This window comes from Pseudophryne corroboree, chromosome 5, assembly GCF_028390025.1.
Source record: "Pseudophryne corroboree isolate aPseCor3 chromosome 5, aPseCor3.hap2, whole genome shotgun sequence".
In the NCBI taxonomy this organism is placed as follows: domain Eukaryota; kingdom Metazoa; phylum Chordata; class Amphibia; order Anura; family Myobatrachidae; genus Pseudophryne; species Pseudophryne corroboree.
This window is the reverse complement of record NC_086448.1, coordinates 137,353,390-137,425,478: the sequence shown is the minus strand read 5'-3', so window position 1 is coordinate 137,425,478 and position 72,089 is coordinate 137,353,390. Positions and strand designations below refer to the sequence as shown.

Sequence of the window (72,089 nt, the reverse complement as noted above, 5' to 3'; positions counted from 1 at the left end):
AATGTGAACAATCTTGTGAAATCTGAATATTTGAGAAAATCTTTCTTTTGTGTGGGATTATTTTTTCAAGGCATACCAGATTTCATTTCCTACATTAAAATGTCTGCTTTTTATGGTTTAACCACATAATGCCTCCATGTGCCATTCCAGGAATATACCAGTTTGGAAAGTCACATACTGTAGGGGATCCTGTAGAGTTGGAAGCAGATGCAATTGATATTATTATTTTTCTACAAATTGCTTTTTTTCCACACAAAAAAAAAATTATACAAGAAATTCTTATACATCCATTTCTATGGCAACTGGGACGCATTTTACAGTTATGTATGCTTGCGCCTAGGGAAGTAGAACAGGGATTTAAGCAGTTGTATAAGCATGACCAAAGTACAGCCAGGACGTGTTAGTGCAAAACACATCCAATGCTTACCACAAGAAAGAATTGTATCTGTTAGGAGCCGACTTAGGTTGGGTACACAGTGTAAGATGCTGGGCTGATGTGCCACCGCAAATGATATATCGTAAGTGCATACACATCGTACAATGTATCGGCAGTGATCGCATCCACCCACATCACGGAGCAAGCAGGGCTGTCACATATCTTCTGCTCTCAAGTGCAGAACAAAAGATATGTGATGTTGTATACGACCCACGGGAGCGCGCATCGTATACAATATCACCCGTACACACTGTCCGATGTGACCGATATATCATATGAGCCGGTGGCTCATACGATATATTGGGTGCACATCGGACAGTGTGTAACCAGCCTTAGGCCCTAATTCAGACCTGATCGCAGCAGCAAAACCTCTCTCTAATGGGCAAAACCATGTGCACTGCAGGGCGGGCCGATATAACATGTGCAGAGAGAGTTAGATTTGGGTGGGTTATATTGTTTCTGTGCAGGGTAAATACTGGCTGCTTTATTTTTACACTGCAATTTAGATTTTAGTTTGAACACACCACACCCAAATCTAACTCTCTCTGCACATGTTATATCTGCCCCTCCTGCACTGCACATGGTTTTGCCCATTTGCTGCTGCGATTACTTATTAGTGCTTGATCTCCCCTACTATTACTACAGCCCAGCGATTATCATGTGTCCCTACTACTACTACCCCACCCACCTGTGATCTGTGTCCCTGGTGTACTTCAACTACCATCATTAGTTGTCCCCCCTACTAGTACCACTACCCCATCTATAATAACTATGGGGCAGATGTACTAAGCCTTGAGAGAGGTAAAATGGACAGAGATAAAGTACCAACTAATCAGCTCCTGACATTTTTCAAACACAGACTGTAACATGAGGAGCTACTGTATTTGTTTGATACTTTGTCACTCTCCAATGCTTAGTACATCTTCCCCTAAGTGCTTACTTCTACTACTCTGTGTTGAATCATTAAAAATATATTATGGTGAGAGTTTTTGGCAAATAAAAAAACGATATAAAATATGTTTGTCTATGTTGTAATTTTTATGGCCAGGGCTATTTTTGGGTTAGAACGCCATTGCTGAAGGTTTTTCTAAAATGATATCATCAGGAACAACATTTCGGAATGTCTGCAGCATGCCCTGCTGTCATTGCTACTGCTTCCTGTGTCGATGTCTCCTGCCTCTCACTGTGTCCCCGTCTCCTGCAGCCATTTAAAATGTTGCTTGGCTGTCAGCCAAACAGAGCTCGCAAACTGGCAGTGGTGGCTCCTGATTGGCTGCCGGTCCACAAGCTTTGATTGGCTCACAAGCTTGCACCATATTTCAAATGGCCGGCGGAGACAGAACACAGTGAGGAGCTGGAGAGACGCATACTGTGATCTCCTCCCCTCCCCTCAGACACAGGAATCGGAGGCAGGAGCAGCAGTAGAGGTGAGAATTATACTGGGGACATTGTGTACCTGGCACTATTGGGGGCATTGTATATCTGGCACTCCTGGGGGCATTGTGCAACTGGCACTCCTGGGGGCATTGTGTGTCTGGCACTGCTGGGGGCATTGTATAACTGGCACTATTGGGGGCATTGTGTTACTGGTACTGCTAAGGGCATTGTGTATCTGGCTCTGTGGGGGCATTGTGTAACTGGCACTGCTGGGGGCATTTTGAAACTGGCACTGATGGGGACATTATGTAACTGGCACTACTGGGAGCATTAAGTGTATCTGGCACTACTGGGGAAAGTATGTGTATATATGGCACTACTGGGGGCCTTATTTATCAATGAGTGATTAATTGCACCAGCCAATCCGCTCCTAACTATAATTTTTCAAATCCAGCCTGTGACATGGAAGTTAGGAGCTGATTGGCTGATGCAATTTATCACTCGCAGTGAAATGTATCACTTATTGATAAATAAGGTGTTATGTTTTTAAAACAAAAGTTTATGCACCAATTGATGCCCCACCCCTTTGTTAGCTCCACCCACATCACCAGTCGCCTCTGCCCCGCTCACAGTTCCTGAACCTTTTTTCCTTAAAAAATAGCACTGGTTATGACACTCTGGAATTTTAGTTTGGCTTGCAAAGTTCAACATCTGGCACACAAAGAAAATTGTTACCTACCTCTGCAGTAGCAGCCAGATAGCTCAATAAAAAATAAATAACATTGTTAAAAATAGGGAAAACAAATAAATACTATCCTTAATTTTACTAATAAAACATTTTGATTGCTCTAGTATTGTATGCTGGCGGCCGGGCTCCCGATGACCAGCATACCGACGTTGGAATCCCGAGCGCCGGCATACCGACAGCGTGGCAAGCGCAAATGAGCCCCTTGCGTGCTCGTTGCGCTCACCACGCTGCTGGCACGGTGACGTGCCACGCTATTTATTCTCCCTCCAGGTGGGTCGTGGACCCCCAAGAGGGAGATAAAGTGTCGGTATGCCGGCTGTCGAGATTCCGGCGCCAGTATGCTGGTCGCCGGGATCCCGACAGCCAGCAAACTGAAGACCACCCCTGCTATTGCCATCCTTACAGTAAGAAGACAGCTGGCGGTACTTGTTAAAGCATAGGCAAAGCATGGGCAAGCAATTTTCGGGCTGGGGGGTCTTCTTAAGTAAGAAAAACAATAACAAGCAACAAAAACAATTTTCTAAGGATTTAGGGATTTTCTCCCTATGATAAACAGGCCACTTTGGTTTACAAAAGTATCTAATAGTGAAAACACACACACACACACACACACACACACACACACATTATAAAAGTATTTTAATTAAACTAAAATAAACATTCCCTCAAAGCCCTCTTTTATCTTTTATTAGTCTCCTAGACTTTTTTATGTCCTAAAATAGGTCATATACTGTAGGGAGTCAAAATAAAATGCAATAAGGCACAATGAGGTGGTGCTTTGAACGATTTGTTGGCATGCTTTGCAAGTGATCCCAAGCTGTGTAATAATAAACTGTACTTTGTTTCCATGACAATAAGCAGGACTGACACTTTCTTGTCCACATTGTTTGTACAACAATATGGTTCCATTGTCTTACTCTATATTACCCAATCTTATATTGAGCTATCAAACTGCTATTTAACTAACACTGAAATTGAATTGCTGGAAACACTTTCTCACCTTGGGGCCTATGGGGGTCATTCCGAGTTGTTCGCTCGGTATTTTTCTTCGCATCGCAGCGATTTTCCGCTAACTGCGCATGCGCAATGTTCGCACTGCGACTGCGCCAAGTAAATTTGCTATGCAGTTAGGTATTTTACTCATGGCATTACGAGGTTTTTTCTTCGTTCTGGTGATCGTAGTGTGATTGACAGGAAGTGGGTGTTTCTGGGCGGAAACAGGCCGTTTTATGGGAGTGTGTGAAAAAACGCTACAGTTTCTGGGAAAAACGCGGGAGTGGCTGGAGAAACGGAGGAGTGTCTGGGCGAACGCTGGGTGTGTTTATGACGTCAAACCAGGAACGACACTGACTGAACTGATCGCAGATGCCGAGTAAGTTTGAAGCTACTCAGAAACTGCTAAGAAGTGTCTATTCGCAATTTTGCTAATCTTTCGTTCGCAATTTTGATAAGCTAAGATTCACTCCCAGTAGGCGGCGGTTTAGCGTGTGCAAAGCTGCTAAAAGCAGCTTGCGAGCGAACAACTCGGAATGACCACCTATGTATTAACCTGGAGAAGGTATAAAGAAGCGATGAACCAGTGATAAGCGCAAGGTGATAACGCACCAGCCAGTCATTACGGATTTGAAAAATGACAGTTAGGAGTTGACTGGCTGAAGCATTATCACCTTCCACTTATCACTGCTTTATCTCTTCTCCAGGCTTAATACATCTGCCCCAATTGTTTGAAAGGTACATAGTATAGTTTACATGTTCCAAATGCCGTAGGTCTATTGTCACACAGGAGTTCGCACTGAATGCCTCCTCTATATCTATCCAGTGCACCTACCATGGTGTCACTGGTACAGTGTAAAGGGATATATAATCCTAATCGCCAGTAGAGTTACATGCTGCTCTGTACTAACTTATAATAATTAATAACAATACACATTTAGATAGGGACAGTATCATCTGAATACATCACGTGTTATAAAAATTTAATGGTATTCAAATGCCTTTAAAAAATTACCGAGTATATTAATCCACCAGAATATGAAAACAGTACCATATACAGTACTCAATGCACTGAAACATTATTCAACATGTAAGTAACAATGTGATAGTATAGGAAAATGCTTTGCAGTGTAATGTCACTCTAGTCTACAAGACTACGTCAAGTCTTTGAGCATACAGTACCTCCCAACGTTGCTATCGAGCTGTTCATTACCAAGTGCATGCCAGTGGCGTGCAGTGAGGTCAGTGGCTGGTGAGGCACTGCAGTCAAAACGTCCTTTGAGTACCGATGCTGACTCCTACCACAGCCGACTCAATCCCCATTACTGCCGCTGACCCTACTAACACTTCAACAGAAATAATCTGTAATCTATGTGATCATAGTAGTGGTAGGTACTGGTTGGGGGTAGTAGTAAGGACAAACATTATTTCAACGGGATGTAGTTGGCATCCCAATGTACGGATGCCAGCCATCAGGAGACCAGCGATGGAATCCTGAACGTAAGTATGCCGAGGAGGGATAGGCTGTTGGGGGAAGGGTTAGGGTTATGCTGCGGGGGAGGGGGAGTGTTAGGCTGCGGGAAGGGAGGGTTAGGGTTAGGCTGTGGGGAGGGAGGGTTAGGATTAGTCTGTGGGAGTGGAGGGTTAGGATTAAGGTTAGGCTGCGGGATGGGAGGGTTAGGATTAGGCTGCGGGAGGGGAGGGTTAGGGTTAGGCTGAGGAGAGGGAGGGTTAGAGTGCGGGGAGGGAGGGTTAGGCTGCGGGAGGGGAGGGTTAGGCTGCTGAAGGTTAGGGTCAGGCTGCAGGAGGTTAGGGTCAGGCTGTGGGAGGGGGAGGTTAGGGTCAGGCTGTGGAAGGTTAGGATCAGGCTGCGAGAGGGGGAGGTTAGGGTTAGGCTATGGGAAAGTGGGAGTTTTAGGCTGCAGGAGAGGAGGGTAAGGGTTAGGCTGAGGGGAGGGAGGGTTAGGGTGCAGGGACGGAGGGTTAGGGTTAGGCTGTGGGAGGTTAGGGTCAGGCTGCGGGAGGTTAGGGTCAGGCTGCAGGAGTGGGAGGTTAGGGTTAGGCTGCGGGAGGGGAGGGTTAGGCTGTGGGAGGGTAGGGTCAGGCTGCGGGAGGGTGAGGTTAGGGTCAGGCTGCGGGAGGGCGAGGTTAGGGTCAGGCTGCGGGAGGGGGAGGTTAGGGTCAGGCTGCGGGAGGGGGAGGTTAGGGTCAGGCTACGGGAGGGGGAGATTAGGGTCAGGCTGCAGAAAGGGAGGGTTAGACTGTGGGGAGGGAGGGTTAGGGTTAGGCTGCGGGGGGTGGTTGTGTTAGGGTTAGGCCAGCGTGGGAGGTGGGGTTAGGCTGTAGAGGGGGGATTAGGGTTACACTACATTACCTTCTGGCTGCTGCTATCTAGAATCCACCTTCAGCCTGAAGTCCGGGTACTTTAGCTCACTCTCTCGGGGCTGGCTGTGAGCTGCTTAGGTGAGCCCACTCTGCACAACACATCCTCTCTCACATGCAGCCTAAGCTCCACCATAGTACAGTCCATGGCAGTTACAACATCCTGCTATGGATTCTCCGCAGCCGGCAAACTGTAAAGTCTCCTCACCTATTCTGGTCTTTTTTAATGCTGCTCGGGGCTCCGCCTCCGGAAACCCTACAGTGGCAGGCCCCGGCGCTGAAACCCACCCAGCAGGTCAGACGCTACGGACACAGCCAGCCAGACCTGCTATGAGTAACGAGCAGGCACCGCTGTTCACATTGCCCGCGCCGCTGCCTGTCAGTTTGACAAGCACAGCGGCAGTAATGGTGGAACCAGCAGCAGTGTAGGAGAGCGGGGAGAGCGCCTCCCTGTAATGCATACCCTTGCTGAGTGGGTTCCGCCGGCAGGAACTCCGCTGCAGCCCTGCTCTCCCGGCATACGATGCACCCACCGCTGCTGTAAACTTCAGTCCAGCTGGGGGCGTGCATTATCAACCACCACAGGTATAAGCTCGGGGAGTGGGGGGGGGGGGTCTAATACTCACGTCAGCCAGCCACTGCCTAATCACACCAGCCATAGTGACAGGGGCATGCTTTCATAAGGGCTGAAAGCACACCCCGTCACAGAGGCACTGCTATTAGGTGCAGCTTATAGGTGTTTTCTCTAACGTCCTAGTGGATGCTGGGGACTCCGTAAGGACCGTGGGAATAGAAGGGCTCCGCAGGAGACAGGGCACTTTAAGAAAGAATTTGGATTCTGGTGTGCTCTGGCTCCTCCCTCTATGTCCCTCCTCCAGACCTCAGTTTGAATCTGTGCCCGGACGAGCTGGGTGCTACTTAGTGAGCTCTCCTGAGCTTGCTAAAAAGAAAGTATTTTGTTAGGTTTTTTTATTTTCAGAGAGATCTGCTGGCAACAGACTCTCTGCTACGTGGGACTGAGGGGAGAGAAGCAGCCCTACTCACTGAAGATAGGTCCTGCTTTTTAGGCTACTTGACACCATTAGCTCCAGAGGGATCGTACACAGGAACGCACCCTTGGTCGTCCGATCCCGGAGCTGCGCCGCCGTCCCCCTCGCAGAGCCGGAAGACCGAAGCCGGTGACAGAAGCAAGAAGACTTCGAAATCAGCGGCAGAAGACTTCAGTCTTCATATGAGGTAGCGCACAGCACTGCAGCTGTGCGCCATTGCTCTCACACTACACCCACATACTCCGGTCACTATAAGGGTGCAGGGCGCAATTAGAGACCTCTTTGGCAAAAGTTTGCATAATATACAGTTGGGCACTGTATATATGTATGAGCCCCCGCCAAAATTGTACATGAAAGCGGGACAGAAGCCCGCCGTCGAAGGTTCGGGGTTTCTTCCTCAGCACTCACCAGCGCCATGTTTTTTCTCCACAGCACCGCTGAGAGGAAGCTCCCCAGTCTCTCCCCTGCAGTTACACGGTAGAAGAGGGTAAAAAGAGAGGGGGTGGGACATAATTAGGCGCAAAAATCAATATAAACAGCAGCTACTGGGTTAACATTAAGTTACTGTGTTATTCCTGGGTTCATAGCGCTGGGGTGTGTGCTGGCATACTCTCTCTCTGTCTCTCCAAAGGGCCTTATGGGGGAATTGTCTTCAGATGAGCATTCCCTGAGTGTGTGGTGTGTCGGTACATGTGTGTCGACATGTCTGAGGTAAAAGGCTCCCCTGAGGAGAAGATGGAGCAAATGTGTGTGTGAGTGGTGTCTCCGTCGACAACGCCGACACCTGATTGGATATGTGAAATAAAATGCTGAGGTAAATTTATTGCACAAAAGATTAGAGAACAGACAGTGAATCTACCCATGTCTGTCCCTATGTCGAAGAGACCTTCAGAGTCTCTCAATGATCACTATCCAAAATAATAGACACTGATATCGACACGGAGTCTGACTCCAGTGTCGACTACGATAATGCAAAGTTACAGCCAAAATGGCAGAAAAGTATTCAATATATGATTATTGTAATAAAAGATGATTTGCATATCACTGATGACTCATCTGTCCCTGACACAAGGGTACACATGTTTAAGGGGAAGAAAGCTGAGGTAAATTTCCCTCCTCTCATGATGAAAAAGAGCGGGAATCTCCAGACAAGAGACTGCAGTTTCCCACAAAGAATTCTCAGGGAGTATCCTTTCCCCACTAGGGCCAGGATATAATGGGAATCTTCCCCTAGGGTGTCAAGTTTGCCCAAAAGGTAGCCCTGACGTAACAGCTATTCTCAGGGATCCTGCAGAGAGCGTGCACATTCTGGTACACTCCTTAGACCGGCGATTGTGTCGGCATGGGTTTATAGCACTGTGGCAGCGTGGACAGGTACCTTATCAGCAGAGATTGAGACCCTAGTATGCATATAGATATATATATGTATATATAGATATATATATATATATATATATATATATATTAATGATGCTGTCTTAAGAGATATGTATATATAAAACATGCCCAAAGAGACATGAGTATACTGGGTCCTAGAGTCAAAGCTATGTCGATTTTCTGCTTGACGTGTCCTGTAGAATATGCAATGGACAGATGATGCCGACTTAAGAGGCATATGGAAGGCTGAGGATTGTGTGGAGAAGGGTTCTCGGACCTGGTCTCCACAGCTATAGCTGGTAATTCTGATATTTTGCCTTATATTCCTGCACAGCCTAGGAAAGCACAACATTATCAAATGCAGCCTTTCGAATAAAGAGACAAGAAAGTCCGAGGTGCGTCCTTTCTTGCCAGAGGCGGGGGTAGAGGAAAGAAGCTGCACAACACAGCTAGTTCTCAGGAACAGAAGTCCTCCCCGGCCTCTACAAAGATCCACCGCATGTTGCTGGGGCTCCACAGGCGGAGCTAGGCCCGGTGGGGGCACGCCTTCGTAAGTTCAGCCACAAGTGGGTTCACTCCCTGTTAGATCCCTGGGCAATAGATATTGTGTCTCAGGGATACAAGCTGGACTTTGAGAAGATGCCCCCTCACCGACGGCCCTGCCGGCTTCCCCCCACGAGAGGGAAACAGTGTTAACTGCAATTCACAAATTGTATCTTCAACAGGTGGTGGTCACGGTTCCCCTCCTTCAACAAGGAGGGGGGTATTATTCGACCATGTTGTAGTCCCGAAACCAGACGGTTCGGTCAGACCCATATTGAATTTAAAATCCCTGAACATATACCTGAAAAGGTTCAAGTTCAAGATGGAATCGCTAAGAGCGGTCATTGCAAGCCTGAAAGGGGGAGATTTTATGGTGACTCAGGACATAAAGGACGCATACCTTCATGTCCCCATTTATCCACCTCATCAGGCGTACCTCAGAATTGCGGTACGGGATTGTCATTACCAATTTCAGACGTTGCCGTTTGGTCTTTCCACGGCCTTGCGAATATTCACCAAGGTAATGGCGGAAATGATGGTGCTCTTGCGGAAGCAAGGTGTCACTATTATCACGTACTTGGACGATCTCCTCATAAAAGCGAGATCAAGAGAGCTGTTACTGAACAGCGTATCACTTTCTCTGGAAGTGTAACGGCAACACGGCTGGATTCTATATATTCCAAAGTCGCAGTTGGTTCTTACAGCTCATCTGCCTCTCCTAGGCATGATCCTAGACACAGACCAGAAAAGGGGTTATCTCCCGATGGAGAAGGCTCAGGAGCTCATGACACTGGTCAGAGACCTATTAAAACCAAAACAGGTGTCGGTGCATCACTGCACGCGAGTCCTGGGAAAGATGGTGGCATCATACGAGGCCATTCCCTTCGGCAGGTTCCATGCGAGGACCTTTCAATGGGATCTGTTGGACAAGTGGTCCGGATCACATCTACAGATGCATCGGCTCATCACCCTATCCCCCAGGGCCAGGGTGTCTCTCCTTTGGTGGCTGCAGAGTGCTCACCTTCTCGAGGGCCGCAGATTCTGCATTCAGGACTGGGTCCTGGTGACCACGGACGCAAGCCTCCGAGGGTGGGGAGCAGTCACACAGGGAAGAAATTTCCAAGGTCTGTGGTCAAGTCAGGAGACTTGTCTTCACATCAACATCCTGGAACTAAGGGCAATTTACAACGCCCTATGTCAAGCGGAGACCCTGCTTCGCGACCGACCGGTGCTGATTCAGTCAGAAAACATCACCGCAGTGGCTCATGTAAACCGCCAAGGCGGCACAGGGAGCAGGGTGGCAATGGCGGAAGCCACCAGAATTCTTCGCTGGGCGGAGAATCACGTAAGTGCACTGTCAGCAGTGTTCATTCCGGGAGTGGACAACTGGGAAGCAGACTTCCTCAGCAGGCACGACCTCCACACGGGAGAGTGGGGACTTCATCAAGAAATCTTCACGCAGATTGCAAGTCAGTGGGATCTGCCACAAGTAGACATGATGGCATCCCACCTCAACAAAAACCTACAGAGGTATTGCGCCAGGTCAAGAGACCCTCAGGCGATAGCTGTAGATGCTCTAGAGACACCGTGGGTGTTTCAGTCGGTCTATGTATTTCCTCCTCTTCCTCTCATACCCAAGGTGCTGAGAATCATAAGAAGAAGAGGAGTGAGAACAATACTCATTGTTCTGGATTGGCCAAGAAGGACTTGGTATCCAGAGCTGCAAGAAATGCTCACAGAGGACCCATGGCCTCTGCCTCTAAGGCAGGAGTTGTTGCAACAGGGGCCCAGTCTGTTCCAAGACTTACCGCGGCTGCGTTTGACGGCATGGCGGTTGAACGCCGGATCCTAGCAGAAAAAGGCATTCCGGATGAGGTTATTCCTATGCTGATAAAGGCTAGGAAGGACGTGACGGCTAAACATTATCACCGTATATGGCGAAAATATGTTGCTTGGTGTGAGGCCAGGAATGCCCCTATGGAGGAATTCCAGCTGGGCCGTTTCCTTCACTTCCTACAGTCGGGAGTGACTTTGGGCCTAAAATTGGGTTCCATTAAGGTCCAGATTTTGGCCCTATCCATTTTTTTTTTCCAAAAGAACTGGCTTCTCTTCCTGAAGTTCAGACGTTTGTAAAGGGAGTGCTGCATATTCAGCCCCCTTTTGTGCCTCCAGTGGCACCTTGGGATCTTAACGTGGTGTTGAGTTTCCTGAAGTCACACTGGTTTGAGTCACTTAAAACCGTGGAGTTAAAATATCTCACGTGGAAGGTGGTCATGCTATTAGTCTTGGCTTCAGCTAGGCGTGTGTCAGAATTAGCGGCTTTGTCACATAAAAGCCCCTATCTGGTTTCCCATATGGACAGGGCGGAATTGCGGACCCGTCCGCAATTTCTGCCAAAAGTGGTGTCATCTTTTCATATGAACCAACCTATTGTGGTGCCTGTGGCTACTCGTGACTTGGAGGATTCCGAGTTACTAGATGTGGTCAGGGCTTTGAAGGTTTATGTGGCCAGAACGGCTAGAGTCAGGAAAACTGAGTCACTGTTTATCCTGTATGCACCCAACAAGCTGGGTGCTCCTGCTTCAAAGCAAATTATTGCTCGCTGGATCTGTAACACGATTCAGCAGGCTCATTCTGCGGCGGGATTGCCGCTGCCAAAATCAGTAAAAGCCCATTCCACAAGGAAGGTGGGTTCTTCTTGGGCGGCTGCCCGAGGGGTCTCGGCATTACAGCTTTGCCGAGCAGCTGCTTGGTCGGGATCAAACACTTTTGCAAAGTTCTACGAGTTTGATACCCTGGCTGAGGAGGACCTTGTGTTTGCTCATTCGGTGCTGCAGAGTCATCCGCACTCTCCCGCCCGTTTGGGAGCTTTGGTATAATCCCCATGGTCCTTACGAAGTCCCCAGCATCCACTAGGACGTTAGAGAAAATAAGATTTTACTTACCGGTAAATCTATTTCTCGTAGTCCGTAGTGGATGCTGGGCGCCCGTCCCAAGTTCGGACTTTTTCTGCAATGCTTGTATATAGTTATTGCTTACATAAGGGTTATGTTATAGTTGCATCAGGGTTGATCTGATGCTCTATTGTTGTTCATACTGTTAACTGGGTAAGTTTATCACAAGTTATACGGTGTGATTGGTGTGGCTGGTATGAGTCTTGCCCTGGATTCCAAAATCCTTTCCTTGTACTGTCAGCTCTTCCGGGCACAGTTTCTTTAACTGAGGTCTGGAGGAGGGACATAGAGGGAGGAGCCAGAGCACACCAGTATCCAAATTCTTTCTTAAAGTGCCCTGTCTCCTGCGGAGCCCGTCTATTCCCATGGTCCTTACGGAGTCCCCAGCATCCACTACGGACTACGAGAAATAGATTTACCGGTAAGTAAAATCTTATTTTTTCAACAGGCTTTTACTGCCCGATGTTTGGTCCCGCCCCCGTTTTCGGGCCTTCCTTACTGACAGCCAGCCTCCAAACACATTGAAAACTTTTTTTTTTTACTTTCTAAATATGATTTAATTAATATAAAGGCAAAAGCAGATACTTGTGACACAGAAAGAATCTGTGTCATAAGTATCTTCTCTGTATTATTTTAATCATAAATGACAGGGGAGGCACTGCCTCCTCTGCCTCACCTGACTGCATGTCCCTGGTGCGTGGCCACATCATGTAGAGGGCATGTCTACACCACAGAGGGGGCGATGGCTGTTTGTCTACACCACAGAGGGGGCATGCTAAGGAAAGCGGTTAAAATTAGAGATGAGCGCCTGAAATTTTTCGGGTTTTGTGTTTTGGTTTTGGGTTCGGTTCCGCGGCCGTGTTTTGGGTTCGACCGCGTTTTGGCAAAACCTCACCGAATTTTTTTTGTCGGATTCGGGTGTGTTTTGGATTCGGGTGTTTTTTTCAAAAAACCCTAAAAAACAGCTTAAATCATAGAATTTGGGGGTCATTTTGATCCCAAAGTATTATTAACCTCAAAAACCATAATTTCCACTCATTTTCAGTCTATTCTGAATACCTCACACCTCACAATATTATTTTTAGTCCTAAAATTTGCACCGAGGTCGCTGTGTGAGTAAGATAAGCGACCCTAGTGGCCGACACAAACACCGGGCCCATCTAGGAGTGGCACTGCAGTGTCACGCAGGATGTCCCTTCCAAAAAACCCTCCCCAAACAGCACATGACGCAAAGAAAAAAAGAGGCGCAATGAGGTAGCTGTGTGAGTAAGATTAGCGACCCTAGTGGCCGACACAAACACCGGGCCCATCTAGGAGTGGCACTGCAGTGTCACGCAGTATGTCCCTTCCAAAAAACCCTCCCCAAACAGCACATGACGCAAAGAAAAAAGAGGCGCAATGAGGTAGCTGACTGTGTGAGTAAGATAAGCGACCCTAGTGGCCGACACAAACACCGGGCCCATCTAGGAGTGGCACTGCAGTGTCACGCAGGATGGCCCTTCCAAAAAACCCTCCCCAAACAGCACATGACGCAAAGAAAAAAAGAGGCGCAATGAGGTAGCTGACTGTGTGAGTAAGATAAGCGACCCTAGTGGCCGACACAAACACCGGGCCCATCTAGGAGTGGCACTGCAGTGTCACGCAGGATGGCCCTTCCAAAAAACCCTCCCCAAACAGCACATGACGCAAAGAAAAAAAGAGGCGCAATGAGGTAGCTGACTGTGTGAGTAAGATAAGCGACCCTAGTGGCCGACACAAACACCGGGCCCATCTAGGAGTGGCACTGCAGTGTCACGCAGGATGGCCCTTCCAAAAAACCCTCCCCAAACAGCACATGACGCAAAGAAAAAGAAAAGAAAAAAGAGGTGCAAGATGGAATTGTCCTTGGGCCCTCCCTCCCACCCTTATGTTGTATAAACAAAACAGGACATGCACACTTTAACCAACCCATCATTTCAGTGACAGGGTCTGCCACACGACTGTGACTGATATGACGGGTTGGTTTGGACCCCCCCCAAAAAAGAAGCAATTAATCTCTCCTTGCACAAACTGGCTCTACAGAGGCAAGATGTCCACCTCATCATCATCCTCCGATATATCACCGTGTACATCCCCCTCCTCACAGATTATCAATTCGTCCCCACTGGAATCCACCATCTCAGCTCCCTGTGTACTTTGTGGAGGCAATTGCTGCTGGTCAATGTCTCCGCGGAGGAATTGATTATAATTCATTTTAATGAACATCATCTTCTCCACATTTTCTGGATGTAACCTCGTACGCCGATTGCTGACAAGGTGAGCGGCGGCACTAAACACTCTTTCGGAGTACACACTTGTGGGAGGGCAACTTAGGTAGAATAAAGCCAGTTTGTGCAAGGGCCTCCAAATTGCCTCTTTTTCCTGCCAGTATAAGTACGGACTGTGTGACGTGCCTACTTGGATGCGGTCACTCATATAATCCTCCACCATTCTTTCAATGTTGAGAGAATCATATGCAGTGACAGTAGACGACATGTCCGTAATCGTTGTCAGGTCCTTCAGTCCGGACCAGATGTCAGCATCAGCAGTCGCTCCAGACTGCCCTGCATCACCGCCAGCGGGTGGGCTCGGAATTCTGAGCCTTTTCCTCGCACCCCCAGTTGCGGGAGAATGTGAAGGAGGAGATGTTGACAGGTCGCGTTCCGCTTGACTTGACAATTTTCTCACCAGCAGGTCTTTCAACCCCAGCAGACTTGTGTCTGCCGGAAAGAGAGATCCAAGGTAGGCTTTAAATCTAGGATCGAGCATGGTGGCCAAAATGTAGTGCTCTGATTTCAACAGATTGACCACCCGTGAATCCTTGTTAAGCGAATTAAGGGCTCCATCCACAAGTCCCACATGCCTAGTGGAATCGCTCCGTGTTAGCTCCTCCTTCAATGTCTCCAGCTTCTTCTGCAAAAGTCTGATGAGGGGAATGACCTGACTCAGGCTGGCAGTGTCTGAACTGACTTCACGTGTGGCAAGTTCAAAGGGCATCAGAACCTTGCACAACGTTGAAATCATTCTCCACTGCGCTTGAGACAGGTGCATTCCACCTCCTATATCGTGCTCAATTGTATAGGCTTGAATGGCCTTTTGCTGCTCCTCCAACCTCTGAAGCATATAGAGGGTTGAATTCCACCTCGTTACCACTTCTTGCTTCAGATGATGGCAGGGCAGGTTCAGTAGTTTTTGGTGGTGCTCCAGTCTTCTGTACGTGGTGCCTGTACGCCGAAAGTGTCCCGCAATTCTTCTGGCCACCGACAGCATCTCTTGCACGCCCCTGTCGTTTTTTAAAAAATTCTGCACCACCAAATTCAAGGTATGTGCAAAACATGGGACGTGCTGGAATTTGCCCATATTTAATGCACACACAATATTGCTGGCGTTGTCCGATGCCACAAATCCACAGGAGAGTCCAATTGGGGTAAGCCATTCCGCGATGATCTTCCTCAGTTGCCGTAAGAGGTTTTCAGCTGTGTGCGTATTCTGGAAACCGGTGATACAAAGCGTAGCCTGCCTAGGAAAGAGTTGGCGTTTGCGAGATGCTGTTACTGGTGCCGCCGCTGCTGTTCTTGCGGCGGGAGTCCATACATCTACCCAGTGGGCTGTCACAGTCATATAGTCCTGACCCTGCCCTGCTCCACTTGTCCACGTGTCCGTGGTTAAGTGGACATTGGGTACAGCTGCATTTTTTAGGACACTGGTGACTCTTTTTCTGAGGTCTGTGTACATTTTCGGTATCGCCTGCCTAGAGAAATGGAACCTAGATGGTATTTGGTACTGGGGACACAGTACCTCCAACAAGTCTCTAGTTGGCTCTGCAGTAATGATGGATACCGGAACCACGTTTCTCACCACCCAGGATGCCAAGGCCTCAGTTATCCGCTTTGCTGTAGGATGACTGCTGTGATATTTCATCTTCCTCGCAAAGGACTGTTGGACAGTCAATTGCTTGGTGGAAGTAGTAAAAGTGGTCTTACGACTTCCCCTCTGGGATGACCATCGACTCCCAGCAGCAACAACAGCAGCGCCAGCAGCAGTAGGCGTTACATGCAAGGATGCATCGGAGGAATCCCAGGCAGGAGAGGACTCGTCAGAATTGCCAGTGACATGGCCTGCAGGACTATTGGCATTCCTGGGGAAGGAGGAAATTGACACTGAGGGAGTTGGTGGGGTGGTTTGCGTGAGCTTGGTTACAAGAGGAAGGGATTTACTGGTCAGTGGACTGCTTCCGCTGTCACCCAAAGTTTTTGAACTTGTCACTGACTTATTATGAATGCGCTGCAGGTGACGTATAAGGGAGGATGTTCCGAGGTGGTTAACGTCCTTACCCCTACTTATTACAGCTTGACAAAGGGAACACACGGCTTGACACCTGTTGTCCGCATTTCTGTTGAAATAGTTCCACACCGAAGAGCTGATTTTTTTGGTATTTTCACCAGGCATGTCAACGGCCATATTCCTCCCACGGACAACAGGTGTCTCCCCGGGTGCCTGACTTAAACAAACCACCTCACCATCAGAATCCTCCTGGTCAATTTCCTCCCCAGCGCCAGCAACACCCATATCCTCCTCATCCTGGTGTACTTCAACACTGACATCTTCAATCTGACTATCAGGAACTGGACTGCGGGTGCTCCTTCCAGCACTTGCAGGGGGCGTACAAATGGTGGAAGGCGCATGCTCTTCACGTCCAGTGTTGGGAAGGTCAGGCATCGCAACCGACACAATTGGACTCTCCTTGTGGATTTGGGATTTCGAAGAACGCACAGTTCTTTGCGGTGCTACTGCTTTTGCCAGCTTGAGTCTTTTCATTTTTCTAGCGAGAGGCTGAGTGCCTCCATCCTCATGTGAAGCTGAACCACTAGCCATGAACATAGGCCAGGGCCTCAGCCGTTCCTTGCCACTCCGTGTGGTAAATGGCATATTGGCAAGTTTACGCTTCTCCTCCGACAATTTTATTTTAGGTTTTGGAGTCCTTTTTTTACTGATATTTGGTGTTTTGGATTTGACATGCTCTGTACTATGACATTGGGCATCGGCCTTGGCAGACGACGTTGCTGGCATTTCATCGTCTCGGCCATGACTAGTGGCAGCAGCTTCAGCACGAGGTGGAAGTGGATCTTGATCTTTCCCTAATTTTGGAACCTCAACATTTTTGTTCTCCATATTTTTTTTTTTTTTAAATTGTTTATTTTAATTTACAGGTTATAAACTTTACAGGTTACAAACATTACAGCAGCCTCCCCCCATTCTTGGGGTGGGCTGTTCCGTCTAACATTATAGTTCCAAAAGCAGAGATATAACCTTAAAATAAGGAACATATGGTTCCCATGATGCACAGATACAGCAAGGGGTTATGCATCGGGGTAAGCAGATACTGTTCAATTGAATGGGAACCAGAAAAAAAAAAACAAGCTCATGATTGTATCAATAAGAGGAAAAAGACTAGAGAAAGAGAACATGAAGGGCGAGAAGAAGAGACAGGGAAGGCTGAGAGGGAATAGAGTAGAGGGGGAGAGGGGACAAGGTTGGAGAGAGGCCGCTGGTACGCCCCCGTGTTGCGCTGGCTACGCACAAGGCGCCAGTACAAGATGGAAAGTGCTGTTCGGGGAACACGGAAAGGATATGTTGAGGATATCCCACGGGCTACTTATCAGGTTAGGAGAGTACAAGGGTCATAGTAGGAGGGCCGTCGAGCTCCCGGAGGGTCGTACTCCATGTGCGGGAGCCTGTGAATCGAACCATAGTTCCCAGTTTTGAAGGAACTGGAAAGATCTGTTATGGAGGTAAGCAGTGATTTTTTCCATGCTTGCGAAGTACCATACTTTGTTGATGATCTGTTGCATAGGGGGGGGCTCCGTCTTTTTCCAATGGAGGGCAATTGCGCATCTAGCCGCGTTCAAGATCTGTGTCAGTAATTTACCCGAGTTCGGAGGTGCATTGGCAATGGGGAGACCTAGCAGGAATGACCAAGGGTCTTTGTATATCCGGGTCGGGAGTACTGTACTCAGCAAGTGTGCGACTGAATCCCAGTATAGCTTGATTTTGGGACACGTCCACCATATGTGGAGGAAAGAGCCATGTCCTCCGCACCCTCTCCAGCACAAAGGCTGAGAGGAGGGAAACATTTTGTGGAGTCTAGAGGGGACTAGATACCACCTATATAAGATTTTATATGCGTTTTCCTTAACTAAGGTTGAGATAGAGGATTTCGCGGCCGCCGTAAAGACATCTGACCAATCATAGTCATCCGGTATCGGGCCAAGGTCCTGTTCCCACTTGAGTATAAAAGCCGGGGTTACCGATTTATCCCCTGCCTGGAGAAGGGAATACAGTAGGGTGATGATTCCTCGAACAAGCGGTTTGTGATAACAATAGGACTCCAGGGTTGAGAGAGGTTGGAATGGGGATGAGCTCATTAAGGACGCGACAAAATGTTTCACCTGAAGATAGGTAAAAGGATTAGCTTCCGGGAAGTCATGTTTTGATATGATATCCGGTAACGGTGCGCAGGCCCCTTCGGATAACACATCTAGAACAAAGCGAATGTTGTGTGTCGACCATGGGCGCGAGCGGGTTATGGATTGGCCTGGGACGAAAGCATGGTTGTCCCACAAGGGGGTAAGTGCCGAGGGGAATGACAGCATGTGGAAATGACGTGTGCAATAGTCCCAGATCTGGCAAGTGAATTCCAGAACCGGGTGGAGTTGCAAATGGGGAGATCTGGTCTTAGGAGGGGATAAGAGTATAGATGATAGAGATGGAGTGTGGCTAAGCGTCCTCTCTAGCTGAAGCCAACGTATGGACTGCGTAGGGGCGAACCATGCCACTGCTTGGCTGAGATGGGTAGCCAGATAGTAAAGACGGATGTCTGGGAATCCTCTCCCCCCTTCTTGCACTGGTTTGCGGAGGGTAGAAAACCCTATCCTAGGGGTTTTATTTCTCCACACAAAGCGAAGCAACCACGAATGGATTTGTGCCAGTACCGAGTCCGGGACTTTCACTGGCAGCGTCTGAAACAAATAAAGGAGACGGGGGATAATATTCATCTTCAGAGCAATAATACGACCCAGCCAAGAGATGATTAGTGATTGCCATTTATGGAGGTCGGCCTTAAGGTTTTTAAGCAATGGCGAGAAGTTTTCCTTAAACAAGTCTCCATAGCGACTCGTAATATAGACCCCCAGATATCGAATTTTATGTTCTCCATATTTTAATAGGCACAACTAAAAGGCACCTCAGGTAAACAATGGAGATGGATGGATACTAGTATACAATTATGAATGGACTGCCGAGTGCCGACACAGAGGTAGCTACAGCCGTGGACTATTGTACTGTACTGTGTCTGCTGCTAATATAGACTGGATGATAATGAGATGTAGTATGTATGTATAAAGAAGAAAGAAAAAAAAAACACGGGTAGGTGGTATACAATTATGGACGGACTGCCGAGTGCCGACACAGAGGTAGCTACAGCCGTGGACTACCGTACTGTGTCTGCTGCTAATATAGACTGGTTGATGATAATGAGATGTAGTATGTATGTATAAAGAAGAAAGAAAAAAAAACCACGGGTAGGTGGTATACAATTATGGATGGACTGCCGAGTGCCGACACAGAGGTAGCTACAGCCGTGGACTACCGTACTGTACTGTGTCTGCTGCTAATATAGACTGGATGATAATGAGATGTAGTATGTATAAAGAAGAAAGAAAAAAAAACCACGGGTAGGTGGTATACAATTATGGATGGACTGCCGAGTGCCGACACAGAGGTAGCTACAGCCGTGGACTACCGTACTGTACTGTGTCTGCTGCTAATATAGACTGGTTGATAATGAGATGTAGTATGTATGTATAAAGAAGAAAGAAAAAAAAACCCACGGGTAGGTGGTATACAATTATGGACGGACTGCCGAGTGCCGACACAGAGGTAGCTACAGCCGTGGACTACCATACTGTACTGTGTCTGCTGCTAATATAGACTGGATGATAATGAGATGTAGTATGTATAAAGAAGAAAGAAAAAAAAACCACGGGTAGGTGGTATACAATTATGGATGGACTGCCGAGTGCCGACACAGAGGTAGCTACAGCCGTGGACTACCGTACTGTACTGTGTCTGCTGCTAATATAGACTGGATGATAATGAGATGTAGTATGTATAAAGAAGAAAGAAAAAAAAACCACGGGTAGGTGGTATACAATTATGGATAGACTGCCGAGTGCCGACACAGAGGTAGCTACAGCCGTGGACTACCGTACTGTACTGTGTCTGCTGCTAATATAGACTGGTTGATAATGAGATGTAGTATGTATGTATAAAGAAGAAAGAAAAAAAAACCACGGGTAGGTGGTATACAATTATGGACGGACTGCCGAGTGCCGACACAGAGGTAGCTACAGCCGTGGACTACCGTACTGTACTGTGTCTGCTGCTAATATAGACTGGATGATAATGAGATGTAGTATGTATAAAGAAGAAAGAAAAAAAAACCACGGGTAGGTGGTATACAATTATGGATGGACTGCCGAGTGCCGACACAGAGGTAGCTACAGCCGTGGACTATTGTACTGTACTGTGTCTGCTGCTAATATAGACTGGTTGATAATGAGATGTAGTATGTATAAAGAAGAAAGAAAAAAAAAACCACGGGTAGGTGGTATACAATTATGGACGGACTGCCGAGTGCCGACACAGAGGTAGCTACAGCCGTGGACTACCGTACTGTACTGTGTCTGCTGCTAATATAGACTGGATGATAATGAGATGTAGTATGTATAAAGAAGAAAGAAAAAAAAAACCACGGGTAGGTGGTATACAATTATGGACGGACTGCCGAGTGCCGACACAGAGGTAGCTACAGCCGTGGACTACCGTACTGTGTCTGCTGCTAATATAGACTGGTTGATAATGAGATGTAGTATGTAGAAAGAAGAAAGAAAAAAAAACCACGGGTAGGTGGTATACAATTATGGACGGACTGCCGAGTGCCGACACAGAGGTAGCTACAGCCGTGGACTACCGTACTGTACTGTGTCTGCTGCTAATATAGACTGGATGATAATGAGATGTAGTATGTATAAAGAAGAAAGAAAAAAAAAACCACGGGTAGGTGGTATACAATTATGGATGGACTGCCGAGTGCCGACACAGAGGTAGCTACAGCCGTGAACTACCGTACTGTGTCTGCTGCGACTGGATGATAAATAATGATATAAAAAATATATATATATCACTACTGCAGCCGGACAGGTATATATTATATAATGACGGACCTGCTGGACACTGTCTGTCAGCAGAATGAGTTTTTTATTTTATAGAATAAAAAAACACCACACAAGTCACACGACGTGTGTTTAACTTTTACAGGCAGACATTCACAATACAATATAGTATACTATATACTGGTGGTCAGGTCACTGGTCAGTCACACTGGCAGTGGCACTCCTGCAGAAAAAAAGTGTGCACTGTTTAATTTTTTAATATGTACTCCTGGCTCCTGCTATAACCTAACTGCTCCCCAGTCTCCCCCACAATTAAGCTGTGTGAGCACAGTCAGATATTATACATAGATGATGCAGCAGCACACTGGGCTGAGCACAGATATGGTATGTGACTGAGTCACTGTGTATCGTTTTTTCAGGCAGAGAACGGATTATATTAAATAATATAAAACTGCACTGGTGGTCACTGGTCAGTCACTAGTATAACTAACTAATACTATCAGCAAAATTCTGCACTCTCTGTCTGAGTACTCCTCCTAAGCTCCAGTAAATGAAGTGTCACTGTCTCACTCTGTCACTAGTATAACTAACTAATACTATCAGCAAAATTCTGCACTCTCTGTCTGAGTACTCCTCCTAAGCTCCAGTAAATGAAGTGTCACTGTCTCACTCTCACTCTCCTATCTATTTCTTCTCTAAACGGAGAGGACGCCAGCCACGTCCTCTCACTATCAATCTCAATGCACGTGTAAAATGGCGGCGACGCGCGGCTCCTTATATAGAATCCGAGTCTCGCGATAGAATCCGAGCCTCGCGAGAATCCGACAGCGTCATGATGACGTTCGGGCGCGCTCGGGTTAACCGAGCAAGGCGGGAAGATCCGAGTCGCTCGGATCCGTGTAAAAAAAGCTGAAGTTCGGGCGGGTTCGGATTCCGAGGAACCGAACCCGCTCATCTCTAGTTAAAATACCACTAGTTGGGATCCCGGACGTCACAATGCCAACGTCGGAATCCCAACTAGCAGTGAATTACCAATGCAAGAATCCCGTCGCCACAGGCTTTTCTCCCTCTACGGGTGTCCACGACACTAGCGCTCGCCCCGCTGCCAGCATACCGGTGGCGAACAGCCCGCTGTTGGTATACTGACGGCCGAGATCCTGGCCGCCGGCTTTTCATACCGATCCCCATGCTACACCTCTGGACAGGGCTTGACTGCACTCATCCCTCAGTCTAATTCACCCTCCTTCCACCACTGGCAGGTGCATGCAGAATCTGTTTACTTGCTTCCCAGAATGGTCAATATAAACTTTTTTTATTTGACATATGTAGATATATTTTCCTGGTTTTATTATTATTATTATTAGTATTAGTATTAGTATTATTAGTATGTTGTTGTTGTTGTTGTTTTTAGTTAAGATATTAACTGCAGAAGCAAAGATGTTTAATGTGACCAGTCAGAGGGCTGCTTGTGAAAGTCTTCTCAGCTGCTTACCTCAAGTAAATGCGCATTTTTATAAAACAAGCTGTGGCAATACAGTTTTTGTAAAACTACAAGTCCCAGCATACTGTGCCATCTATCAGCTGGTAGAGCATGCTGTGGCTTATAGTTTCACAAAACCGTGAGATTTACAGAATGTTCATACCTGTATTTTTCATGTCTAGAATGGTATACGATCGTTAGGTCGACCACACTTAGGTCGACAGTCATTAGGTCGACCAGTATTGGTTGACATGCATTAGGTCGACATGGTCACTAGGTCGACATGTACTAGGTTTACGTGGAAAAAGATCAACATGAGTTTTTCACATTTCTTAAAATTTTTTGAACTTTTTCATACTTTACGATCCACGTGGACTACGATTGGGAACAGTAACCTGTGCTGAGGGCAGCGGTAGCGGAGCGAGGCACCTTGCCCGAAGCTTGGCGAGCGAAGCGAGCCATGCGAGGGGACACGGTGCACTAATTCGGGTTCCCGGTCACTTGACAAAGAAAACGAAACCAAAATTTAAAATAAAACTCATGTCGACCTTTCTTCATGTCGACCTTTCTTCATGTCAACCTAATGACCATGTCGACATATGTCAGGTGTCAACCTATTCACTGTCGACCAATAGTGGTTGACCTAATGACTGTCGACCTAAGTGTGGTCGACCCTATGAACCATACCCTCTAGAATAACCTCTTCCTTTCATGCACCTGAGAAGGATTATTAAATTGATTGAGCAGCTACCATTTTATATTGATGTTCTGAGAGACATGGATGGGGTCAACATATTTGGTGGGCATGCTGATCCTTGTAGTTCCATTTGGAGGATCTAGTGGTGATTTCACGTGAGCTGGCTTTCAATTTCGATATTATCATGCTATTATCATGTAGTATAACAAAATGCAATTACATGACCCAGAGTGGGTGCTATTATCACATAGTGTTAGGGACGTCCAGTAACAGAGATACCTTGATGTGGCCTGGTGGCTTAATCATATCTTTGCAAATATATGTAACTGAGATCTCTGTATTTCTTTTATTATGTAGTATACAATTCTCATTGCTGATACTTCTGAACGTGATGAGGGACCATTTTTTTCTTGTGCAGAATAACCTCTCCCTTTCATGTACCTGAGAAGGATTAATAAATTGATTAAGCAGCTACTATTCTATATTGCTGTGTAAAGCTCATCCTCGATGCCTATTAAATGCACTTTGATGCTGATAATGCACTCTACACAAGCAATTGCGTAAACGTACTCTATAAAAGCAAGGAAGAAGTATGTTTTCCCTAGGCATCAACTAACATTTATTTTTCAATGCGGTCTGCAAAAGCCCTTAGTGCAAACCTGTTTCATGAAGCTAATGTAGTGTATCCAGTGGTTCTCGGCTGCCTGATTTCACTGGCTGAGCACTGAGATCTTCTGGTACATTTGTTCAGAAACTATTTTCACAGTTAGTTAATCTCGGACTTCATTTACTTTTTCATCTACATTGTTTAAGGGCCTGTACTGGATTTTCACAGTAACCAAGTAGTAATGTTCTGATTGCTAACAGACATTCAGTGGGGGAGATGTATCATGCAGTGTAAAGAGTGGAGAAGTGCACAAGTGGAGAAGTTGCCAACAGAAACCAATCAATGAGCTAATGCTCAACCTACATATACTGTAGTTGCTGGAGACTGAAAAGTTTAACATGTCCTAGTCTTACAAAAAAAGTACCTTAGGCTATTCATTAATTTCACAATTGGGCACACCGTAAAGGACCATCACAAGTTTCCCCTTACTTAGTTACCTAATCAGTCAGAATGTCTTGAAGACTCATGAACTGCACTGAACTCTCCCAGTCTCCCAAAAAGTTGAGCAGCCTCCCGAATCCAACCACTTTTCCAGTGATGTGGACACTTTGGGAGATCAATTACACATATTGTGTTGAATTGCATCAATGTGGCCCTGACCCCCACTGCTCATGCAGCCATTGAGCTGCAATCAGATAGCCAGGCCACAATGTTGGAATTACCCGCACTACGCCCCGCACCTCCCACCTGTGCCTGCTGTAAGGATTTAGAAAAATATCAGCAAGTATGATTTAACCACTTCTGTCTCTCTCACTGTTGAGCAGTGATATCATGCACAGCTCTGCTAGGATGACAAGGGAATGGAGAAAAAAGATAATTAGAAGTCTAGTGAGTCTTTAACACAGAGGTGTACAACCTGTTGCTCAGGACCCTAAATAAAATACATAATGAAACAAAAATTAAGGAGACCAAACATAATTGAATAAATTGTTACACTAATACTTTTATTCATTTATTTACTAATTCATAAAGTCTTAAAGGATGTTCCTTAGGGCCCCATTTATCAACACATTTTATCAAACGCAGAGAGTTTTAAAATTTGTTGCATATAATTAATGGTGCTCCAGCCAATCAGCTCCTAACAGTTAAAATTCTGCGAAGGTATTTGCCCGTCTATGCCGATTATCCGCCTTCAGGCAGATGGCTGACCCAACCACTGTTTTTCCTTTCACATCCATTATCAAAGGTATTGGACCTTAGACCCTTCCCATACTGGGCAGGGCTGTTGAGAGCTGAGCAGGGCACAGTAAGGGAAGGGCAAATCTGGGAGCATTCCCAAGCCCCCTCAGTAGCTGACTCAGACCCCCATCAGTCCCCTCCAACAAGCCCTGGTATGGGTAATCAGTTTCCTGCCCCCTCTTGCCCCCCTGAAGCTCTGTGCAAAAGTTCCATCAGAAACTGGCACCCCATCTATAAACACACACTCCTAAAGTCTGCCTACATGCCCATGACTCTCCCATGTCAATGCAATCCATGCATCGACATGGTAACCACCCAGTTACAGCCCAGAAACATCCATTGCATGCAAAGAGAAATGTGAAAGAAACAGATGGATAACTCCATCCAAACTGTATACATAGTACTGGGCATGTGATTGTTTTCTATGGTGCATGTGCAGTTTACAGATATCTAGCAAATCTGTCTGCATTTGAACCTGCATTCAACTCAATATACATCATACTTGCCTACTCTCCCGGATTGGCCAGGAGGCTCCCGAAAATCAGGTGACGCTCCTGGCCCCCCAGAAAAGTAGGCAAGCCTTCCAGTGCCGGCCGCAGACCCCCCCCACCTTGCACCGCTCGAGAAAATGGGCAGTCTAGGGAGGCCAATGACGCGATTCATAGTGAATTGTGTCATCGTAGCTCTGCCCCCCACTTTGCAATGCTGGAAATGTGAGCATTCAACTGGATAACAGCTCCATGCCCCCAGACCGTCCCCTTTTTCAGAGTCCCGCCCCCTTTTTCAGAGCCCTGCCCCCTGTTCAGCTGACCTGGCTTCTCCCAGCCTGAAAGTCTGCAACCCTGATAGATATGTATATATATATATATATATATATATATATACACACACACACACACACACACACACACACACACACACACACACACACGTGTGTGTGTGTATATATATATATATATATATATATATAAGAAGGCTCTCTGGAGACATCAATGTTAGCAAAGTAGCAAACGTGTATTGAAAAACGTCAGGTCGAGTACTTTCGGGGCCAGCGCCCCGTCCTCAGGACCACGCGTTTTGTATTCGTGTGGTCCTGAGGACGGGGCGCTGGCACCGAAAGTACTCGACCTGACTTTTTTCAATACACGTTTGCTACTTTGCTAACATTGATGTCTCCAGAGTGCCTTCTTATATGGATTTATGTTTTACTTGATGTGGCACCGGAGCAAATTGCACTTTTAGTGGAGTGCCGGCAGTATATGGTTCTATATATATATATATATATATACTGTATATATATATAATTTGGCATACTACTGATTTCATATGACAATGACAAAGCTTTCATAGGAGATTACAGTTTCTTCTAAACATATATTTTATTAGGATTGTTTGTACCCATTGATACACAGTTTACTAGTATTCATGCTTTTATCTTCTGTATAGAAAAATCTGTTTATCTTTTCGGAAGGCTTGCTGTATTCCCATGAATTAGTGCCTACAGGTGTGTTTCACTATTTTTACATATAATTTTTCTTACCAATTTTACCTTTTATCGCTCACGCAACAAAAATGAAAGTACTGTCAGCACCTGTATTGCTTAGCAGCCTGATGTATATATTAAATTAAAGTTTATATAATCTGGTTTAAGGCTTAAAGCCAAACCAACCAATGTAATTTAAGGTTGTCTTAAATCAGGGAAAAATATATAATAGTTTGGTTTAAATTAGGTTAGGAATTGGCAAAATAGTCATAAATCTCAAATTGACTTAAAAGATTCACAAGCAAGACCTATTGTTTTTACAAGAATGTTATAAGCAAACGCTTCACGTCTGCCAGATATGACATCAGAACAAAATAGTTTTATTATAGTTCAAGTAAATTTTAGATAGATAGATAGATAGATAGATAGGATCATAAATCCATGGACGGTGCTAAGAATGGGCAAACCTACTCTAGATGGTTTGTTTATGGGGTGCCTAAAACACTAAGGGCTGATTGGCTAATGCGTTATCACCTTCCACTTATCACTGCTTTTTCCTCGGAAACCGAACCCCCCCGAACTTCACCCATTTTACACGGGTCCGAGGCATACTCGGATTCTCCCGTATGGCTCGGTAAACTCGAGCGCGCCCGAACGTCATCATCACGCTGTCGGATTCTCGCGAGATTCGGATTCTATATAAGCAGCCGCGCGTCGCCGCCATTTTCACTCGTGCATTGGAAATGTTAGGGAGAGGACGTGGCTGGCGTCCTCTCAGTTTATTAATGTTGATGCAAATGTTTGTGCTTATTGCTTAATTGTGGGTACTGGGGAGCAGCTGTATTATATAGGAGGAGTACAGTGCAGAGTTTTGCTGACAGTGACCACCAGTATACGTTGTCTGCCTGAAAAACACTCCATATCTGTGCTCAGTGTGCTGCATATATCTGTGCTCACACTGCTTTATTGTGGGGACTGGGGACCACCAATATATTATATAGGAGGAGTACAGTGCAGAGTTTTGCTGACAGTGACCACCAGTATACATTGTCTGCCTGAAAAACACTCCATATCTGTGCTCAGTGTGCTGCATATATCTGTGCTCACACTGCTTTATTGTGGGGACTGGGGACCAGCAGTATTATATAGGAGGAGTACAGTGCAGAGTTTTGCTGACAGTGACCACCAGTATACGTTGTCTGCCTGAAAAACACTCCATATCTGTGCTCAGTGTGCTGCATATATCTGTGCTCACACTGCTTTATTGTGGGGACTGGGGACCACCAGTATATTATATAGGAGGAGTACAGTGCAGAGTTTTGCTGACCAGTGACCACCAGTATACGTTGTCTGCCTGAAAAACACTCCATATCTGTGCTCAGTGTGCTGCATATATCTGTGCTCACACTGCTTTATTGTGGGGACTGGGGACCAGCAGTATTATATAGGAGGAGTACAGTGCAGAGTTTTGCTGACAGTGACTACCAGTATATATAGCAGTACGGTACGGAAGGCCACTGCTCTACCTACCTCTGTGTCGTCAAGTATACTATCCATCTAGATTCTATACCTGTGGTGCATTTTAGTTTTGCAGTTTGCTGACAGTGACCACCAGTATATATAGCAGTACGGTACGGAAGGCCACTGCTCTACCTACCTCTGTGTCGTCAAGTATACTATCCATCTAGATTCTATACCTGTGGTGCATTTTAGTTTTGCAGTTTGCTGACAGTGACCACCAGTATATATAGCAGTACGGTAGGGAAGGCCACTGCTCTACCTACCTCTGTGTCGTCAAGTATACTATCCATCTAGATTCTATACCTGTGGTGCATTTTAGTTTTGCAGTTTGCTGAGAGTGACCACTAGTATATATAGCAGTACGGTATGGAAGGCCACTGCTCTACCTACCTCTGTGTCGTCAAGTATACTATCCATCTAGATTCTATACCTGTGGTGCATTTTAGTTTTGCAGTTTGCTGACAGTGACCACCAGTATATGTAGCAGTACGGTACGGAAGGCCACTGCTCTACATACCTCTGTGTCGTCAAGTATACTATCCATCTAGATTCTATACCTGTGGTGCATTTTAGTTTTGCAGTTTGCTGACAGTGACCACCAGTATATATAGCAGTACGGTAGGGAAGGCCACTGCTCTACCTACCTCTGTGTCGTCAAGTATACTATCCATCTAGATTCTATACCTGTGGTGCATTTTAGTTTTGCAGTTTGCTGACAGTGACCACCAGTATATATAGCAGTACAGTACGGAAGGCCACTGCTCTACATACCTCTGTGTCATCAAGTATACTATCCATCTAGATTCTATACCTGTGGTGCATTTTAGTTTTGCAGTTTGCTGACAGTGACCACCAGTATATATAGCAGTACGGTAGGGAAGGCCACTGCTCTACCTACCTCTGTGTCGTCAAGTATACTATCCATCTAGATTCTATACCTGTGGTGCATTTTAGTTTTGCAGTTTGCTGAGAGTGACCACCAGTATATATAGCAGTACGGTACGGAAGGCCACTGCTCTACCTACCTCTGTGTCATCAAGTATACTATCCATCTAGATTCTATACCTGTGGTGCATTTTAGTTTTGCAGATTGCTGACAGTGACCACCAGTATATATAGCAGCACGGTACGGAAGGCCACTGCTCTACCTACCTCTGTGTCGTCAAGTATACTATCCATCCATACCTGTGGTGCATTTCAGTTGTGCGCAGTATATATAGTAGTAGGCCATTGCTATTGATACTGGCATATAATTCCACACATTAAAAAATGGAGAACAAAAATGTGGAGGTTAAAATAGGGAAAGATCAAGATCCACTTCCACCTCATGCTGAAGCTGCTGCCACTAGTCATGGCCGAGACGATGAAATGCCATCAACGTCGTCTGCCAAGGCCGATGCCCAATGTCTTAGTAGAGAGCATGTAAAATCCAAAAAACAAAAGTTCAGTTAAATTACCCAAAAATCAAAATAAAAAGCGTCTGATGAGAAGCGTAAACTTGCCAATATGCCATTTACGACACGGAGTGGCAAGGAACGGCTGAGGCCTTGGCCTATGTTCATGGCTAGTGGTTCAGATTCACATGAGGATGGAAGCACTCATCCTCTCGCTAGAAAACTGCAGTGCCACTCCTAGATGGGCCAGGTGTTTGTGTCGGCCACTTGGGTCGCTTAGCTTAGTCACACAGCTACCTCATTGCACCTCTTTTTTTCTTTGCATCATGTGCTGTTTGGGGACTATTTTTTTAAATCTGCCATCCTGTCTGACACTGCAGTGCCACTCCTAGATGGGCCAGGTGTTTGTGTCGGCCACTTGTGTCGCTTAGCTTAGTCACACAGCGACCTTGGAGCGCCTCTTTTTTTCTTTGCATCATGTGCTGTTTGGGGACAATTTTTTTGAAGTGCCATCCTGTCTGACACTGCAGTGCCACTCATAGATGGGCCAGGTGTTTGTGTCGGCCACTTGTGTCGCTTAGCTTAGTCACACAGCGACCTTGGTGCGTCTCTTTTTTTCATTGCATCATGTGCTGTTTGGGGACAATTTTTTTGAAGTGCCATCCTGTCTGACACTGCAGGGCCACTCCTAGATGGGCCAGGTGTTTGTGTCGGCCACTTGTGTCGCTTAGCTTAGTCACACAGCGACCTTGGTGCGTCTCTTTTTTTCTTTGCATCATGTGCTGCTTGGGGACTATTTTTTTGAAGTGCCATCCTGTCTGACACTGCAGTGCCACTCCTAGATGGGCCAGGTGTTTGTGTCGGCCACTTGTGTCGCTTAGCTTAGTCACACAGCGACCTTGGTGCGCCACTTTTTTTCTTTGCATCATGTGCTGTTTGGGGACTATTTTTTTGAAGTGCCATCCTGCCTGACACTGCAGTGCCACTCCTAGATGGGCCAGGTGTTTGTGTCGGCCACTTGTGTCGCTTAGCTTAGCCATCCAGCGACCTCGGTGCAAATTTTAGGACTAAAAATAATATTGTGAGGTGTGAGGTGTTCAGAATAGACTGAAAATGAGTGGAAATTATGGTTATTGAGGTTAATAATACTATGGGATCAAAATGACCCCCAAATTCTATGATTGAAGCTGTTTTTGAGGGGTTTTTGTAAAAAAACACCCGAATTCAAAGCACACCCGAATCCGACAAAAAATTTTCAGGGAGGTTTTGCCAAAACGCGTCCGAATCCACAACACGGCCGCGGAACCGAATCCAAAACCAAAACACAAGACCCGAAAAATTTCTAATATATATACACTGCTCAAAAAAATAAAGGGAACACTACAATAACACATCCTAGATCTGAATGAATTAAATATTCTTAATAAATACTTTGTTCTTTACATAGTTGAATGTGCTGACAACAAAATCACACAAAAATTATCAATGGAAATCAAATTTATTAACCCATGGAGGTCTGGATTTGGAGTCACACTCAAAATTAAAGTGGAAAAACACTACAGGCTGATCCAACTTTGATGTAATGTCCTTAAAACAAGTCAAAATGAGGCTCAGTAGTGTGTGTGGCCTCCACGTGCCTGTATGACCTCCCTACAACGCCTGGGCATGCTCCTGATGAGGTGGCAGATGGTCTCCTGAGGGATCTCCTCCCATACCTGGACTAAAGCATCCGTCAACTCCTGGACAGTCTGTGGTGCAACGTGGCGTTGGTGGATGGAGCGAGACGAGATGTCCCAAATATGCTCAATTGGATTCAGGTCTGGGGAATGGGCGGGCCAATCCATAGCATCAATGCATTGTCTTGCATTAGGAGGAACCCAGGCCCAACCGCACCAGCATATGGTCTCACAAGGGGTCTGAGGATCTCATCTCGGTACCTAATGGCAGTCAGGCTACCTCTGGCGAGCACATGGAGGGCTGTGTGGCCCCCCAAAGAAATGCCACCCCACACCATTACTGACCCACTGCCAAACCGGTCATGCTGGAGGATGTTGCAGGCAGCAGAACTTTCTCCTTGGTGTCTCCAGACTCTGTCACATCTGTCACATGTGCTCAGTGAGAACCTGCTTTCATCTGTGAAGAGCACAGGGCGCCAGTGGCGAATTTGCCAATCTTGGTGTTCTCTGGCAAATGCCAAACATCCTGCATGGTGTTGGGCTGTTAGCACAACCCCCACCTGTGGACGTCGGGCCCTTATACCACCCTCATGGATAATCTACAAAGGGGTAGTTCCGCAACAGGTTATTAGTGCAGATATTGACCAGCGACAGGTCTTTATCTGTGACCGACTTTAAAATAATTATATACACAGTATGTGCTAATCACTCGTCGGTGGTGCTCCCAGAGTCAATAGATTAAGGCAACAAAACAAGAGAAGAGAAGGACTCTTTGTTGGGGCACTCTTAGTCAAAAAATTATTAGACACTAAAACTTAACTTTTAATAAATATAATAAAAATCTAGTGACTCAAGAATGAAAATCGTGAACAGAAATATTCATGCATATCGCTCATGCATATCGCTCAATGCTTCTATTATAGGAATATATATGAAAATTGCCTGGGTGAAAATTATTTGTAATTAATATTTTAACTGGGACAGACCTGTCTATAATTTGAGACAGGATATAGTTGTAGTCCCCGAGGAATACTACCTATGTTCAGTTTTTTTAGATATTGTAAATATTCTTAAAAGAGAAAAATTAAAGGCAATGTGATCTATAAATGTTGCCTTAAGGGGTCCTTAAACACCTACTGTTCTATATTTAGGCAGTGGTGTTACCGGGAAGGCTTTTACTTGATTAAACAGTGTATTGTTCGACTTTATGCAATAGATAGAAGTCTGAAAATACGATATTTGAAATAAAAGGCATTTACATATTCGGCAGTAACACAGTAATGCAGTAGATAGAGATTTGAGAAAACAGTATTATACATTTTATATGGAAATATATTGAGATGAAAGAATTATATACGGCATATTTTGTAGTAATACAGTAAAGACCTAATATTCAAAATACAGATAAGAGAAAGAAAGCATTGAAAAAAAGGAGAAGGGGGTGTGTCTTACTTCTGCTGTTCAGCTGGGTTGTTTACTGCACCTGGTGTTCGCTGTTGGTCCCCCACACAGTTACTGACCAGGCCTACCACAGATTTGCTTCCAAGATCGGACGAGATCAGGCGTATCCTGTGGAGTATGGCCGTAATCTGCTGAATGAGAGAGTATGACTACCAAAGTGCTTCTGCTGTCCAAATTAGTGGATGAGAGAGCATGGAAAAATAGAAGTATGGTAAGCTCTATAATATTGCCATAATTTGTAGTATACCCAAGTAAGCTTTTATAGTGAGATAGATATATCCAAGAAGAACTTGATGCTCTCCGCTATTTTTAAACTAAAGGTATTTTCTTTTTGTCAAGTAAAAAATCTAGTGTCTTTAAGAGACACACTGATAAATTAATGCTAATTTGATGTCTCAAAAGCAGAGTGTTCTTTGCATGCTTAGAGAGTCATATTTTAGCTGGTGAGATTAATGTCATTTATCCGTATTTACGTATGAAACAAATACCCAGAAATATGATGTGAGTATCAAAGATGCGCTGAAATTCAAAATACTAAATACTGACAAGCTGTAATCACTTGATTATTGTGCAAATATTGCATATAGTCACACTGCATATAATGTGAGTATCAGAAATGCTCTAAAATTCAAAAAATGGAAAGTATGAAAATATTGCAAAAAAATATGATACGAATATCAAAGATGCTCTAAATTCAAAATATTAACAAGCTGCAATCACTTAATTATTTGTACAAATATTGCATGTAGTCACACTGCATTAATTTTAACAGATTGCTGAATAGATATGAACAAATATAGTTGTATTGAAAATTAATAGAAATTATACTTAATATAGAAATGATACATTATAAATTTAGTAGCCCAAAAAGGGGCGCTTACTGAACCGGTAAATCCCTTAGTGTGGGAGTGGGCTGCGCAGTCCCACAAAGTCCCACTAACCAAACGGCCCGTTTCACCTATCCATAGGCTTGTTCACTGGTTCACATTGCCTTTAATTTTTCTCTTTTAAGAATATTTACAATATCTAAAAAAACTGAACATAGGTAGTATTCCTCGGGGACTACAACTATATCCTGTCTCAAATTATAGACAGGTCTGTCCCAGTTAAAATATTAATTACAAATAATTTTCACCCAGGCAATTTTCATATATATTCCTATAATAGAAGCATTGAGCGATATGCATGAGCGATATGCATGAATATTTCTGTTCACGATTTTCATTCTTGAGTCACTAGATTTTTATTATATTTATTAAAAGTTAAGTTTTAGTGTCTAATAATTTTTTGACTAAGAGTGCCCCAACAAAGAGTCCTTCTCTTCTCTTGTTTTGTTACCACCCTCATGGAGTCTGTTTCTGATCTTTTGAGTAGACACATGCTCATTTGAGGCTTGCTGGAGGTCATTTTGCAGGGCTCTGGCAATGCTCCTCCTGTTCCTCCTTGCACAAAGACGGAGGTAGTGGTCCTGCTGCTGGGTTGTTGCCCTCCTACGGCCTCCTCCACGTCTCCTGATGTCCTGGCCTGTCTCCTGGTAGCGCCTCCATGCTCTGGACACTACGCTGACCGACACAGCAAACCTTCTTGCCACAGCTCGCATTGATGTGCCATCCTGGATGAGCTGCACTACCTGAGCCACTTGTGTGGGTTGTAGAATCCGTCTCATGCTACCACTAAAGTGAAAGCACCACCAGCTTTCAAAAGTGACCAAAACATCAGCCAGAAAGCATAGGAGCTGAGAAGTGGTCTGTGGTCACCACCTGCAGAACAACTCCTTTATTGGGGGTGTCTTGCTAATTGCCTATAATTTCTACCTGTTGTCTATTCCATTTGCACAACAGCATGTGAATTGATTGTCAATCAGTGTTGCTTCCTAAGTGGACAGTTTTATTTCACAGAAGTGTGATTGACTTGGAGTTACATTGTGTTGTTTAAGTGTTCCCTTTATTTTTTTCAGCAGTGTGTATATATATATATATATATATATATATATATATACTAGAGATGAGCGGGTTCTGAATCCGAACCCGCCCGAACTTAAGGTTTTTTACACGGGTCCGAGCAGGCTCGGATCTTCCCGCCTTGCTCGGCTAACCCGAGCGCGCCCGAACGTCATCATCACGCTGTCGGATTCTCGCGAGGCTCGGATTCTATCGCGAGACTCGGATTCTATATAAGGAGCCGCGCGTCGCCGCCATTTTCACATGTGCATTGAGAGTCATAGGGAGAGGACGTGGCTGGCGTCCTCTCCGTTTAGAGAAGAGAGAGACACAGTATTTTCGGGGAGCATTATTAGGAGGAGTACTACTGTATACTACTATACTACTTGCTGAAGTGATATTTATAGATTAGATAGTGTGACTGTAAGTGTATTATCTGACTTGTGGGGGAGACACTGACAGTGGGGAGCAGTTAGAGTCTGAGAGCAGGACTCAGGAGTACATATAACGTACAGTGCACACTTTTGCTGCCAGAGTCAGTGCCACACTGCCATTGTTGTGACCACACTGACCACCAGTATAATAATATATTTTGTGATTGTCTGCTTAGGCCTCGGAGTACTAGTTGCAAGTTGCAACGTGACCTGTCCTCAAGTGACCACCAGTTTAATAATCAATCACCACCAGTTTAATATATATATATATATATATATACATATATAATTGTATATAATATATATATATATATATAATATTGTATACCACCTACCCGTGGTTTTTTTTTTCATTCTTCTTTATACATACTACTATAGTAGCTTACTGTAGCAGTCTGCGGTGCTGTGGTGACCTGACAGTGTCCAGCAGGTCCGTCATCAGTCATTACATAATAAATATATATAGTACCTGTCCGGCTGCAGTACTAGTGATATTATATTGATTTCATCTCATTATCAATAATTTATCATCCAGTCTAGACTCTATATTAGCAGCAGACACAGTATGTTAGTCCACGGCTGTAGCTACCTCTGTGTCGGCACTCGGCAGTCCATCCATAATTGTATACCACCTACCCGTGGTTTTTTTTTTCTTTCTTCTTTGTACATACTACTATAGAGTATAGTAGCTTACTGTAGCAGTCTGCGGTGCTGCTGAGCTGACAGTGTCCAGCAGGTCCGTCATCAGTCATCATTACCTAATAAATATATTGTCTACCTGTCCGGCTGCAGTACTAATGATATTATATATACAATACATACATATATATATTGATTTCATCTCATTATCAATCATCCAGTCTATATTAGCAGCAGACACAGTACGTTAGTCCACGGCTGTAGCTACCTCTGTGTCGGCACTCAGCAGTCCATCCATAATTGTATACCACCTACCCGTGGTTTTTTTTTTTCTTTCTTCTTTGTACATACTACTATAGTATAGTAGCTTACTGTAGCAGTCTGCGGTGCTGCTGAGCTGACAGTGTCCAGCAGGTCCGTCATCAGTCATCATTACCTAATAAATATATTATCTACCTGTCCGGCTGCAGTACTAGTGATATTATATATACATACATATATATATTGATTTCATCTCATTATCAATCATCCAGTCTATATTAGCAGCAGACACAGTACGTTAGTCCACGGCTGTAGCTACCTCTGTGTCGGCACTCGGCAGTCCATCCATAATTGTATACCACCTACCCGTGTTTTTTTTTTTCTTTCTTCTTTGTACATACTACTATAGAGTATAGTAGCTTACTGTAGCAGTCTGCGGTGCTGCTGAGCTGACAGTGTCCAGCAGGTCCGTCATCAGTCATCATTACCTAATAAATATATTATCTACCTGTCCGGCTGCAGTACTAGTGATATTATATATACATACATATATATATATTGATTTCATCTCATTATCAATCATCCAGTCTATATTAGCAGCAGACACAGTACGTTAGTCCACGGCTGTAGCTACCTCTGTGTCGGCACTCAGCAGTCCATCCATAATTGTATACCACCTACCCGTGGTTTTTTTTTTTTCTTTCTTCTTTGTACATACTACTATAGTATAGTAGCTTACTGTAGCAGTCTGCGGTGCTGCTGAGCTGACAGTGTCCAGCAGGTCCGTCATCAGTCATCATTACCTAATAAATATATTATCTACCTGTCCGGCTGCAGTACTAGTGATATTATATATACATACATATATATATTGATTTCATCTCATTATCAATCATCCAGTCTATATTAGCAGCAGACACAGTACGTTAGTCCACGGCTGTAGCTACCTCTGTGTCGGCACTCGGCAGTCCATCCATAATTGTATACCACCTACCCGTGGTTTTTTTTTTTCTTTCTTCTTTGTACATACTACTATAGAGTATAGTAGCTTACTGTAGCAGTCTGCGGTGCTGCTGAGCTGACAGTGTCCAGCAGGTCCGTCATCAGTCATCATTACCTAATAAATATATTATCTACCTGTCCGGCTGCAGTACTAGTGATATTATATATACATACATATATATATATTGATTTCATCTCATTATCAATCATCCAGTCTATATTAGCAGCAGACACAGTACGTTAGTCCACGGCTGTAGCTACCTCTGTGTCGGCACTCAGCAGTCCATCCATAATTGTATACCACCTACCCGTGGTTTTTTTTTTTTCTTTCTTCTTTGTACATACTACTATAGTATAGTAGCTTACTGTAGCAGTCTGCGGTGCTGCTGAGCTGACAGTGTCCAGCAGGTCCGTCATCAGTCATCATTACCTAATAAATATATTATCTACCTGTCCGGCTGCAGTACTAGTGATATTATATATACATACATATATATATATTGATTTCATCTCATTATCATCCAGTCTATATTAGCAGCAGACACAGTACGGTAGTCCACGGATGTAGCTACCTCTGTGTCGGCACTCGGCAGTCCATCCATAAGTATACTAGTATCCATCCATCTCCATTGTTTACCTGAGGTGCCTTTTAGTTGTGCCTATTAAAATATGGAGAACAAAAATGTTGAGGTTCCAAAATTAGGGAAAGATCAAGATCCACTTCCACCTCGTGCTGAAGCTGCTGCCACTAGTCATGGCCGAGACGATGAAATGCCAGCAACGTCGTCTGCCAAGGCCGATGCCCACTGTCATAGTACAGAGCATGTCAAATCCAAAACACCAAATATCAGTAAAAAAAGGACTCCAAAACCTAAAATAAAATTGTCGGAGGAGAAGCGTAAACTTGCCAATATGCCATTTACCACACGGAGTGGCAAGGAACGGCTGAGGCCCTGGCCTATGTTCATGGCTAGTGGTTCAGCTTCACATGAGGATGGAAGCACTCAGCCTCTCGCTAGAAAACTGAAAAGACTCAAGCTGGCAAAAGCACCGCAAAGAACTGTGCGTTCTTCGAAATCCCAAATCCACAAGGAGAGTCCAATTGTGTCGGTTGCGATGCCTGACCTTCCCAACACTGGACGTGAAGAGCATGCGCCTTCCACCATTTGCACGCCCCCTGCAAGTGCTGGAAGGAGCACCTGCAGTCCAGTTCCTGATAGTCAGATTGAAGATGTCAGTGTTGAAGTACACCAGGATGAGGAGGATATGGGTGTTGCTGGCGCTGGGGAGGAAATTGACCAGGAGGATTCTGATGGTGAGGTGGTTTGTTTAAGTCAGGCACCCGGGGAGACACCTGTTGTCCGTGGGAGGAATATGGCCGTTGACATGCCTGGTGAAAATACCAAAAAAATCAGCTCTTCGGTGTGGAGGTATTTCAACAGAAAAGCGGACAACAGGTGTCAAGCCGTGTGTTGCCTTTGTCAAGCTGTAATAAGTAGGGGTAAGGACGTTAACCACCTCGGAACATCCTCCCTTATACGTCACCTGCAGCGCATTCATAATAAGTCAGTGACAAGTTCAAAAACTTTGGGCGACAGCGGAAGCAGTCCACTGACCAGTAAATCCCTTCCTCTTGTAACCAAGCTCACGCAAACCACCCCACCAACTCCCTCAGTGTCAATTTCCTCCTTCCCCAGGAATGCCAATAGTCCTGCAGGCCATGTCACTGGCAATTCTGACGAGTCCTCTCCTGCCTGGGATTCCTCCGATGCATCCTTGCGTGTAACGCCTACTGCTGCTGGCGCTGCTGTTGTTGCTGCTGGGAGTCGATGGTCATCCCAGAGGGGAAGTCGTAAGCCCACTTGTACTACTTCCAGTAAGCAATTGACTGTCCAACAGTCCTTTGCGAGGAAGATGAAATATCACAGCAGTCATCCTGCTGCAAAGCGGATAACTGAGGCCTTGACAACTATGTTGGTGTTAGACGTGCGTCCGGTATCCGCCGTTAGTTCACAGGGAACTAGACAATTTATTGAGGCAGTGTTCCCCCGTTACCAAATACCATCTAGGTTCCACTTCTCTAGGCAGGCGATACCGAGAATGTACACGGACGTCAGAAAAAGACTCACCAGTGTCCTAAAAAATGCAGTTGTACCCAATGTCCACTTAACCACGGACATGTGGACAAGTGGAGCAGGGCAGGGTCAGGACTATATGACTGTGACAGCCCACTGGGTAGATGTATGGACTCCCGCCGCAAGAACAGCAGCGGCGGCACCAGTAGCAGCATCTCGCAAACGCCAACTCTTTCCTAGGCAGGCTACGCTTTGTATCACCGCTTTCCAGAATACGCACACAGCTGAAAACCTCTTACGGCAACTGAGGAAGATCATCGCGGAATGGCTTACCCCAATTGGACTCTCCTGTGGATTTGTGGCATCGGACAACGCCAGCAATATTGTGTGTGCATTAAATATGGGCAAATTCCAGCACGTCCCATGTTTTGCACATACCTTGAATTTGGTGGTGCAGAATTTTTTTAAAAACGACAGGGGCGTGCAAGAGATGCTGTCGGTGGCCAGAAGAATTGCGGGACACTTTCGGCGTACAGGCACCACGTACAGAAGACTGGAGCACCACCAAAAACTACTGAACCTGCCCTGCCATCATCTGAAGCAAGAAGTGGTAACGAGGTGGAATTCAACCCTCTATATGCTTCAGAGGTTGGAGGAGCAGCAAAAGGCCATTCAAGCCTATACAATTGAGCACGATATAGGAGGTGGAATGCACCTGTCTCAAGCGCAGTGGAGAATGATTTCAACGTTGTGCAAGGTTCTGATGCCCTTTGAACTTGCCACACGTGAAGTCAGTTCAGACACTGCCAGCCTGAGTCAGGTCATTCCCCTCATCAGGCTTTTGCAGAAGAAGCTGGAGACACTGAAGGAGGAGCTAACACGGAGCGATTCCGCTAGGCATGTGGGACTTGTGGATGGAGCCCTTAATTCGCTTAACAAGGATTCACGGGTGGTCAATCTGTTGAAATCAGAGCACTACATTTTGGCCACCGTGCTCGATCCTAGATTTAAAGCCTACCTTGGATCTCTCTTTCCGGCAGACACAAGTCTGCTGGGGTTGAAAGACCTGCTGGTGAGAAAATTGTCAAGTCAAGCGGAACGCGACCTGTCAACATCTCCTCCTTCACATTCTCCCGCAACTGGGGGTGCGAGGAAAAGGCTCCGAATTCCGAGCCCACCCGCTGGCGGTGATGCAGGGCAGTCTGGAGCGACTGCTGATGCTGACATCTGGTCCGGACTGAAGGACCTGACAACGATTACGGACATGTCGTCTACTGTCACTGCATATGATTCTCTCACCATTGAAAGAATGGTGGAGGATTATATGAGTGACCGCATCCAAGTAGGCACGTCACACAGTCCGTACTTATACTGGCAAGAAAAAGAGTCAATTTGGAGGCCCTTGCACAAACTGGCTTTATTCTACCTAAGTTGCCCTCCCACAAGTGTGTACTCCGAAAGAGTGTTTAGTGCCGCCGCTCACCTTGTCAGCAATCGGCGTACGAGGTTACATCCAGAAAATGTGGAGAAGATGATGTTCATTAAAATGAATTATAATCAATTCCTCCGTGGAGACATTGACCAGCAGCAATTGCCTCCACAAAGTACACAGGGAGCTGAGATGGTGGATTCCAGTGGGGACGAATTGATAATCTGTGAGGAGGGGGATGTACATGGTGATATATCGGAGGATGATGATGAGGTGGACATCTTGCCTCTGTAGAGCCAGTTTGTGCAAGGAGAGATTAATTGCTTCTTTTTTGGTGGGGGTCCAAACCAACCCGTCATTTCAGTCACAGTCGTGTGGCAGACCCTGTCACTGAAATGATGGGTTGGTTAAAGTGTGCATGTCCTGTTTATACAACATAAGGGTGGGTGGGAGGGCCCAAGGACAATTCCATCTTGCACCTCTTTTTTCTTTAATTTTTCTTTGCGTCATGTGCTGTTTGGGGAGGGTTTTTTGGAAGGGACATCCTACGTGACACTGCAGTGCCACTCCTAGATGGGCCCGGTGTTTGTGTCGGCCACTAGGGTCGCTTATCTTACTCACACAGCTACCTCATTGCGCCTCTTTTTTTCTTTGCGTCATGTGCTGTTTGGGGAGGGTTTTTTGGAAGGGACATCCTGCGTGACACTGCAGTGACACTCCTAGATGGGCCCGGTGTTTGTGTCGGCCACTAGGGTCGCTTATCTTACTCACACAGCTACCTCATTGCGCCTCTTTTTTTCTTTGCGTCATGTGCTGTTTGGGGAGGGTTTTTTGGAAGGGACATCCTGCGTGACACTGCAGTGACACTCCTAGATGGGCCCGGTGTTTGTGTCGGCCACTAGGGTCGCTTATCTTACTCACACAGCTACCTCATTGCGCCTCTTTTTTTCTTTGCGTCATGTGCTGTTTGGGGAGGGTTTTTTGGAAGGGACATCCTGCGTGACACTGCAGTGACACTCCTAGATGGGCCCGGTGTTTGTGTCGGCCACTAGGGTCGCTTATCTTACTCACACAGCTACCTCATTGCGCCTCTTTTTTTCTTTGCGTCATGTGCTGTTTGGGGAGGGTTTTTTGGAAGGGACATCCTGCGTGACACTGCAGTGCCACTCCTAGATGGGCCCGGTGTTTGTGTCGGCCACTAGGGTCGCTTATCTTACTCACACAGCTACCTCATTGCGCCTCTTTTTTTCTTTGCGTCATGTGCTGTTTGGGGAGGGTTTTTTGGAAGGGACATCCTGCGTGACACTGCAGTGCCACTCCTAGATGGGCCCGGTGTTTGTGTCGGCCACTAGTGTCGCTTATCTTACTCACACAGCTACCTCATTGCGCCTCTTTTTTTCTTTGCGTCATGTGCTGTTTGGGGAGGGTTTTTTGGAAGGGACATCCTGCGTGACACTGCAGTGACACTCCTAGATGGGCCCGGTGTTTGTGTCGGCCACTAGGGTCGCTTATCTTACTCACACAGCTACCTCATTGCGCCTCTTTTTTTCTTTGCGTCATGTGCTGTTTGGGGAGGTTTTTTTGGAAGGGACATCCTGCGTGACACTGCAGTGACACTCCTAGATGGGCCCGGTGTTTGTGTCGGCCACTAGGGTCGCTTATCTTACTCACACTGCTACCTCATTGCGCCTCTTTTTTTCTTTGCGTCATGTGCTGTTTGGGGAGGGTTTTTTGGAAGGGACATCCTGCGTGACACTGCAGTGACACTCCTAGATGGGCCCGGTGTTTGTGTCGGCCACTAGGGTCGCTTATCTTACTCACACAGCTACCTCATTGCGCCTCTTTTTTTCTTTGCGTCATGTGCTGTTTGGGGAGGGTTTTTTGGAAGGGACATCCTGCGTGACACTGCAGTGCCACTCCTAGATGGGCCCGGTGTTTGTGTCGGCCACTAGGGTCGCTTATCTTACTCACACAGCTACCTCATTGCGCCTCTTTTTTTCTTTGCGTCATGTGCTGTTTGGGGAGGGTTTTTTGGAAGGGACATCCTGCGTGACACTGCAGTGACACTCCTAGATGGGCCCGGTGTTTGTGTCGGCCACTAGGGTCGCTTATCTTACTCACACAGCTACCTCATTGCGCCTCTTTTTTTCTTTGCGTCATGTGCTGTTTGGGGAGGGTTTTTTGGAAGGGACATCCTGCGTGACACTGCAGTGACACTCCTAGATGGGCCCGGTGTTTGTGTCGGCCACTAGGGTCGCTTATCTTACTCACACAGCTACCTCATTGCGCCTCTTTTTTTCTTTGCGTCATGTGCTGTTTGGGGAGGGTTTTTTGGAAGGGACATCCTGCGTGACACTGCAGTGACACTCCTAGATGGGCCCGGTGTTTGTGTCGGCCACTAGGGTCGCTTATCTTACTCACACAGCTACCTCATTGCGCCTCTTTTTTTCTTTGCGTCATGTGCTGTTTGGGGAGGGTTTTTTGGAAGGGACATCCTGCGTGACACTGCAGTGACACTCCTAGATGGGCCCGGTGTTTGTGTCGGCCACTAGGGTCGCTTATCTTACTCACACAGCTACCTCATTGCGCCTCTTTTTTTCTTTGCGTCATGTGCTGTTTGGGGAGGTTTTTTTGGAAGGGACATCCTGCGTGACACTGCAGTGGACACTCCTAGATGGGCCCGGTGTTTGTGTCGGCCACTAGGGTCGCTATCTTACTCACACTGCTACCTCATTGCGCCTCTTTTTTTCTTTGCGTCATGTGCTGTTTGGGGAGGGTTTTTTGGAAGGGACATCCTGCGTGACACTGCAGTGACACTCCTAGATGGGCCCGGTGTTTGTGTCGGCCACTAGGGTCGCTTATCTTACTCACACAGCTACCTCATTGCGCCTCTTTTTTTCTTTGCGTCATGTGCTGTTTGGGGAGGGTTTTTTGGAAGGGACATCCTGCGTGACACTGCAGTGCCACTCCTAGATGGGCCCGGTGTTTGTGTCGGCCACTAGGGTCGCTTATCTTACTCACACAGCTACCTCATTGCGCCTCTTTTTTTCTTTGCGTCATGTGCTGTTTGGGGAGGGTTTTTTTGGAAGGGACATCCTGCGTGACACTGCAGTGACACTCCTAGATGGGCCCGGTGTTTGTGTCGGCCACTAGGGTCGCTTATCTTACTCACACAGCTACCTCATTGCGCCTCTTTTTTTCTTTGCGTCATGTGCTGTTTGGGGAGGTTTTTTGGAAGGGACATCCTGCGTGACACTGCAGTGACACTCCTAGATGGGCCCGGTGTTTGTGTCGGCCACTAGGGTCGCTTATCTTACTCACACAGCTACCTCATTGCGCCTCTTTTTTTCTTTGCGTCATGTGCTGTTTGGGGAGGGTTTTTTGGAAGGGACATCCTGCGTGACACTGCAGTGACACTCCTAGATGGGCCCGGTGTTTGTGTCGGCCACTAGGGTCGCTTATCTTACTCACACAGCTACCTCATTGCGCCTCTTTTTTTTCTTTGCGTCATGTGCTGTTTGGGGAGGGTTTTTTGGAAGGGACATCCTGCGTGACACTGCAGTGACACTCCTAGATGGGCCCGGTGTTTGTGTCGGCCACTAGGGTCGCTTATCTTACTCACACAGCTACCTCATTGCGCCTCTTTTTTTCTTTGCGTCATGTGCTGTTTGGGGAGGTTTTTTGGAAGGGACATCCTGCGTGACACTGCAGTGACACTCCTAGATGGGCCCGGTGTTTGTGTCGGCCACTAGGGTCGCTTATCTTACTCACACTGCTACCTCATTGCGCCTCTTTTTTTCTTTGCGTCATGTGCTGTTTGGGAGGGTTTTTTGGAAGGGACATCCTGCGTGACACTGCAGTGACACTCCTAGATGGGCCCGGTGTTTGTGTCGGCCACTAGGGTCGCTTATCTTACTCACACAGCTACCTCATTGCGCCTCTTTTTTTCTTTGCGTCATGTGCTGTTTGGGGAGGGTTTTTTGGAAGGGACATCCTGCGTGACACTGCAGTGCCACTCCTAGATGGGCCCGGTGTTTGTGTCGGCCACTAGGGTCGCTTATCTTACTCACACAGCTACCTCATTGCGCCTCTTTTTTTCTTTGCGTCATGTGCTGTTTGGGGAGGGTTTTTTGGAAGGGACATCCTGCGTGACACTGCAGTGAAACTCCTAGATGGGCCCGGTGTTTGTGTCGGCCACTAGGGTCGCTTATCTTACTCACACAGCTTACCTCATTGCGCCTCTTTTTTTCTTTGCGTCATGTGCTGTTTGGGGAGGGTTTTTTGGAAGGGACATCCTGCGTGACACTGCAGTGACACTCCTAGATGGGCCCGGTGTTTGTGTCGGCCACTAGGGTCGCTTATCTTACTCACACAGCTACCTCATTGCGCTCTTTTTTTCTTTGCGTCATGTGCTGTTTGGGGAGGGTTTTTTGGAAGGGACATCCTGCGTGACACTGCAGTGACACTCCTAGATGGGCCCGGTGTTTGTGTCGGCCACTAGGGTCGCTTATCTTACTCACACAGCTACCTCATTGCGCCTCTTTTTTTCTTTGCGTCATGTGCTGTTTGGGGAGGGTTTTTTGGAAGGGACATCCTGCGTGACACTGCAGTGACACTCCTAGATGGGCCCGGTGTTTGTGTCGGCCACTAGGGTCGCTTATCTTACTCACACAGCTACCTCATTGCGCCTCTTTTTTCTTTGCGTCATGTGCTGTTTGGGGAGGGTTTTTTGGAAGGGACATCCTGCGTGACACTGCAGTGACACTCCTAGATGGGCCCGGTGTTTGTGTCGGCCACTAGGGTCGCTTATCTTACTCACACAGCTACCTCATTGCGCCTCTTTTTTTCTTTGCGTCATGTGCTGTTTGGGGAGGGTTTTTTGGAAGGGACATCCTGCGTGACACTGCAGTGACACTCCTAGATGGGCCCGGTGTTTGTGTCGGCCACTAGGGTCGCTTATCTTACTCACACAGCTACCTCATTGCGCCTCTTTTTTTCTTTGCGTCATGTGCTGTTTGGGGAGGGTTTTTTGGAAGGGACATCCTGCGTGACACTGCAGTGCCACTCCTAGATGGGCCCCGGTGTTTGTGTCGGCCACTAGGGTCGCTTATCTTACTCACACAGCTACCTCATTGCGCCTCTTTTTTTCTTTGCGTCATGTGCTGTTTGGGGAGGGTTTTTTGGAAGGGACATCCTGCGTGACACTGCAGTGACACTCCTAGATGGGCCCGGTGTTTGTGTCGGCCACTAGGGTCGCTTATCTTACTCACACAGCTACCTCATTGCGCCTCTTTTTTTCTTTGCGTCATGTGCTGTTTGGGGAGGGTTTTTTGGAAGGGACATCCTGCGTGACACTGCAGTGACACTCCTAGATGGGCCCGGTGTTTGTGTCGGCCACTAGGGTCGCTTATCTTACTCACACAGCTACCTCATTGCGCCTCTTTTTTTCTTTGCGTCATGTGCTGTTTGGGGAGGGTTTTTTGGAAGGGACATCCTGCGTGACACTGCAGTGACACTCCTAGATGGGCCCGGTGTTTGTGTCGGCCACTAGGGTCGCTTATCTTACTCACACAGCTACCTCATTGCGCCTCTTTTTTTCTTTGCGTCATGTGCTGTTTGGGGAGGTTTTTTTGGAAGGGACATCCTGCGTGACACTGCAGTGACACTCCTAGATGGGCCCGGTGTTTGTGTCGGCCACTAGGGTCGCTTATCTTACTCCACACTGCTACCTCATTGCGCCTCTTTTTTTCTTTGCGTCATGTGCTGTTTGGGGAGGGTTTTTTGTAAGGGACATCCTGCGTGACACTGCAGTGACACTCCTAGATGGGCCCGGTGTTTGTGTCGGCCACTAGGGTCGCTTATCTTACTCACACAGCTACCTCATTGCGCCTCTTTTTTTCTTTGCGTCATGTGCTGTTTGGGGAGGGTTTTTTGGAAGGGACATCCTGCGTGACACTGCGTGACACTCCTAGATGGGCCCGGTGTTTGTGTCGGCCACTAGGGTCGCTTATCTTACTCACACAGCTACCTCATTGCGCCTCTTTTTTTCTTTGCGTCATGTGCTGTTTGGGGAGGGTTTTTTGGAAGGGACATCCTGCGTGACACTGCAGTGACACTCCTAGATGGGCCCGGTGTTTGTGTCGGCCACTAGGGTCGCTTATCTTACTCACACAGCTACCTCATTGCGCCTCTTTTTTTCTTTGCGTCATGTGCTGTTTGGGGAGGGTTTTTTGGAAGGGACATCCTGCGTGACACTGCAGTGACACTCCTAGATGGGCCCGGTGTTTGTGTCGGCCACTAGGGTCGCTTATCTTACTCACACAGCTACCTCATTGCGCCTCTTTTTTTCTTTGCGTCATGTGCTGTTTGGGGAGGGTTTTTTGGAAGGGACATCTGCGTGACACTGCAGTGACACTCCTAGATGGGCCCGGTGTTTGTGTCGGCCACTAGGGTCGCTTATTCTTACTCACACAGCTACCTCATTGCGCCTCTTTTTTTCTTTGCGTCATGTGCTGTTTGGGAGGGTTTTTTGGAAGGGACATCCTGCGTGACACTGCAGTGACACTCCTAGATGGGCCCGGTGTTTGTGTCGGCCACTAGGGTCGCTTATCTTACTCACACAGCTACCTCATTGCGCCTCTTTTTTTCTTTGCGTCATGTGCTGTTTGGGGAGGTTTTTTTGGAAGGGACATCCTGCGTGACACTGCAGTGACACTCCTAGATGGGCCCGGTGTTTGTGTCGGCCACTAGGGTCGCTTATCTTACTCACACTGCTACCTCATTGCGCCTCTTTTTTCTTTGCGTCATGTGCTGTTTGGGAGGGTTTTTTGGAAGGGACATCCTGCGTGACACTGCAGTGACACTCCTAGATGGGCCCGGTGTTTGTGTCGGCCACTAGGGTCGCTTATCTTACTCACACAGCTACCTCATTGCGCCTCTTTTTTTCTTTGCGTCATGTGCTGTTTGGGGAGGGTTTTTGAAGGGACATCCTGCGTGACACTGCAGTGACACTCCTAGATGGGCCCGGTGTTTGTGTCGGCCACTAGGGTCGCTTATCTTACTCACACATCTACCTCATTGCGCCTCTTTTTTTCTTTGCGTCATGTGCTGTTTGGGAGGTTTTTTTTGGAAGGGACATCCTGCGTGACACTGCAGTGACACTCCTAGATGGGCCCGGTGTTTGTGTCGGCCACTAGGGTCGCTTATCTTACTCACACTGCTACCTCATTGCGCCTCTTTTTTTCTTTGCGTCATGTGCTGTTTGGGGGGGTTTTTGGAAGGGACATCCTGGCGTGACACTGCAGTGACACTCTAGATGGGCCCGGTGTTTGTGTCGGCCACTAGGGTCGCTTATCTTACTCACACAGCTACCTCATTGCGCCTCTTTTTTCTTTGCGTCATGTGCTGTTTGGGAGGGTTTTTTGGAAGGGACATCCTGCGTGACACTGCAGTGCCACTCCTAGATGGGCCCGGTGTTTGTGTCGGCCACTAGGGTCGCTTATCTTACTCACACAGCTACCTCATTGCGCCTCTTTTTTTCTTTGCGTCATGTGCTGTTTGGGGAGGGTTTTTGGAAGGGACATCCTGCGTGACACTGCAGTGACACTCCTAGATGGGCCCGGTGTTTGTGTCGGCCACTAGGGTCGCTTATCTTACTCACACAGCTACCTCATTGCGCCTCTTTTTTTCTTTGCGTCATGTGCTGTTTGGGGAGGGTTTTTTGGAAGGGACATCCTGCGTGACACTGCAGTGACACTCCTAGATGGGCCCGGTGTTTGTGTCGGCCACTAGGGTCGCTTATCTTACTCACACAGCTACCTCATTGCGCCTCTTTTTTTCTTTGCGTCATGTGCTGTTTGGGGAGGGTTTTTTGGAAGGGACATCCTGCGTGACACTGCAGTGACACTCCTAGATGGGCCCGGTGTTTGTGTCGGCCACTAGGGTCGCTTATCTTACTCACACAGCTACCTCATTGCGCCTCTTTTTTTCTTTGCGTCATGTGCTGTTTGGGGAGGTTTTTTTGGAAGGGACATCCTGCGTGACACTGCAGTGACACTCCTAGATGGGCCCGGTGTTTGTGTCGGCCACTAGGGTCGCTTATCTTACTCACACTGCTACCTCATTGCGCCTCTTTTTTTCTTTGCGTCATGTGCTGTTTGGGGAGGGTTTTTTGTAAGGGACATCCTGCGTGACACTGCAGTGACACTCCTAGATGGGCCCGGTGTTTGTGTCGGCCACTAGGGTCGCTTATCTTACTCACACAGCTACCTCATTGCGCCTCTTTTTTTCTTTGCGTCATGTGCTGTTTGGGGAGGTTTTTTGGAAGGGACATCCTGCGTGACACTGCAGTGACACTCCTAGATGGGCCCGGTGTTTGTGTCGGCCACTAGGGTCGCTTATCTTACTCACACAGCTACCTCATTGCGCCTCTTTTTTTCTTTGCGTCATGTGCTGTTTGGGGAGGGTTTTTTGGAAGGGACATCCTGCGTGACACTGCAGTGACACTCCTAGATGGGCCCGGTGTTTGTGTCGGCCACTAGGGTCGCTTATCTTACTCACACAGCTACCTCATTGCGCCTCTTTTTTTCTTTGCGTCATGTGCTGTTTGGGGAGGGTTTTTTGGAAGGGACATCCTGCGTGACACTGCAGTGACACTCCTAGATGGGCCCGGTGTTTGTGTCGGCCACTAGGGTCGCTTATCTTACTCACACAGCTACCTCATTGCGCCTCTTTTTTTCTTTGCGTCATGTGCTGTTTGGGGAGGGTTTTTTGGAAGGGACATCCTGCGTGACACTGCAGTGACACTCCTAGATGGGCCCGGTGTTTGTGTCGGCCACTAGGGTCGCTTATCTTACTCACACAGCTACCTCATTGCGCCTCTTTTTTCTTTGCGTCATGTGCTGTTTGGGGAGGGTTTTTTGAAGGGACATCCTGCGTGACACTGCAGTGACACTCCTAGATGGGCCCGGTGTTGTGTCGGCCACTAGGGTCGCTATCTTACTCACACAGCTACCTCATTGCGCCTCTTTTTTTCTTTGCGTCATGTGCTGTTTGGGGAGGTTTTTTTGGAAGGGACATCCTGCGTGACACTGCAGTGACACTCCTAGATGGGCCCGGTGTTTGTGTCGGCCACTAGGGTCGCTTATCTTACTCACACTGCTACCTCATTGCGCCTCTTTTTTTTCTTTGCGTCATGTGCTGTTTGGGGAGGGTTTTTTGAGGGACATCCTGCGTGACACTGCAGTGACACTCCTAGATGGGCCCGGTGTTTGTGTCGGCCACTAGGGTCGCTTATCTTACTCACACAGCTACCTCATTGCGCCTCTTTTTTTCTTTGCGTCATGTGCTGTTTGGGGAGGGTTTTTTGGAAGGGACATCCTGCGTGACACTGCAGTGACACTCCTAGATGGGCCCGGTGTTTGTGTCGGCCACTAGGGTCGCTTATCTTACTCACACAGCTACCTCATTGCGCCTCTTTTTTTCTTTGCGTCATGTGCTGTTTGGGGAGGGTTTTTGGAAGGGACATCCTGCGTGACACTGCAGTGACACTCCTAGATGGGCCCGGTGTTTGTGTCGGCCACTAGGGTCGCTTATCTTACTCACACAGCTACCTCATTGCGCCTCTTTTTTTCTTTGCGTCATGTGCTGTTTGGGGAGGGTTTTTTGGAAGGGACATCCTGCGTGACACTGCAGTGCCACTCCTAGATGGGCCCGGTGTTTGTGTCGGCCACTAGGGTCGCTTATCTTACTCACACAGCTACCTCATTGCGCCTCTTTTTTTCTTTGCGTCATGTGCTGTTTGGGGAGGGTTTTTTGGAAGGGACATCCTGCGTGACACTGCAGTGCCACTCCTAGATGGGCCCGGTGTTTGTGTCGGCCACTAGTGTCGCTTATCTTACTCACACAGCTACCTCATTGCGCCTCTTTTTTTCTTTGCGTCATGTGCTGTTTGGGGAGGGTTTTTTGGAAGGGACATCCTGCGTGACACTGCAGTGACACTCCTAGATGGGCCCGGTGTTTGTGTCGGCCACTAGGGTCGCTTATCTTACTCACACAGCTACCTCATTGCGCCTCTTTTTTTCTTTGCGTCATGTGCTGTTTGGGGAGGTTTTTTTGGATGGGACATCCTGCGTGACACTGCAGTGACACTCCTAGATGGGCCCGGTGTTTGTGTCGGCCACTAGGGTCGCTTATCTTACTCACACTGCTACCTCATTGCGCCTCTTTTTTCTTTGCGTCATGTGCTGTTTGGGGAGGGTTTTTTGGAAGGGACATCCTGCGTGACACTGCAGTGACACTCCTAGATGGGCCCGGTGTTTGTGTCGGCCACTAGGGTCGCTTATCTTACTCACACAGCTACCTCATTGCGCCTCTTTTTTTCTTTGCGTCATGTGCTGTTTGGGGAGGGTTTTTTGGAAGGGACATCCTGCGTGACACTGCAGTGCCACTCCTAGATGGGCCCGGTGTTTGTGTCGGCCACTAGGGTCGCTTATCTTACTCACACAGCTACCTCATTGCGCCTCTTTTTTTCTTTGCGTCATGTGCTGTTTGGGGAGGGTTTTTTGGAAGGGACATCCTGCGTGACACTGCAGTGACACTCCTAGATGGGCCCGGTGTTTGTGTCGGCCTCTAGGGTCGCTTATCTTACTCACACAGCTACCTCATTGCGCCTCTTTTTTTCTTTGCGTCATGTGCTGTTTGGGGAGGGTTTTTTGGAAGGGACATCCTGCGTGACACTGCAGTGACACTCCTAGATGGGCCCGGTGTTTGTGTCGGCCACTAGGGTCGCTTATCTTACTCACACAGCTACCTCATTGCGCCTCTTTTTTTCTTTGCGTCATGTGCTGTTTGGGGAGGGTTTTTTGGAAGGGACATCCTGCGTGACACTGCAGTGACACTCCTAGATGGGCCCGGTGTTTGTGTCGGCCACTAGGGTCGCTTATCTTACTCACACAGCTACCTCATTGCGCCTCTTTTTTCTTTGCGTCATGTGCTGTTTGGGGAGGGTTTTTTGGAAGGGACATCCTGCGTGACACTGCAGTGACACTCCTAGATGGGCCCGGTGTTTGTGTCGGCCACTAGGGTCGCTTATCTTACTCACACAGCTACCTCATTGCGCCTCTTTTTTTCTTTGCGTCATGTGCTGTTTGGGGAGGGTTTTTTGGAAGGGACATCCTGCGTGACACTGCAGTGACACTCCTAGATGGGCCCGGTGTTTGTGTCGGCCACTAGGGTCGCTTATCTTACTCACACAGCTACCTCATTGCACTTCTTTTTTTCTTTGCGTCATGTGCTGTTTGGGGAGGGTTTTTTGGAAGGGACATCCTGCGTGACACTGCAGTGACACTCCTAGATGGGCCCGGTGTTTGTGTCGGCCACTAGGGTCGCTTATCTTACTCACACAGCTACCTCATTGCGCCTCTTTTTTTCTTTGCGTCATGTGCTGTTTGTGGAGGGTTTTTTGGAAGGGACATCCTGCGTGACACTGCAGTGACACTCCTAGATGGGCCCGGTGTTTGTGTCGGCCACTAGGGTCGCTTATCTTACTCACACAGCTACCTCATTGCGCCTCTTTTTTTCTTTGCGTCATGTGCTGTTTGGGGAGGGTTTTTTGGAAGGGACATCCTGCGTGACACTGCAGTGACACTCCTAGATGGGCCCGGTGTTTGTGTCGGCCACTAGGGTCGCTTATCTTACTCACACAGCTACCTCATTGCGCCTCTTTTTTTCTTTGCGTCATGTGCTGTTTGGGGAGGGTTTTTTGGAAGGGACATCCTGCGTGACACTGCAGTGACACTCCTAGATGGGCCCGGTGTTTGTGTCTGCCACTAGAGTCGCTTAGCTTAGTCATCCAGCGACCTAGGTGCAAATTTTAGGACTAAAAATAATATTGTGAGGTGTGAGGTATTCAGAATAGACTGAAAATGAGTGTAAATTATGGTTTTTGAGGTTAATAATACTTTGGGATCAAAATGACCCCCAAATTCTATGATTTAAGCTGTTTTTTTGTGTTTTTTGAAAAAAACACCCGAATCCAAAACACACCCGAATCCGACAAAAAAAATTCGGTGAGGTTTTGCCAAAACGCGGTCGAACCAAAAACACGGCCGCGGAACCGAACCCAAAACCAAAACCCAAAAAATTTCCGGCGCTCATCTCTAATATATACACAATAGTACAGGTATGCAGCACTCCTGGCATCTGAAGAATCACTCTTATGCAGCACAATTCATATGGCGACGTGTCAGTGCCGTTTAATGTCGCACTTTCGTCACGAAAGTGCCACATTAAACGGCACTGAAACGTTGCCATATGAATTGTGCTGCATAAGAGTGATTCTTCAGACGCCAGGAGTGCTGCATACCTGTACTATTGTGTGTATCCAACTGTATATGCGGGCACCCGGCGCAGTTAGGAAGCATCAAGCGAGAGCCGGACACCGGAACGATTTTATATATATATATATATATATATATATATAAAAAGAATGGATAAGGTGGTTTTAAGCGACCAGTGGTGTCTGATGCTAATAGGAGACTCAAATTTAAAAGAAAATATTTTTATTTATTAAATCAAATATGCACCAATAAAAACAAATAAAACAGTAGCCCTAATTACAAGGGGCTAGAAAAGTTACTAAAAAACCGTATATAAAATATAAGTTAGTATAAAATCAATAATACGAACTTAGATAAGACAAAAGAAAAAAAGTCCTAAAAAGTATAAACTTGGACATAAGATCAGCATAAAAGTATATAAAAAAGTTCTTAGCTTTTAGAGAGGATATGTATCATAGCACCCAACGCGTTTTGTCCTATCTGGACTTCATCAAGGGGTGACAAACATCTGGGACAGCTCATCTGTATATACCTGTATTGATAAGGAAGTGATAGCTACATCACTTCCTGTCAATTAACAGGTGTCAATATTTGTATATTGGTTAAGCATTCAAAATACAGTGGCAATGCTCCTACATCATAGTGTCATCATGCTGGGTAAAACCGCTTTGTAGATAAACATATTCTGTGTATTTAAAGTTAGAGAAAATGTTCATGAAGTTTAAAGTCCCGGACTTCCTGTCCGGATCGCGGGTGACGTCACGTCCGCCCCGCTTCCGGTGTCCGTCATTCCTCATTGCGCATGCGCCGAGAGCGGGTTGTAGAGGGTTCTTATCCAATGCGCATGCGCCCGTTCTCCCATCAGGTTACAGTGGCTTTGATCGTGTGTGCAGTAGCGGCGGCCATTTTCTTGGAGTACATTCCTCCAGACATTTATTTGTACAGTCAGGTGGTAGCGGCGGACATTTTGGATAGGATTTTTCATAATGGAAATGGATGTAAAGACGAAAATAAAGAAAAAAATGTTTCAGAAAGAATATTTGCGTGAATATTTCATATTCATACTTAATTCTACTGGTAATTCTGATCCCAAATAAGGACATAATTGGAACAGCACGTATAATTAGATGTCTGGCTGATATTTAGCAAGAAAATATTGATTGTTTCATATTGCAGTCAGGTTTAATAGTGCTAGTATATCTACCTTGTTATATACTAGTATGCTTTATGTCATGAGGTGAGTGTCAAAAAAATCACTCCCATGTTGAAACTGATATAATAGCAGTCACACTTTTAAAGAGCATGGTGCAGGTGGTAGCATAGTGTATACAGATATTTTTTAGAAAGATTCTTTTAAAAGACATATTTGCAACAAAGTTCCCATACGAGGGTGAGATAGGGTAGATTAGTTAGTGTAATAACCTCTTAGCCCTTGTTCAAGAAAATTACAGCACCCAGTCTTCCATGATGGTTCCCCATCTATGTACTAGTTGGGCCCGACACTGCTTGGCTTCCAAGATCGAACGGAGTTGGGCATCTCCAGTGTGGTATGGCTGTAGCATCGGCGTGGTTTTTTGGAGGTATCACAATAACGGCGTGGTAAAAGAAGTGAATGAAGTTAAAAATAGCAGAAGGTAAAATAAAAGACAAATAGCCTAAATTGGAAGAATAAACGCGGTCAGCTTACTTTCACAGAAAGGGGGCTATTTCATAGCCTTCATTGAAGCCATCTGGATGCATGGTGTTGAGTTCAAATATCCAGAACATTTCACGTTTTGATAAAAGGTTGGATAGGTCACCGCCTCTTTCCCCCAAAGAGACCAGTTCAATGCCTTTGAAGGTTAGTTCGTCAGGATCCGAGTTGTGGCAAGCATGGAAGTGTTTAGGTACTGCATGTGTTAGTACTTTGTTTTTAATGTTTCTTATATGTTCCTGTATACGGATTTTTAAGGGTCTTTTCGTTTTCCCTATGTACTTCTTCCCACATGAGCACTCAAGCATGTAAATCACTGACATCGTATTACAGTTAATGAACTGCTTGATCTTGTGCTCTTTTGATCCATTAGTGTTTTTGAAGGTTTTCCTGGTAGGGTGTACGTACCGGCATATGTTGCAGCGGCCGCATTTATAACACCCAGTGCATTTGGGCATATTCGATCGTACTTCCGGGTACCTCAGCATACTTGGTGCCACCAGATCTTTGAGGTTTTGTGACTTCCTAAACACCACTAAGGGATCCTTTGGGAGGTAGTCCTTTAAAATGGGATCCATAAGGAGGATGTTCCAGTGTTTCTTAATGGTTTTCTTAATAATCTTCTCATGTCTGCTGTATGTGGTGATAAACCGTACTGTGTCATCTCGTTTTTCCTTTGTTTTATATTTCAGGAGTTGTTCCCTCTCCAAATTCTTGGCCTTCAGATTTGCTTCTTCCAAGAGATGGGTCGGATAGCCTTTTTCCCTGAATCTTTCTGTGTATACCTGTAGTTGCTGATCTCGGTCTTCCGTATCCTTACAGTTCCGAGCAATTCTGTTGAACTGTGAAAAGGGGATATTATTTTTCCATTGTTGACTGTGATTGCTTCGGTAGTGTACATAGCTGTTCATATCCACTTCTTTAACGTAGTTCTTTGTAATCACTTCATTCCCTGTGTGTGTCAAAACCAGATCAAGGAATTCTATCTTCTCTGTACTAATCTTTGAAGTGAATTGTAGATTGATGAAATTGTTAGATAAATAAGTAAAAAATTCTTTAAAACTCATATCATCACCGTCCCACACAAGTAAAATGTCATCTATGTAGCGTTTATAAAATGCAATATTTTGTTTGAACGGGTGGTCCTTAAAAATGTACTAATTTTCCCAATTCCCCATAAAGAGGTTAGCGAAACTGGGCGCAAAAATAGTCCCCATGGCGGTTCCACAGATTTGTAAGAAGTAGGTATCTAAAAAGTTAAATTAAATTGACGCCCGATTAATATAAAGGGAGTGTCTAGAAAAAGGAGACTTTTTTGTTCATTTATAAATATCCTGGACAACATTCTAGTATAATTTGGTATCGCGGTTAAGCGCCGAAAAGCTTTTCCCCCATCTATCTACTATTACGGTAATCTTTGCCCACGGCTGCCTTTCATAAGTCGATACCATACATACAATATGTTTAGAACCGGGGAACGCACCAACAAAAGAAATAATGCATGCCACAAAATCTTTAATGAAACCAACACCGTTGAGAGTGTACCTAACACAGACACCCTTGATGAGATCTTTTGGAGTATGGAAAGATTATTGATTAAAGAAGTGAAGGCATGGTGGGACGTGAAAGGGTTGGAACACTACATAAGCGTGGACCGAATTCCCAGGGGTCTCAGAATCACCTAACAACCCACGTTTGGAGCAGAGAACCCTGAGTTCATGAAAGAATGGGACAACGCACTCCATAGTTGTTCAGTAAAATTAATGAAAATCCTGGTGACGGAAAAGAAACGCATCATCTCCACCCTGGAAACAGAAATTAAAGAGACTGAAACCAAATTGGAAATATTCAAGGACAAAGAGGATTTTAAGATCAACGAAAAAGTACTGAATAAGAAGCTTGAGCAAGTTGAAGACGAGGTCATAAGAAATAAGGGAAAGAAATTTATACGGGACAAGCAAGATTACGAGAATAACAAAATTAAGAACTGGAGTAGATTTAATGGAAATGACAAGACTGAATTAAAAACAAAGAGGGAATACTGGCAAACAGTACCAAGAAGAGTCATGGAGAATGGAAGAAACTACACACTGAGAAGACAAAGTATACAGACTACCAACAAGTTTTCCGCATTACAAAGAATGAATTCGGCCAACGAGGAGGATTTTTTATCACCAGGCTAGAACGCACGGTTCAAAACCATGACAAGAAACCTCCCAAAAGAAAAAATTACGAGCACAACACCCCTAAAAAGAAGACTAACAGAAGAAGAGGTTGCCGAGGGGGCAGGAGGAACAAACCTGTACAACAGCAAAAGAAGACACCTCCACTAGGACATCCAACAAACAAAGGTATATTCAACTTATCAAGTCACACGTTAACAGAATATGAAAGTTCACTATTGAATAAAGGACTCTCCTATGCACCTACAAAAGGCATGAACAAATTTGACGTCTTTATAGATCTAAATAAATTCGTAAGGAAGTTAACACTTAAAAGGCACTTTCTTAAAAAGGAAAACGCGGCCATTAGAAACTACGAACAATCTTAATCAGGACTAAAACCCACCTCAAAGTTCTACCCACTGTAATCAAAGGGCCACAATGTGGGCATTTTCTATGATCTAGTGAAAAAAGATCTACGTGAAACCGAAATGGAGACCATCAAGGAGAAGAATCTCACGAACAGAGAAACAAAGGCAATTAAAGAACTTCAGGACAACAAGAATATCGTTATAAAATCTGCTGATAAAGGTGGGGGGTTGGTCATCATGGACCGGGAGGCATACGTCACAGAAGCAAACAGACTTTTGGGAGATAGAACTTCATACACCCCACTCCCGGGAGATCCAAAAGAGGGCTTCATAGAGGAATTAAGAACCATTCTCTTGAAAGCATTCAGATGCTGTCAGGAATCCGCATTCTCCTTTGCATCACTTCCCTGTGAATTGGACCTGTGGAACTACAGGTCCCAGCAGTTCCAGTCTTCAGTCTCCTGCAGCCCACAGCTCACTGTGCTCCACCTAACCAGCTCTATCGTTTGGTAATCACTGGTTTCAGCCAGCAGCCTGGAGTACACAGTGATTCTAGTTAACCAGCATTAACTCCCGGTGCACTACTGATCCCAGCCAGCAACCAGCAGTGCATTGCATTAACTGTCTACAGAATCATTCTCCCGGTTAATCACCATCTCCAGTTAATTCTCAGCTGATCTGGGCACCCAATCCTGGAGGGTGTGTTCTCACAGAGATTCATCCTATCATCACAGAGCAAGGTGTATAAACTCCAGTTCCTAGCTCATTCACATCGCCTTGGACAACACGTCACATCCCGTGAACAGGTGGCTCCTGTTTGCAATCCTCTGTCTTCAGAGATTTTCTTGTGTGTTAGACCTGTGGAACAACAGGTCCCAGCCGTTCCAGGTTCCAGCAGATCCCCTGTGTTCCTGGATATTCTCCTGTACCTGTTACTTCTGTGGAACTACAAGTTCCAGCAATCACTCCAGCTCTCCTGCTACATTCGGTGTGTCAAGTCTCCAGTGGTTCCCTGTGTTCCAGTCTCCAGATCCCCTGTGTTCCTGGATATTCTCCTGTACCTGTTACTTCCGTGGAACTACAAGTACCAGCACCAGCAATACCTTTCTGGCTTCACACCTTCTACATCTGCAGTGTGCTCCAGCCTACAGCAGTAGAGACTCCCTCTCCAGGTGCATTCCGTCATCTCACCTGTGATTCAGCCTGCATGCTGATTGTGCACTTCCAACAGCACAGTGAACATTACCATCCAGTCTCCTGCATTTCTACCAGGTTTGCTACCATCATTTCACCTCTGCTGGCTCCACGTTTTAATTTCTCTGGTTCCATTTCTGCATTACAAACTCTGCCATAGACTTTCAGTTTCAAACCATACTATTCCATTGCCACTACCATTGCCGTTACCATTGTCATTTCCATTGCATTCGTTTGTTTACTTTCTGCTGCATTATTATCTGGACTTTTCTGTTATTAATAAATCTACATTGTGCACATGCGCAGAAACCCAGTACTGCCTCCTCACTTCATTCTTCCATCCTACCTCCACTGACCCACTAGCGCCCCCTCCGGGGACACAAACCAGACCGAACCTGACAGTTTGTCCAAGGCCCATGGACTCGGATGGTGGTCAGAATGTGGGGTCAGGGGCCTTACAAAATCTGGTCTCCCGTTTGGATGGTCAAGAGGCTGCGCAGCAGCAGATGTTCCAGTTCCTACAGGGAATGTCTATCCGTTTGGATACTTTGCAACAATCCCTTCCAAGTTCTGTTGTTTCTCCAGTTCCTGTTAAAGTCACTCCTGCTCCAGTCATTTCAACTTTCCCTGCACAATCCGTTCCTGTGGATGGCTGTTGCTCAAGTCAGTCCTATGGCAGTCCCTTCACAGCGAATTCTCCTGAGAGAGCGACTTCCTCCTTTGAAAGCTTCAGGACTCCTCTGTCTTCTGCTGTAAAACCTGAACTTATAAACACTCTTTGTTATTTATTGGAACAACTTCAAAGTCTGCTATCAAGAATCATTCCAATCATACCAGAAATCCTAGGTGGTGCTTTAAATACAGTGAAGAGTCCTGCTCAATGTATTGAGACTAGTGCGACCTCCGTGTCAAGCTTCCTACAAACTCAAGTCTCTCCTCCTATGCAGAGAGAGGGCAGATTCCAGAGCTACCCGCGCTCCAAACTCACGGAAGCTGAACGCCGCCATCGCAGGCAGCTTCACCTCTGCTTTTACTGTGGGAGTTCTAGTCATCTTATTAAGGACTGTTCCTTCCGCAACTCAAAAGTTGGTGACAGGTCCCAGCATCACAGTGTTTTCACCTGCAAACCTTCCAACGTATCCTCTACAGTTTCAAGTTCCTTTACCCCGGACAGGAGTGTCCAAAAAGTCTACGATTGGGGTCCTGTGACAAATAGACCCAATCCCAAGTTCAGAAATCAACAGAGACTATCTATGTTACCCATAACTAAAGTAGTTTCTGTGCCTACAGCCCGAGAAGGGGCGTCTGTGCCTACAGCCCGAGAAGGGGCGTCCGTGCCTACAGCCCGAGAAGGGGCGTCCGTGCCCACAGCCCGAGAAGGGGCGTCCGTGCCCACAGCCCGAGAAGGGGCGTCCGTGCCCACAGCCCGAGAAGGGGCGTCCGTGCCCACAGCCCGAGAAGGGGCGTCCGTGCCCACAGCCCGAGAAGGGGCGTCCGTGCCTACAGCCCGAGAAGGGGCGTCTGTGACTACAGCCCCAGGTGGGGCATCTGATGTTGTGACCCCAGTAGGGGTATCTGATGTTCAGGTTCCAGAAGTGGCATCCGGGCATGCAACTCAAAGAAGTGTGTCTGATCTATTAACCCCAGGAGGGGTCTTTAGAGTTTCAGCCTCAAGTGAGGAATCCAGGGCCAAGATCCCAGGAGGAATTCTTAAAGTCACAGATACAGACATGAACTTTTGTTTGCCAACTTCAGAGAGTGCTACCAGCTCAGTACCACTCCAAGAGGGATCATTAGAACATCCGGATTCTGTCTATACAGAATCAAGTGTCAATGGACCTAGCCCGGTTCCAGCCGTCGGCCCAAAGTCTCCACTGGTTCCAGCCAGCCTGAGTGGCTCCAATAATGGGCTACCTCCTTCGGTTCCAGCCGATTCCAGAATCCTCGGAGCAAATCCGGTCCTATCCGTCAGTCCGAGGACTCCACCGGTTCCTACCGCTTCAAGCTCTTCCGGACCCAATCCGGTCCCATCCGTCTGTCCGGATCAGCCTCCTCTGGTTCCAGCCAGCCCGAGTAGCTCTGTTTCCAATGCTGAGCTACCTCCTTCGGTTCCAGCCGATTCCAGCATCCTTGGATCAAATCCGGTCCTATCCGTCACTCCGAGGACTCCTTCGGTTCCAGCCGATTCCAGTCTCTTCATATCAAATCCGGTTCCAGCCGGTTCAAGCTTATCTGGACCCAATCCGGTCCCATCCGTCTGTCCAGATCAGCCTCCTCTGGTTCCAGCCAGCCTGAGTAGCTCTGTTTCCAATGCTAAGCTACCTTCGTCGGTTCCTGCCGATTCCAGTTCCTCTGAACCCGGTGTGGTTCTCTCCGGTGTTTCAAGTAAACAACTCTTGTCGCTATCTCCAGAGTCTACAGTTCTTGCAGATATTGCAGTTGCCTCAACCCAGATGGAGGTTCTACGCATCTCACCCCAAGGTGAAGCTTCTAGCATTCTGTCAACCTCAGCAGAGAATTCCTGTCAGTCAATCCAGGAGATGACGTCCTCTCTCCACCCTCGAGCATTTCAAGTTGATTCTACTCCTGCTTCTGAATGCTTATTCCAGTCCTCAACTCTCAAGTGTCCTACATTGTCTTCCGAGACTTCAACTGACATTCAGCCTTCCAAGTGTCCACCAGATACAAAAGCTCCAGTCTACTTTGATGGTGACTATGCTCAGTTTCGTGCAGTGGCGAGCCAATACCTCGCTTTTACTGAGTCTGAACCTTCAGTGACTATTTCTCCAGCCAATGCAATCAGATACTTCCTCCTGTTCTTCAAAGGTAGAGCACTGGACTGGGCGAATCCTCTCATTGAATGTAAAGATCCGCTACTGAGTGATCTTCCCGCTTTCTGCGAAGCCGTAAAACAGGAGTTTGCTCCAAAGTTTATGCAGTCAAAGTCATCTGGGCATTCCGGCCAATTTGTCAACAGTTTGTCTACTGCTAAATCCTCTCCAACATCTCTGTCTGTGCAAGATCAGGATACATTAGACCAAGCTATTAAAAATTTCCAAGCTGCAAAGTCAAGACAACGTTCTCAGACTTTAGATTTGAAAGTTGCATATACTTCCGTGCCTCCATCCTACAGCAACACTTCTGAAAGTATTGACTCCCCAGATTCAACATCTGCTCAGTCTTCTGATCAGTCTTCCAATTCTCAGTTTTTCGACTCAACTCCTTCCAAACACGAACAGGTTCTGTTGAATCAACGTATCAGAGATTTCAAGAATTACAGGAATTGGAGAACTCCAGAACCAGTTCAAAGTCTACCATCTGTTGACGTAAGTGTTGGCTATGCTGCCGTAAACCCTAGTCCTGGTGTCTCATATAGCTTCAAATTCACTGGTCCACAGATTGTCTCAGATTCTGTTGTTCCTAAACAAAAGGCTCCCATGACCACACTAGACCTGGACTCTGACTCTGAAAGTGAGTTTGTTGATGAAGACTCAAGTTACATTATGGGAGGTTCTATCCTTCCTAGCTATGCCTTTTCCCAGGAAGTAAATTCTGTCTCAAATGACCCTGAATGGTCTACTTGTTCTGACGAGGAAAATCTGTCTTCTGAAGATGAAAGTTGGGAAGACTTTTGAGGACCTCTGCTTTTGTGTTTTCCCAAGTTCTTTTTCAAGGTTCCTCCAAGTTCCAGCGTGGGTGTTCGGTGCCCACCCATAAAAGGGGGGGTACTGTCAGGAATCCGCATTCTCCTTTGCATCACTTCCCTGTGAATTGGACCTGTGGAACTACAGGTCCCAGCAGTTCCAGTCTTCAGTCTCCTGCAGCCCACAGCTCACTGTGCTCCACCTAACCAGCTCTATCGTTTGGTAATCACTGGTTTCAGCCAGCAGCCTGGAGTACACAGTGATTCTAGTTAACCAGCATTAACTCCCGGTGCACTACTGATCCCAGCCAGCAACCAGCAGTGCATTGCATTAACTGTCTACAGAATCATTCTCCCGGTTAATCACCATCTCCAGTTAATTCTCAGCTGATCTGGGCACCCAATCCTGGAGGGTGTGTTCTCACAGAGATTCATCCTATCATCACAGAGCAAGGTGTATAAACTCCAGTTCCTAGCTCATTCACATCGCCTTGGACAACACGTCACATCCCGTGAACAGGTGGCTCCTGTTTGCAATCCTCTGTCTTCAGAGATTTTCTTGTGTGTTAGACCTGTGGAACAACAGGTCCCAGCCGTTCCAGGTTCCAGCAGATCCCCTGTGTTCCTGGATATTCTCCTGTACCTGTTACTTCTGTGGAACTACAAGTTCCAGCAATCACTCCAGCTCTCCTGCTACATTCGGTGTGTCAAGTCTCCAGTGGTTCCCTGTGTTCCAGTCTCCAGATCCCCTGTGTTCCTGGATATTCTCCTGTACCTGTTACTTCCGTGGAACTACAAGTACCAGCACCAGCAATACCTTTCTGGCTTCACACCTTCTACATCTGCAGTGTGCTCCAGCCTACAGCAGTAGAGACTCCCTCTCCAGGTGCATTCCGTCATCTCACCTGTGATTCAGCCTGCATGCTGATTGTGCACTTCCAACAGCACAGTGAACATTACCATCCAGTCTCCTGCATTTCTACCAGGTTTGCTACCATCATTTCACCTCTGCTGGCTCCACGTTTTAATTTCTCTGGTTCCATTTCTGCATTACAAACTCTGCCATAGACTTTCAGTTTCAAACCATACTATTCCATTGCCACTACCATTGCCGTTACCATTGTCATTTCCATTGCATTCGTTTGTTTACTTTCTGCTGCATTATTATCTGGACTTTTCTGTTATTAATAAATCTACATTGTGCACATGCGCAGAAACCCAGTACTGCCTCCTCACTTCATTCTTCCATCCTACCTCCACTGACCCACTAGCGCCCCCTCCGGGGACACAAACCAGACCGAACCTGACAGATGCGAGATCCTAACTAAAGAAGAATACCAGTACCTGCTCAACTCCAACCCCACCACCCCCATATTCTACTTTCTACCAAAGGTGCATAAATCCATGACGAATCCCCCAGGGAGACCCATTGTGGCCGGGATAGACTCTCTGACATCACATCTGTCTGAGTACGTGGATATATTTCTAAGGAAACATGTGGTAAACCTGCCAGCATACTTAAAAGACACAACATCTGTTCTCAACCTGATGGAGTCATTTGAATGAAAAGACACCTATAGGTGGATCACCATAGATGTCCAATCGCTCTACACCTGCATAGAACATGATAAGGGTGTAGAGGCTTGTAATGGCTTTCTGAAGAAAGATGCCGAGATCACAGAGGAGCACAGAATCTTTTTATGTGAACTAATGAATTTTATTCTGAAAAGGAATTATTTTAAATTTTTAGATACCTACTTCTTACAAATCTGTGGAACCGCCATGGGGACTATTTTTGTGCCCAGTTTCGCTAACCTCTTTATGGGGAATTGGGAAAATGAGTACATTTTTAAGGACCACCCGTTCAAACAAAATATTGCATTTTATAAACGCTACATAGATGACATTTTACTTGTGTGGGACGGTGATGATATGAGTTTTAAAGAATTTTTTACTTATTTATCTAACAATTCCATGAATCTACAATTCACTTCAAAGATTAGTACAGAGAAGATAGAATTCCTTGATCTGGTTTTGACACACACAGGGAATGAAGTGATTACAAAGAACTATGTTAAAGAAGTGGATATGAACAGCTATGTACACTACCGAAGCAATCACAGTCAACAATGGAAAAATAATATCCCCTTTTCACAGTTCAACAGAATTGCTCGGAACTGTAAGGATATGGAAGACCGAGATCAGCAACTACAGGTATACACGGAAAGATTCAGGGAAAAAGGCTATCCGACCCATCTCTTGGAAGAAGCAAATCTGAAGGCCAAGAATTTGGAGAGGGAACAACTCCTGAAATATAAAACAAAGGAAAAACGAGATGACACAGTACGGTTTATCACCACATACAGCAGACATGAGAAGATTATTAAGAAAACCCTTAAGAAACACTGGAACATCCTCCTTATGGATCCCATTTTAAAGGACTACCTCCCAAAGGATCCCTTAGTGGTGTTTAGGAAGTCACAAAACCTCAAAGATCTGGTGGCACCAAGTATGCTGAGGTACCCAGAAGTACGATCGAATATGCCCAAATGCACTTGGTGTTATAAATGCGGCCGCTGCAACATATGCCGGTACGTACACCCTACCAGGAAAACCTTCAAAAACACTAATGGATCAAAAGAGCACAAGATCAAGCAGTTCATTAACTGTAATACGATGTCAGTGATTTACATGCTTGAGTGCTCATGTGGGAAGAAGTACATAGGGAAAACGAAAAGACCCTTAAAAATCCGTATACAGGAACATATAAGAAACATTAAAAACAAAGTACTAACACATGCAGTACCTAAACACTTCCATGCTTGCCACAACTCGGATCCTGACGAACTAACCTTCAAAGGCATTGAACTGGTCTCTTTGGGGGAAAGAGGCGGTGACCTATCCAACCTTTTATCAAAACGTGAAATGTTCTGGATATTTGAACTCAACACCATGCATCCAGATGGCTTCAATGAAGGCTATGAAATAGCCCCCTTTCTGTGAAAGTAAGCTGACCGCGTTTATTCTTCCAATTTAGGCTATTTGTCTTTTATTTTACCTTCTGCTATTTTTAACTTCATTCACTTCTTTTACCACGCCGTTATTGTGATACCTCCAAAAAACCACGCCGATGCTACAGCCATACCACACTGGAGATGCCCAACTCCGTTCGATCTTGGAAGCCAAGCAGTGTCGGGCCCAACTAGTACATAGATGGGGAACCATCATGGAAGACTGGGTGCTGTAATTTTCTTGAACAAGGGCTAAGAGGTTATTACACTAACTAATCTACCCTATCTCACCCTCGTATGGGAACTTCGTTGCAAATATGTCTTTTAAAAGAATCTTTCTAAAAAATATCTGTATACACTATGCTACCACCTGCACCATGCTCTTTAAAAGTGTGACTGCTATTATATCAGTTTCAACATGGGAGTGATTTTTTTGACACTCACCTCATGACATAAAGTATACTAGTATATAACAAGGTAGATATACTAGCACTATTAAACCTGACTGCATTATGAAACAATCAATATTTTCTTGCTAAATATCAGCCAGACATCTAATTATACGTGCTGTTCCAATTATGTCCTTATTTGGGATCAGAATTACCAGTAGAATTAAGTATGAATATGAAATATTCACGCAAATATTCTTTCTGAAACATTTTTTTCTTTATTTTCGTCTTTACATCCATTTCCATTATGAAAAATCCTATCCAAAATGGCCGCCGCTACCACCTGACTGTACAAATAAATGTCTGGAGGAATGTACTCCAAGAAAATGGCTGCCGCTACTGCACACACGATCAAAGCCACTGTAACCTGATGGGAGAACGGGCGCATGCGCATTGGATAAGAACCCTCTACAACCCGCTCTCGGCGCATGCGCAATGAGGAATGACGGACACCGGAAGCAGGGCGGACGTGACGTCACCCGCGATCCGGACAGGCAGTCCGGGACTTTAAACTTCATGAACATTTTCTCTAACTTTAAATACACAGAATATGTTTATCTACAAAGCGGTTTTACCCAGCATGATGACACTATGATGTAGGAGCATTGCCACTGTATTTTGAATGCTTAACCAATATACAAATATTGACACCTGTTAATTGACAGGAAGTGATGTAGCTATCACTTCCTTATCAATACAGGTATATATAGATGAGCTGTCCCAGATGTTTGTCACCCCTTGATGAAGTCCAGATAGGACGAAACGCGTTGGGTGCTATGATACATATCCTCTCTAAAAGCTAAGAACTTTTTTATATACTTTTTATGCTGATCTTATGTCCAAGTTTATACTTTTTAGGACTTTTTTTTCTCTTGTCTTATCTAAGTTCGTATTATTGATTTTATACTAACTTATATTTTATATACGGTTTTTTAGTAACTTTTCTAGCCCCTTGTAATTAGGGCTACTGTTTTATTTGTTTTTATTGGTGCATATTAGATTTAATAAATAAAAATATTTTCTTTTAAATTTGAGTCTCCTATTAGCATCAGACACCACTGGTCGCTTAAAACCACCTTATCCTTTCTTTTTGTTTACACTGCACATGAAGCACCTTACCAATGATTCTTTCTTTAAGGTGGAGCTGATGCCCGATTAATATAAAGGGAGTGTCTAGAAAAAGGAGACTTTTTTGTTCATTTATAAATATCCTGGACTACATTCTAGTATAATTTGGTATCGCGGTTAAGCGCCGAAAAGCTTTTCCCCCATCTATATATATATATATATATATATAAAAGGAAGGGGAAAAACCATAAACAAACCTTTGTGTTCAGTAATATAGTAAAAAACAGAGATGTCCAATTATTTCACCAAGTGGGATATACACAATTATCCAACTAGATAAGTCTCAATGTTGTGGGGAGACCACATCTATAACATATAAAAGTGTGAAGGAAATAGGCATATCAAACTTAAATGCAGGCAGTCACCATCACCATAATGAATATAGGCCGGGATATCTTGGAGACAGGACTAAAATATACAACCTCAACTAAAATAAATGATTTTAAAGTTCATAAAAAAAACTTTAAGAGGCGTAAACAGAACAGGTTGTAATGGAGAAAGGGTCCACTTATACACTTAGACCTAAGTCCACCTTTTTTTCCACACACATGATGGGCATGGGAACATTCACTGCACAAGTGCTAGAAGATATAAAGGATGTAAGACAAAAAATAAATTATTTCAATCTGAACTTCAAAGAAAGATTAATTTTAGAAAATCTGAAAAATAATGATGGCATTATAGTAAAACCCATTGATAAAGGCGTGTGGTGGTGGTGGTGGTGGTGGTGGTGGTGAGGGAGGAGGTTGGCCATGATGCACATTGCTAAATATGAGCAGGAAGGCCTCCGACAGTTGGGAGATGATCACATCTATAAAAAACTTAGGAAAGACCCCACAGATTTGTTTTTGACAGAACTGAAGACCATCATTGAAATTTTTTTATTAAGTGGTAATCCACAAATCCCAGTCATATATGTATCACCAAAAATACACAGAAACACTACTAACCCCCCATGATGGCCAGCATTGACTCCATTGTGGCCAATTTGTCAGCTTACATTATTATTATTATTATTAGTAGTAGTAGTAGTAGTAGTAGTATTATTATTATTATTATCCTTTATTTATATGGCGCTACAAGGGATCCGCAGCACCCATTACACAGTACATATTCAAATGAGCAAACAAGAAAACAGCACTTACAGTTCAAGACAATATAGGACAGGTATTTAAAACCCGGGGTTAGGTGCCATCAAAGGGAGTATGGAGTATAAGGTAATGTAAGTAAGAAAAGGAAAGGCACATGAGGAAAGAAGTCCCTGCTCTTGCGAGCTTACAAACTAAAAGGTGAGGGGCTAACAGACCGGGGTGACACAGAAGGGGTAGACAGTAAGCATACACAAGAGGGTTAGGAGGAGAGTTGGGATTGGTGAAGCAGTGGTTCTTGAGAGCCCGTTTAAAGTTTTGTAGAGAGGTGTAGAGTCGGATGGGGAGAGGTAGAGAATTCCAGAGATAGAGAGCAGCACATGCAAAATCTTGTACATAGGAGTAGGAGGAGGAAATCCATTGTCAGGAGAGATGGCGTGCATTAGCAGAGCGAAGAGGATGGGTGGGAATGTAAAGAGAGATAAGGTCAGAGATGTAAGAAGGAGAAGAGTGGGTGAGACTTTGTAGGTGAGTGTGAGAAGCTTGAATTGGATCCTGAATGGGAAGGGTAGCCAGTGAAAGTCCTGCAAGAGAGGGAATATGGATGTAGTATGTTTGGTGAGTAAGATGAGATGGGAAGCAGCATTGATTTCTACTTTCAAGCCCTTGTTTAAAAAACAAATCACATTTAAAAGATTCATGTGATATGCTAAACAAGAAGGATATTAAATGGGAGGAAGGATATTTTTCGTAAGAGCAGTAGTGAGTTCATTATACTCTATCACTGAACAATCACAGGGAATCAAAACATTGAAGAAATATCTTTACTATTCAAAACTAGATGAAGCACTTCAGGAATTTCTATTAGATGGCATATCTTTTATAGTGAAACACAATCATTTTTTTATTTAAGGGGGATATTTTTATTCAACTGACAGGCACAGTGATGGGCACCAGGTTTGCCCCTAGTTATGCCTCCCTTTTTTTGGAACTAAGGGAGGAGGAATATGTTTGGCATAAGGAGGAGCTTGGGACAAACCTGGTGTCATGGTCCCGATATATCAATTATATATATTTTTATTTGGAAAGGGGACTGTAGCACTTTAGATCAGTTCTGCACCTATCTTAAAAGCAACAATTGTAATATTACATTTACTATTAATATAAGTACTGCATTGCTTAACGTTTTAGAAATCACTATATTAAAGATGGGATAATGTATACCAAACCATACCAAAAATAAATGGACTCATAAATCAGTGCAAACAGTTGCCACACTAAGAACTAGCTCAACTCAATTTCAGGTGGCCAGTTAAAATAACTGAAACACAATTGCATAAAAAATTAAAATGTCTGAAGAAAAGGCAAGGAATATGAAAAATTCCTTTTTGGCATGTGGATTCAATGAAACACAAGTAGGTGAGTGTCTAGAGAGTGCAATGAGGATTTACTCAGAACCGGTGCAAGGTCTCTCCTCAACTACGCAAAGTTTCAGCCCAGCGCCCCCTAATCTGCAAACCCCATCCCCCTTCACCACCACCTCCCGGAGCTATCATTAGACACAGACAGAGAAAAGGGATGACACTCAAGGACTTTTAAAATGAAAATATACATTGTAATATGTATAAATGTTATAAATGTTAGGTGGCATATTAGGAATCAAATAGGACACTGAGGCCAGTTTCACTTTTATGCTGAATGATATACATCTGGTGGGGATATTTAATTGTACGTGTATACATACATATATGCACACCTATATATATTTTTATGTTCCTGTGTTTTACCTAATGTGCTGTGCAAACCCCCCCATACTCCCCCCCCACCCTTTGTGGTCCCGCAGAAACCCCCATGGGTTACTTACCTTATGTTGTTTTCCCTCATCATTGGCATGGTTCCTCTTACAGTCGGCAGCAGCATTACAATGATGCTACTGGGTGCAGACATGAAGTCAGGTTCAACTTGTTGCTGGAGAGACGGGAACCAGGGTCCTGGAGCAGGTCCATCAGGGCTATGAGGAGCGACCATGAGAGCGCCCCTCAGGAGCCATAGTTACATCTGCCTCCTCTGTGCCTTCACATGACTTGATGATACACATATCGGCATGAAGGAAGCGCTCAGGCACTATGCAATGCAGCCTGATAGCGGCAGCTGTGCCTGATTAGACCTGCAACCTCTGTCAGTGCAGTGTAAAAGGTGGATGTTTCGTACAGAGACATCCTTCAATTTATTGCTTGATGAATTCAGTGGTGCCCTCCAAGGGCCGGCGCCCCTAGGCAGCTGCCTAAAGCTGCCTAATGGAAGAGCCATCCCTGGATTTACTTGTGAAAAACAAACTAAGGAAGATAAGTTCAAATGGGCATGCATCATGAATTAGAACTCTCAACAGATAGAATTTTTAGAAAACATTGGCAGATTTTAAAGAGGGACCCTGCTTTTGGAAATTAGATACCAGTAAAACCTGTACATATATAAAGGAGAGCAGGTAACTTAAAAACACAACTGGTGAGAAGTTTGCCTTAAGGGAAAACAGGATGATTCTGTTATGACAGATCAAAAGGTTTTTACAGATGTGTTATGTGCATAGGATACTGGAACAGTAGTGGGTACAGTATGACAAAATATGAGACAGTGAGAATTAGTTATTGTGAACATAAAATTGTCGATTTTATTACTTGCAACACATCAAATGTAATATATGCTATAAAGTGTGACTGCAGGAAATTTTATATTGGTCGCACGGTTAGACCTCTAAAAGTAGGAATTGATAAACACCTGAGAAATATTAGAAAAGGTGTTAAAATGCAAAAGAATGACCATTATTTATTGAGCCTAATACTGTTATGTATAGTATAGAAATTTCTATCCTATACCACTTATACTATCCACTGGTGCTGCTAAGAAAACCTTTATGTTTTTTTGGTGTAATTACATATTATGGATCAATCCAATGCCGACTGTTACTATGGCAACTCATTAGCTTTGATGTCAGGAGAGGTGGATAGACAAGTACTGCCTCTGGCTGAAGTTCTAGGAGCCCAGGAATAATCGTGCTGAAGGAGGAACAAAGAAAACGGGAGATCATTCACTCACTTCCGACGGAAGAACCTAAAGTTCTGGAGAACATCTGGTTGAGAACATGTGGAGCGGAACGCCACTTCCTGCAGAAAAAAGAGAAGTGCAGGGATGGCTGCAAGAATGGATTGTCCATACTGGATAGTTCAGAAATGACGTGGACAATCACAAATGCAACTGTGTCCACTTTTGGTTTAGAGCTGCCTTGAAAAAATTGCCAAAACTCCAGAGTCCCGCAGTCTGAGGAAGCTTAGGAATTACTACTGTATTCAAACACATAGTCCACTATGTGGGGGTATTTTCCTGTTGGTATAAATTGTTTAAGGCAAAAAGACAGTGTTGTCAACAGTAAACTACAGTACCTTGTGTGCATGTCTTTTTTTCCCCTATGTGCTTGGGCATTTTTAGACATATCTCTCATTTTACTCTCCTTTACCTGTATTCCATGCACATACTTATTTCAGATATTGTCCTGTATTCCATCATTTTCCTGTTCTCTCCTGCTGTCAATCGGTGCTACAAGAACAACTAGTTACCGATTGTGTTAAGGCTGTTCTTATAATGCCTTGCTATCCACACTTACAATAGCAACCATGCTCCACTTATTATTTCATTATTACTGCTTATGTCAGTATCTTCAGGACCATAGGGGGATCACAGTAGAAGCCCAAGGGCTTTCACAATGAGCCTGAAATCCCATCCCAAGCACTTTTCTGTAGATGAGACAATTGATTTGTTTAAAAATTACAATTAACAGAAAAACCTTCTGGATGAGGTAAGGAAAGGGAAGAGTTGGAGAAGACATGTAGAGGGGAGGTGGATAAGGTTATAAGTACAGTACTTAGTGAGAGATAGAGATGAGCGGGTTCGGTTCCTCGAGATCCGAACCCCCCCGAACTTCACCCATTTTACACGGTTCTGAGGAAGCCTCGGATCTTCCCGCCTTGCTCGGTTAACCCGAACAAGGCCGAACGTCATCATCCCGCTGTCGGATTCTCGCAAGATTCGTATTCTATATAAAGAGCCGCGCGTCGCCGCCATTTTCACTCGTGCATTGGAGATTGAACGGAGAGGACGTGGCTGCGTTCTCTCCTTGAAAAGCTACGTAATCTGTGCTCAGTGTGCTGCAAATCTCTGTGCCCAGTGTGCTGCAAATATCTGTGCTCAGTGTGCTGCAAATATCTGTGCTCAGTGTGCTGCAAATATCTGTGCTCAGCGTGCTTAAAATATCTACATTCTCTGCCTGAAAACGCTCCATATCTGTGCTCAGTGTGCAGCAAACATCTGTGCTCAGTGTGCTTTATTGTGGGGACTGGGGACCACCAGTATATAGGGAGTCATTCCGAGTTGTTCGCTCGTTAGTTTTTTTTGCAACGGAGCGATTAGTCGCAAACTGCGCATGCGCAATGTTCGCAGTCAACCTGCGCCAAGTAAATTAGCACAAAAGTTTGGTATTTTAATCACGGCCTAAAGAAGATTTTTCATCGTT

At 45.7% G+C, this 72,089-nt stretch overlaps 2 pseudogenes; one reads left to right on the top strand and one right to left on the bottom strand.

Moving 5' to 3' along the window:
* Positions 1–54,228: 54,228 nt before the first annotated feature.
* On the bottom strand, positions 54,229–54,347 carry LOC134930394 (5S ribosomal RNA; annotated as a pseudogene).
* A 10,633-nt stretch (positions 54,348–64,980) lies between these two features.
* Positions 64,981–65,099, top strand: LOC134930393 (5S ribosomal RNA; annotated as a pseudogene).
* Positions 65,100–72,089: the final 6,990 nt, after the last annotated feature.